The sequence below is a fragment of the Zingiber officinale genome, chromosome 3B, assembly GCF_018446385.1.
Source record: "Zingiber officinale cultivar Zhangliang chromosome 3B, Zo_v1.1, whole genome shotgun sequence".
Classification (NCBI taxonomy): Eukaryota; Viridiplantae; Streptophyta; class Magnoliopsida; order Zingiberales; family Zingiberaceae; genus Zingiber; species Zingiber officinale.
Genome location: NC_055991.1, coordinates 77,563,307 through 77,624,254, shown reverse-complemented (window position 1 = coordinate 77,624,254; position 60,948 = coordinate 77,563,307). Strand labels below are relative to the sequence as shown.

The window sequence follows — 60,948 nt, the reverse complement described above, 5'->3', positions numbered from 1 at the left end:
TTATTTTCTGAGAGTGATCCTAGCAACCATATCATGATCCTGGCAGCACCACATCTGAGGAATCTGGAAGGAATATAGAATAATATTAATTCAAGCTTTTCTTGTTACAGTGGATTTAGTAATATTTTCTTCTACTGGAACATAATTACCTGATTAGTGACATTTTGACAGTATGCTATCCTAGTTATTACTGCCTGCACATTTGCTATCCTAGTGATTCTTTTTGAATTCTGTTTTCCTCAGAGGAAACAAAAAGTAACAAGGTAACTTGAAACTCAATTTTGTTTTGAAGAGGCATCTATTATAGCCATCATACATGGAAGAGACATCAGCTAAGTCAAATTAAAAACACAATGTTCTGTCCGGTCAAAGCAGAAAAAACACCATTGGATTTTCATGGATGATAATCATACTTTGAGTTGATTACTGTTATTTTTTTTGAAAAAAAAAATACATAAGGCTATATGTAGGACCGATGCACGTGAGAAGGGGGGATCATGCGATTTTAAAAACTTGTTCTTTTTTATTTTGAAACGAGTTCGCAGTGAAAAAGATAACTAAAAAGAAAGAAGGAAAGACAAACACAAGCGATTACTTGGTTCGGAGCCTTCGACGATTTCTACACCAAGATCCACGATCTCTCGGACTGTATCAATGGACAATCCACTAAAAAGCTCTTCCGGAACCGTCAGAAGAGAGAATTGAGTACAAGAACGAAGTAAAGGTCAGTGTAACAAACCTACACTTCCTTTTGCAGATGTAATAAGTATGCACAAAAAATATTGTTATCAACAAGAATGGAAGTTTGGATGCTCTCGTGTGTTGGTGAAAGTCTTTTGGCAGCGGTCGGGCGTAGTTGAGCAGAAGTGTAGTCGCAACACGAAGACGAAGAAGCAGAACGATTTTGATATCGTATGGAAGTCGTACATGAAGGACTGCTCGAACACTTCTTTAAAGCTCATTGGAGGTGCCTACAACAACTCTGAGTTGCCTCCTTTGAGAGCTACGCAGCTTATCTGTGCAAAGTCCGCAACTTATCCGCGTGAGGGTGCCTCCAACACTCTGAGGCGCCTCTAATGCACCTCTCAGTCGCCTCCAGCGCACTCCAGGGCGCGTTCTCGCAGTGGAAACTTCATCTTGCTGAGGGCACCTCCGACGGATTGAGGGTGCCTCCGACGGATCCAGGGCACCTCCAAGTGCTGCTCCGAGCACCTCTGAGGCGTCTCAGCCACTGTTCATTCGAGGCTAATTTTTGTCATTTAGCCTGCAAAACATAGAATTTCGTTCCGTGCCGGGCAAAACTTACCGTTCCGCTCGTGCACCGAAATCGGCACCGAAATAGCGAAGATTTCGTTGCATCCGCGCACTTGTCGTAGCGCGATAGCATGAGCAAAGCCACCAGATGCTTCCAGTGCCACTGGAAGAGTCGTGGGGCGCCTGAAGCGTCGCGGGCACCGAAGGCATCACGGGTGCCGGAGGCGTCACCACGCGACATTTCTGGCGGCGTCGAAAGGGTCACGGGATGCTTCTGGCGCCACCGGAAGTGTCGTCAGGCGTCTCTAGTGCCGCTGGACGCCTCTGGCGCCATCAGAGGCGTCCGCGAGGAGTCGGAGGCGTGGGGCCCAGCGGGCGAGTCACGGGAGTCGTATTTAAATAAATCAAACAATTCCCACTTCCACTTAATTGTGATATTTTAAAGAGGCTTTCATAAACCCTAATTAAATTATCTCAATAAAATATAAAAATTATATTTAAATTTTTTTAAAAAATTAATAAATTTTATTAAATAATATTCTGAAATTGTTTTTACTATTTTAAAAATTCTAAAAAAAAATGTCTTATAAAAATTCTAATAAATCAAATTTATATTCTTATATATATATTTTAATTATTTTATATTTTATTACTATTTTAATGTTTAATTGATATTCTAATTTTTTACTATTTTAAATATATATTATTTAAATTATTAATTAATTAAATAAATAAATAGTTAATTTATATGATCATTATATATAAAATAGTATTTTGTATTAATTTATATAATTATGATTATTTAATTTGGATATTGGAGAACTATAAAAGTTATCTAAATAAATATTACAAGAACCATTTGTTCCATTTGATTTACGTCACTCCTTTTAGTAAGGTAACATATTATGATATATCAATTTTAATTTGAGTTATTTATACATCAATTATTTTTTTTTAAAGAAAACTATATTTAATTATTTTTTATAACAATATTAAGTTATTTAATAATGGAGAACTTATATAAAATCAATATATAACTTATTTTTAAATTATACACAATAAATATATTTATCTAATAATTATTATATATAAATAAAAAAAAATACCGAAACTATATCGGTACGACACGATACAATTCCGAAACAGTATCGTTCCAGTCTGGAACCGAAACCTCGATACAAGTCAAAATTTTAAACCTTGGTTAGCACAATATAAAATAGAATGATTATTAGTTAGATTCTGTCTTTCCAAGAGCATGATCCAGTCATAGTCTCAACTTAGACTTTCAAAATGAATCTAAGCTCGACCAACACCTACAGTTCCACTGGGATTCATCTTCACTGGATCGCTCTCCTCTAGTAACTTACCTCACTTATCATTTGCAGACTTGCCTCTTGACCAACCAGGTCTTCCTGTTGGAATCACACATTTGGATTTCAGCCAATCATTTAAAATTGAACATCCTGACTATATTTCGACCAACTGTCAAACCCGTAGGCCCAACTGGACTATCTATCAGAATTACACATCTGGACTTCAGCCTGGTGTTAAGTCTTCTAAACTCGTCAATTCTTACACACTCGGTAAAAAGGTTAGATAACATAATATCTAACTTTAATCCATTTGTCATTCATCAAAATTTGAGTTTGACCATCGGTGTCAACTGCACCAACACTATAATCATATAACTATGATTGAGTGGTACAAGTACAATTTTGTCCATATGCAATGAGACAATGGTATGAATCATTTAATTGATGTCTAATATGCCTTCTTGGGAGGGGTAACTGCTAAGGGGGTTAACTTGTGGTGCTTCAATGAGGGGGAAAGCGCTTGGGTTCCTTGTAACATTTGAACAAAGATTAGAATGGGCGCCAAGATTAGACTCGGCGTGGCCACTTCAATGCTTAAATTAGCATAGGGGTTAGCTAGATATGAAGGTTGTAGAGCAGTAAAGTTTTCAGATTGTTGTGTGCTCATACCTTCACCTACAAGAGAGGGTGACCTTTTAGAGATGTAGCTATGCCCTTACGTTATTCACGTGCTCCGAGATGAACACTTGTTGCCCACGCCATCCGGGAGAAACAGCTATGTTACCCACATTTTTCGGGATAAACGACTACGTTGCCCACGTCCTCCAGGAGAGAATGACTATGTTGTTCATGTGGAGAAACAATTTCAATGAGCCATGTAGGATACAAGTCCCGCTTGAAGGAGTCAAGCGACCAGGCTGAGGAAGTCAGGAGTTGATGAGTCGGGTGTTGAGGAGTCGGGCGATCGAGCTGAGGGAGTCGGGTCACCGGTTGAGGGAGTTGGTTAGCCGAGTTAAGGGCTAGGGCGGTTGAGGTGAGAGAGTCGGGTGTGTCACCTTGACCAAGGTTGCTTTATGCTCCCCTTTACTTATAGCTTTGCTTGATTGTTGACCAAGTGCTTGACTTCTGCCTTGATCCTACCACGTGGATACCTTCGCTATTCGTCACATCATAAGCCTCCCTGTTGAGTTTAGTCAAAGGAATCTTGAGAGTTTGACTGACAGGACAGAAGTGCGTTATGACTCAACTACAAACCTGAACTTTAGGGTTGACGTGGTTGAACGACCTTATCACCACACTATTGATTGCCCAAGGAATCCGCGAGTCAGGGGTCATCAATGCAAGCGATATGCGATATCAAGTATCAAAGTTATGATTGGCGAGTCCCATTAGCCATTAATGTGAACCGGTCTAAGTTTGACACATGGCGACGCCATGCCGAGGGATCAATCGAGGTGACTGTTGTGATCCTACGAATTTGGGCACGTGATCCAACAGTCTAGTGCAGTAGCCCACATTTTTTGTCTCTAAGATTTGATGACTTAGATTTTCGTGCTCGAGCTTTGTTAGGTTTAGCAAGAGGAGAATGTCGTCGCATTCTTCGTCGTCTTTAAGTTCTAGTAGCAGTGATCTTCTGCGGCATCGCAAACCTTTGTTATTATAAGTTTCTTCGTCGTGCCTGCACTCCGGCCCTCGCTGTTCCTTTCTTCTCCATTCTCCCTAGTCTTCCAACCTATCCATGGCGGCTGAAAGCATTTCCACTCTTAGTACACCTCGATGATGTTGGATTTTAATGTACGGGACTTGGACCAATTGCGATTAAGTTTGAAATTCATGTTGACCACCGATTAGTAATCCTGAATGCTCTTGATCGACCTTCTCTTCCACCTGCAGATTTTGTCACCCTTTTGAAGGGTCAACTGTTAGATGACCTACGATTTCACATTATGAGTTTCTTTACTAGGGCTTTCAATACTTCCATATTCCTCTTCAACACCTGACACCCAACTCTTTATGTTGCGGGGTAGTCATTATTTTCCGTTTGTACCGAATTCCCCTCATGCCCCAAGTCTTCCATTATTTTTTTCTATCCAAAGAAGATGGATGTTGGGGTCTTCTACTTCGTGGCGAGACCTTCTAGTAGCTTCCTAGACAAGATGTCGACTTTGCACAAGGGATGGCAGCCCATTATGTATTTATTCGACCTTCCACTCCATTCACATGACCGATTGGTTGGCAAATGGAATTGCCAAAGCCACCGAGTCTTCATGTTAGAGCCCACTTATCGCACAAAGACTATTTTGCCTGGCCTCCATTTTGATCTCAAATTCTTGCTCGAGGAGGGTCTTCTATTCGGCTTCGGATTGAGGCTAATTGATGTCGAGCTCCAATCTTCCTTTGGTAAGAATTTTTCCTTTTTTCATCATATGTGATGGCTAATTGAAGGATTTTTACTTTTTGTGCAGCTCAGACAATGTTAAAAGTGTATTTCAACAAATCTCTCAAGTTGACCAAGTCGGAGCTGTAGGATCGCAGTGACCTCGCGTACTGGCTCCTCAGGTGATGTGACTGTGAACAGAGGAGAGCTGCCCCCACCCCGTCCTTCAATGTGGTGGTGCCCGTCTCTTCCGAGGTGTCGGGGGAGCCCCCGAGGATAACTAGGAAAAGACATCAATCATAGGAACCTTTTGAATCAAATATGTGGTTGTCACGACAACTATTGATCCTTTTGAGGCAGAATTCCCCTTGGTCGAGCCAAGCTCCCATCCTAGCGAGGCTCTGTTGGTTGTCATTGTTGCGTCAGCGAGTAAGTGATGGTTCGTCTTTGACGCCAAGCGTGTCGGGTGGCCAGGATACTCTTCGAGCGCCTCAAGATGCGATAACAATAAGATCAATCAATGTGGCGAGGCTCTGGACGAGCTCTGGACCGGCGCTGGTGAAGTTGCGAAGGGCAAATTCTTCGTGGGTCTAGCTCAGCCAGTATCTCTTGACTCAATCGGGGTGAGAAAGAGTAAGCTTTAGGGTGTCAAAGCGAGGTTGTTATTCTTTGAGATTCAATTCTGATTTTCTATTGTAGTTGTGGGCCAAGATAATGGAGTTCACTTTCCGAGTCTTGACTTTCTTCAACCCCAATGAGTTATGTGAGCTCGATTAGAGGAAGATGGCAACTGGATAAACTATCACTGAGCAGGATCAAAAAGAGTCATTAGAAAAATTGCATTTGACGTCATTCGTATATTGATGTAACAGAGTGGCGTTCTCGAATCGGCCCAAGTGATCCTCGGGATTGGTTGACTCAGTGTATTCTTTGAGTTGAGGTGTCCGGAAGTTATGTGGCAATTCATCCTCTAGGACAATTCTTGAGAAAGGCGTGCCATTCAAATTTTTCTCTTCGACGGAAAAAGACCTCTTTCCCTTATTTAGATTCTGAGGAGGCGTCTCTCTAGCTCTAGATCCGACTAGGTGTTCCTCGGGTGGGGCCACCACCTGAGTATGTGGAATCGCAAATGCAGCTAGGGTAGGACTAGTTGAACCCGCCGCGACACGATGTGGAATGGGAGGCACCTCTGTCGAAGTAGTAGGTACTTCTTTAGGCGTCAAATTCATGGATGGGAAGTGGCTAAAGAACCCGCTGCACTGCCTAATCGACTAGCCTTTGAAAGTCTTCTCGTCGTAGTGACAATTTTCCCCCGAGCTATGCCACCTGCCGAGCTAGGATCCTCGACAGTTCTACCTAGTTCCACCATCACAACGCTTCATGTGTCGTTTCCTTCAGACGTCGTCAATTTATTTCTGTTTGAGAAAATGGTCTGGTGAGTCCAGGGGTAACTATTGAGGGGAAAGCACTTGGGTTCCCCGCAACACTTGAACATACATTAGAATGGGCGCCGAGGTTAGACTCGGCATGGCCATTCCGATGCTCGAATTAGCACAGGGGCTAGCCAGAAAAGAAAGTTGTAGGGTAGTAAAGATTTTAGATGGTTGTGTGTGCATACCTACGCCCGTGGGAGCGGACGACCTTTTATAGAGATGTAGATGCACCTTCACTTTCTCCACGTGTCCCTAGATGAATGCTTATGTTGCCCACATCCTCCAGAAATGACTATGTTACTGACGTTTTCAAAGATAAATAGCTACATTGCCCATGCCCTCCGAAAGAGAACGATTACTTTGCCCATGTCTTCGGGGAGAAATGGTTTTAACAAGCCATGTAGGAGGCGACCGGGCTAAGGGAGTCAGGCGATCGGGCTGAGGGAGTTAGGAGTTGATGGAGTTGTGTGGCCAAGCTGAGAGAGTTAGGTGTGTTTCCTTGACCAAGATTGACTTTCTGTTCCCCTTAACTTATAGTTCCGCTTGACTATTGACTAAGGGCTTGACTTCTGCCTTGACCCTACAACGTGGAGACCTCCGCTATCCGCCACATCAACATTATTTCATTCCTAGTGTTATGTTGAAATATTACAGCTCAATAGGTGTGTCTTTTGTTTCTGTAATTTGTCTAGATTTCTTGGTGTTGTATATTTTACATTGTTCTGATGCTCTGTGTTGTGCTGAAATATTACAACTGCATAGCTGTAACTTATTTTCAATATTTTCTTTTGGTATTTGTCTGGGTTCCATACGCTTGAGAGCTAATCCATCTAATTGAATTAAGATGTTTGCATGCAACTTGTGCATCTAAATTACTGCATTTGTTTTTATTTATTCGACTAATTGCCAATTAAGTTGGCATCATGTTGATTCTCCAACAGCCACTTGAAGAACTTATATCATCCTCTTTTCATAAGAATTTATTTCATGTTTTTTTCATAACTATTAATTTACTTTGTGCTTTCGTCTACATTGTGATTATGGAGTAGTAGTAGTAGGTTCTGAGGTATGTGATAAAAATGGAAATCCTAATCATGTGGAGAATGGATATGCTCTTCTTCTGTCAAACGGTCATGGGACTGAGCTAAAGCTGGGAGGGAAAAGGTACCGTAACCTTGTCACTTATCCAAAGTAAGTAGAACAAATATAAAGGTCTCTAAATGTTGGTAAAGTTGTTTTTGTTTGCCAATCAAGTTTTAATTTTGTAATGCTACCATACCACTTTATACAGGATCAAACCTGCATCTCAATTGAGGTAGAGTTTAGGTAGGGGTTATGAGATTCTTAGTAGTTATTTTTGAACAATTAAATGCCTTAATTCACCTAAGGCGTTGAACTAGCTTTCACAGAATAATTATATCAATTGAGCATTTACTTCACGAGTGAAGAAAACAATATACTATAAAATCTCGACTACTTTGAGGATAGGTGCATTGTTTTTTTCCTCCCTCCAGCGTTGTAGCTTTCCTTGGGGCAATAGATATTAGGAATGAAACTAAAACTCATGATAGAAGGAAGTATGACAATAACACTAATTGTATTCAAGTTGGTTTACTTTCGTTTCCCTGAGGAAAATGCAATATCCTGAAGGGAAATGATATAATATGCTTGTAGCAGTATCCTGTAAATAACTAAAAGTCATTGCCCATATATGAAGTCAATGTAAAGAATAAGGATTATAAACAAAGCAAGTCTAATGAAATCATTATAAGAATCATATCGACCATCTCAGAATACAGTCAAAATAAGAATTTATTTTGTTTCTGCATTAAATATTACTTTGACTATCCCCAACATAATGGGGAGAGAATTATATAGTCCATGTCAAAATATTTGTTTTTTTTTTTGTTTCTTATGTTAGTGGTAGATGAAAGGGAGCCTTGCACAACGGTAAAGTTATCATCATGTGACCTTGTGGTTAGGGATTTGAGTCGCAGAAATAACCTTTCGCAATGTAAGATAAGATTGCATATAATAGATCTAATATAGTTCAACCCGTATTAGCGGGAGTTTCGTATTAGCGGGGGTTTCGTGGACCATCGCATTAGTCGTAGATGGTCCAATTGCTACAGTTTTCTTAATTCACAGAATATATCTTTACAGATATATTTCCATTGATGTGGGTAAAATTAACCACCAACCTGACTATGCTGAAATGGCTTTTACATGTATGACCCTTGATCAACCTCTTGTCAATTGGATTGAATGCTCTCACCATGAGAGTTCTTCTCATTATATAGAAAATGTTAGTGATTTACAAGACTGATTTTCAGCCATAAATCTAGGCTAATTTCTAGTAATCTATTTAAATCAATTTGTTAAATCAGGAAGTTATAATTATACTATTAATTACAATACATTTACAGCTAAGGAAATTACATCTATAATATATTTACAGCTATTAATTAAGGCTTGATATATGTTGTCATATATGTCTCATTTTTGATGTATGCTGTCATATATGATGTAATCCCCCTCAAATTGATGTTGGTCGATCAAGAAGAATCAATTTGCCTACTAGAAACTAATGACATATTCATGTCAAGTCCTTAGTAAATATATCAACTATTTGAAGGTTGGTGGAAATATATATATATATATAAAAAGGACAATCCAGTGCACGAAGCTCCCGTCATGCGGGATCCCTAGGAAGGATCCATTGTACGCAGTCTTACCTTGCTTTTTGCAAGAGGCTGTTTCCAGGATTCGAACCCGTGACCTTTTGGTCACATGGCAACAACTAGTGTTATCAACATGAAGCAGAGTAGACTGAGAGAAACCAAGCTTAGCTAGAAGACCACGATATTCGGACTCGATAGAAGAATTAGAAACACGATCTTGCTTCTTGCTCTTCCAAGAAATCAAGGAATTACCGAGAAACCCGCGATAGATCGGCGACTATCAGGCTAAATCAACATCACTATAGGCAACAAGATGAAGAGGAGAACCAGCTGAAAAAACAATCCATGACAAGGTATCCCACGAAGATATTGAATGATTCGATGAATAATAGCTAAATGTAGATGATGGGGATTTGTCATGAATTGACAAACTTGTTGAACAATAAAGGAAATGCCCGATCGAGTAACAATCAAATAGTTCAAGTTGATCACCAATTGTCAAAATATAGTAGGATCAGAAAGAAGATTACCCTCACACTAGTACTGTGTTTACTTCAAGTTGAGTAGCTAAAGTAGAAGCATCTTGGAGACCAATTAAATGAAGTAAATTTTGTGTGTACTTATGTTGATGCAAAAAATACCAGAAGAATCAGTATGAACTTCCAAACCCAAGAAATAAGAGGACCAAGATCCTTCATATGAAATGAGACTTGAAGATGTTTCAAAAGAGCAATTAAGATAGAATCAGCCCAGTCATAACAATATCATTAATATAAACTAGGAGAATAACAATACTAGTAGATGTCTTGCAAAGAAATAAAGATGAATCATATTGGCTTTTCTTGAATGAAAATTGGAGCAAAGTGAATATGAATTTATCAAACAATGCTTGAGGAGCTTGTTTTAACCCATATAGAGATTGTTTCAACTTACAAACATCTAAAGAAGAGGAAGAAGACAACGGTGGAATCATATAAATCTCTTTTTTGATATCACCATAAAGAAACACATTCTTAACATCTCTATGATGAAGTGACCATCCTTGTAAAGCAACAATTGAAATAACCATTTGAACTATTGACATCTTGCAAAAGTCTCGTTATAAGATGTCATACTCTCTTTTGTTACCCAAGGCAACTAATTGTGTCATATATCAATCTAGAGTACCATCTGAACGAAGCTTGATAGAGCGGACCCATTTACAACCAATGGCCTTAACATTTGGGGGGCATAGGTGTGATTGTCCACAAGAGCTTGAAGTTCTTCCATAACCTTGAGTTAACAATCATGTTTAGCAACCTTTGAATAATATGAAGGAATAGTGATGCCGGGTAGGATAGTAATTATCCTGCGGGCTAATAAGAAGTGGAGAATCAAGGAGAAGACAAGAAGAGAACCCGAAGAAATAAAGAGAAACTAGTCGTTTACCAAAAAATTAATTTTATTAATAATAGAGGATCCTCATACAGCTAAAAAGGTGTTTATATAGATTCTAGACCCTAAGACTAAAAAAAAGGAAAGAAATTCTAATATATGAATCTCAATTCCTATCTTGTAAAGAAAGAAGAAATTTTAACATAAAAGAAAATTTCTTAATAGAAATTCTAACAGAAAGAAATTAACAAAATAGGACGCTGATATAGACAAGTCGTAACCCATAAATATTAGAAATACCAAAATTACTCTAAATATCATAAAAATAGACATTATTAAAAATAGCAAAAAGATCTTCGGAGGCTTCGAAAAGGGCTTAAACAGTGCTTTTTGGGTCTAAAACTTGGCGGTTACGACCCAACAATAAATGTAGATCTTTGAATTCTACACGCGAGTCAAAAGTTATAACCCTTTGAAGTTCAAAGGTCATATTGGGTTGATTCTCCATTAGTCTCCTCGGGTTGAAAAGAACTTGCTCTCGAGTTTATAGTAGCCTCATTAGCATCCACCAAATATGGAGTCAAGTGTTCACATGGTCCAATCTTCCGATCCTTCAGCTTATTATGCTAGCCAAATGATCACGAGTTAATACAACCCAGACAATTTTTGACCTCAAAAAGTACTTAATGACAATGACTATCAACCTGAGTTTTGTAATTGGTATTGCTCTCCAGAATGTTTAGTTTTACATGCTCATGAATGCCTCGAAGATACTCTGTCATCTTATCTTCTTTAGGACTAAATCGTCCTACCGTGGAATAAGGGCTAAGTCTAGAACCCCGAATAGGTTTTGCCAATACACAATCTCGAAAGGACTCAAACCTGTATTCTTGTTTCTCGATTTGTAGTTAACTCTGCATGAGGTAACGCCAAGTCCCACTGCTTCGGCTTAGTTCCTCTGAGATATCTTAGAAGATTGCCCAAACTCCGATTCGCTACCTCGGTTTGTCCATCGATCTGACGGTGGTAGGTACTGCTAAAGTTCAATTGGGTGCCTAATTTTCCCATAAGCTCTTCAGAAGTGTACAAGCCTGCATTGGTGAGAATCCCTTTAGATCTCTCGCATACAGTAGGTCTACAAAATAAGCCACATCGCTAGTTAACTTGGCTAATAAAAATTGGTAGAGATGAGGGCCAATGTCTCATCACGATTGAGTGTCCCTCATTATGAAGCTCGCTCATGATCTGTTGCTTTAGAGAGTAATCTGGAATGTATAATTGTAACCCACGAAAAAGATAGCCATTATGTAAAATAAAATCATGTCGGTAATCATCATATACCTCTTGGAATATCTTTCCGAATGAGTTAGCTGTGTATATATTTAGAAAAATCTTAAAGTCTGCAACGTTGGTGCTCATGGTAGTGAGTAATGAAGAATGATGACTCAGGGCATGTGCGACACGATTCAGACTTTCAGGTTCGTGTCTCAGCTTTAAGGTCAACTCTTGTAGGTAAGCCACCCGCTTGGCATGCCACCTGCTCAGTTTGTGTTGACCTTTGATGTACTCTTCATCATCAGTAAACATGATAAATTCCTTCTGTATTAGATAGTGATGCTAGTACTTCAAGGACTGAACAATGATATAGAACTCCAAGTCGTAAGTAGAATAATTTCTCTTGATCTGGATAACTTCTCACTGAAGAAAGCAACTAGACGCCCAGAACACCTCCTATACCAATGCTAGATGCATCACAGTTGACCTCGAACACTTAGTAATAATCAGGAAGTGGTGCCTCAGTCATCTTTTGCTTGACAAGTTGAAAACTAGCCTCTATTTTTTAGACCATTTGAAATCTCGTCCCTTAGACAGTCGGTAATGGAAGTAATCAAAGTGTTAAAATTTCTAATGAACCAATAGTAAAAAGAAGCCAAGCCATGGAAACTCCGGACATCGTGTAAAGTACTCGGCTAAGGCTACTCCCAGACTACATCTATATTTGCTTGATCTCCGTGCACATCATCACTAGACACAATAAAATCAAGAAAAATTACTGATTGAATAAAGAAAGAACACTTCTTCATGTTAACAAATAAGCACTCTGTCTTCAATTTTTCAAAAACAACACGGAGGTGATTGAAGTGTGATGCCCATGTTGGACTGTAGATGAGAATGTCATCAAAGTAAAATCACTACAAACTTTTTTAAAAGACCACAAGATTTGATGCATAAATTTCATGAAGGTGCTGGGTGCATTGGACAATTTAAAAGGCATGACCATCCACTCATACATCCCATATCGCATCTTGAATGCGGTCTTCCATTCATCTCCGAGCCTTATTCTAATCTGGTGGTATCCAGCATGTCCAAGCGGGGAATCGAAAACCTATACTTCATTGTAATCTTGTTGATGGCTCGGTTGTCAATGTACATATGCCATAAACCATCTTTCTTCGGCACTAGTAGGGTTGTTGTACTTCAGCATTAACTCAACGTCCATGGCTAGGACATCACACATGGCAACAAAGCAAAGACAACTCTTTCATACTCCATCTCATCTAAGAATATGGATATAGAAAGTAGATTATTAGTTTTGGTTACCGGAAATGGGATGGTTTTTTGTCGTTGAGGTGCCAACACAATCTTCTTTCCCTTGATGTAAAGAGTGCAAGTATTCTTCCATCCATCGTGGATAACGCTGCGATAATACTACCAACGGCGTCCCAATAGTACATAACATGCATTTGTGGCCACCACATTACAATATTTGCTACCAATTGAACAAGGTACTAGGTATCGTTTGTCTACTATTACTTTTATTCAGCCATGACAGCTTGTACGACTTAAGGTGACGTTTTGTCTTCAACCGTAATTTTTGGATAACCTTTTCGGATACTACATTCTTATAACTACCGCTCGATAATCATCTTGCAGACTTTATTTGTGACGGTGCATGTTTTGTGAAAAATATTAGTTTTCAACCACTCATCCCTTTAGTCGTCTTTGGGAGTCAACAGACTCTTGCGTACGACCAAAGTCTCATGGTCATCATCGTAAAGCATGTCGTCAGCTTCATACTTTGGTTCACCAATTGCTGCTATATCTTCTATCATATCTTCCTTGATCAGTAAATGTTTGCCCTTCAGATTAGCAGAGCAGGATTTTTGTATTGGTTTGTCCTAGGACCTGTTCACCACATTGATAACATCTGATAGGGGCCTTAGAGTTAACCAATGGTTACTGCTGCTATAAAACAAGAATTTTGAGGGCGAACTAGCTAATTGTTTTGGTTGTTTCTCCCCACTAGTTTTCGATTTTGCTACTTTTCAATCACCAGTGCCCACTGATAGGCCTCTGAAACCATTAACAATGAATGAAAGCTGAGGACATTTTGCAAAGCCAGGCGTAACCCCCCTAACTATCGTGCCACTCCTCCGTCTTGGACAAGTCATTTCAAGCAACCAACTTGATAATTCCATATATTCGTCAACTGATCTCACACCATGTCTCAAGGAGTGAAGTTGCTAAAATAGAGCTTGGGTGTAGCCGAAAGGAAGTGTTCTCTCATCTTCATCTTCTCCTAGACGGTTATTTGGGATTTGTCATATCTGTTCCGTGAGCGCCACATCTACTCCCACCATGTCGATGCTCGCCCCTTAAATATTTATGGCAATCAACTTCACTTTCATCCGATCTGGAAGTTGCTTATAGTCGAAGTTCGCTCCACTTCGATGATCCAATCAATGAAAACCTTTGCTTGCAATGTACTAGAAAATTCAAACAATTAAAACCGAAAATCAAAATCTCTTAGGGCTCCTTCTGACCACGGTGTTCTTGGTATGTAGTCCGTCGGTGATATGAGTTTTCGAAGGTAGACTCAGATCCACGATATGAAATCTCACTATCCTCCAAGTTCGCATCGCCTGTGATATGAGCCCTCTGCGACTCGTCTCTATAAATCCTCAATTGATACTATGTCATGAATGTTACGATTACGATGCTTGGCTTCCTCTATCATAATTTGCTTGTTGTTGCGATCGTGACCACGACCACGACGATCTTCGATCTAATTCGTTCTGATACCAACTGAGGATAACGATTATCTCAAGGAGACGATAAGAAGAGAGCTCGAAGAAATAAAGAGAAACTCGTCGTTTGTAAAAAAAAAAAAGTGTTTATACAGACTTTAGACCTTAAAACTTAAAGAAATGAAAAAAAATTAATATATGGACCTCAATTTCTATTTTATAAAGAAAGAAAAAAAATCCTACCAGAAAAGGAAATTTCTTAACAAAAATCCTAATAGAAAGAAATTAACAAAACATTGACGCTAATATATACCATAAAAATTACCCTAAATATCATAAAAATAAAAATGACGAAAAAAGAAAAAAGATCTGTGAAGGCTTCAAAAAGTGCCTAACAGGTGCTTTTGGGGCCTAAAGCTTGGTGGTTACTCTGTAATAAATGTAAATATTTGAATTTTGCATGAGTTAACGCTAATAGAATCTGATTTTGAGTCCTGACCCAAATGTTATGACCCTTTGAAGTTCAATGGGTTATATGGGGTTGGTCTATGTCAAATTGGAATAATGGACAAAGTAATATGAAAAGATGTATGGGAAAAGTCGTATCGATCTGGGGGACGGGTGATTTTGAAGGAGCGCCGTGGAATGGCATGTCAAAGCTAATTGAAAGAAGCAGTTTGAACAGATGCAAATGTCGGATAAAACTTAGAAAGGAGTAAAGTTGGACGTCGTCGTTGATACACAAAGCCAACTTGATTCGGTCAAAAGTGTTAGGTAACTCATCAAAATTAGGAAGGATAGGTGGCTCTGACGAAGACTCAATATGAGTAGAAAAGAAATATTAATTTTCAAAGAAAAAAACATGACGAGAGATACATAAAAGCACATTTGACAGATTGAGTAAAAAGTTTATGGTGTTCATGAGGTGACAAATGAATAAAGTAAACATAACCAAAAGTATCCATATCAAGATAGTTGGGATGTTTATGAAAAAGATGATAATATGGAGATTCAAAATTCAAGACACGTGAAGGCAAGTGATTAATTAAATAAACTATTGTAGATAAGGCCTCAACCTAGAATTTAGATGGAACAAAAGATACAATCAATAGAGTTCGAAATCTAACAAATGTCGTTTCTTACATTTAACCACACCATTTTGCTGCGATGTATAAGGACGAGCGTTCGGAAGCAATGCTTTTTTTTTTTTATTTTTTGAGAAAATCATGAAATTCATGAGACATATTTGCCTCTAGAATAAGACCTTAGCACTTTGATTTTTTAAGAAAATTGGGTCTAAAGATAGACTACAAATGTTTTAAAGACAATAAAAACCTCATATTTAGAACGAAGAAAATAAATCCAGGTATACTGGAATCGTTAATAAATGTGATAGTATTTGTAATTGACATGAAATATAACAGGAGTAATCTCTCACATCACTATGAATCATATCAAAATAGCTTTTTGCACGACTACAGAAGGAAAAGAAAGAGACTATTACCCAATTTACATCTAGAATAATCAAAGGAAAGATGAGATGAAAAATAATCTTTATTGCCAAAGACACTAGAATTTAAGAAGTGAGATAAGACAACAGAATTAGAATGACCTAAACGTTTGTGCCATACTTCGCCTGTTTAGTTCATAGTACTACAGGCAAAAGAAAATAAACATCCAATTTTAGGCCTCTTCGTTAGTATCTTTCCCGACACTTGATCCTGGACAACACAATCATCACAAGAAAATCGAACATCACAGTCGTTATCAACCAATTGTCCTACCAAAATGAGACTAGTAAAAAGCTCAGGAGATACCAAAACATCTTTGATTGAAGAATTAGTATCCCCAATAACATGAATAGGTAACTTACTACCATTAGCGATCTAAATATTTCTATGATATTTTTTAACATTGCTGAGAGTCTCAAGAGAACTGATCATATCAATGGATGTGTTAGAATCCATTAGCCACAGTAAAGATGGTGTAGTATGTTTACCTTGAAATCCTAAGGCTGCAAAGACTGTAGTAATCATCTGCTAAACCATTTCAGGAGTAGTATTCAACCAACAGCCTGATTAGCTTGATGATTATGAGGACGAGTAGGACATTCTTTACAATAATTGTAATATTTCTTTGAGCAATTAATAACAATATGTCCGTATTCCTTACCGCTATAGCATCTTACCTTTGTCTTTCCCTTGGGCTACATAAGCAATTGCATTATTCCGCATTTTGTTTTGCTAGAAAATTATTTGTGTTGTAAGACACTGCTCTTCACGAAGCAACTTTCCAAAGCACACATCCAAAGGAGGAGCATGATTCATCAAATTAGAGCAGGCTGCCTCATATTCAAGATGTAATTTCATCAAAAATTGATCTCGCTTGCTTTGTTCATGCACCTCTTGAACTACATAAAGAGAGTACTTTGGCATAAATTATGTCAACATATTCAGCCCATAAGTTTTGAAAACCAGAAAAATAATCTTGAATGGAGAGATCACCCTGAGAGTAACTAGCAATCTCGTATTCTAATTGAAAACGTTTGACTATATTGTCTTGATAGTAAACTTTTTTTAAATACCCCCACACGCTTTTAGCTGTCTTATACAATCTTAGATTAGGAACAAACAGTTGATCAACTGATCCTAGAATTCATGTTATGACTCTAGTGTCATTGACTTCCTACTAAGCCAATTTAGAAAGCTCAGTAGGTGTCGAATCACTGCCATCGATGTGACCCCATAGTTCTTTTCCCATGACAAACAAACAAAATTGAAATTCCTAGGTAGTATAATTATTACTTGTGAAACGTACACCAAAATTATATGAGTTCGTAGTTGACATGATATTTGTTACTCATGAAATGCAACCAGAAGTGTTGAAAATCAGCAAGCCCAAGATTCCAAAAGCTTGAACTGAAATAACACGACTAGCAATTCTGAAAATATTCCCAAAACAAAGATATGAACTTCTCAAGAAACACTCAAATTCTGAATTTCTGATACCATGTCAATTGGATTGAATGCTCTAACCATGAGAGTTCTCATTATATAGAAAATGTTAGCGATTTATAGGATAGATTTTCAGCTATAAATCCAGGATGATTTCTAGTAATCTGTCTAAATCAAGAAGGTAATTACAATATATTTACAGCTAAGGAAGTTACAACTATAATATATTTATAGCTATTAATTAAGGCTTGATATATGCTTCATCCTTGATGTATGCTGTCATATATGCTATCACCTCTGAAGCATATTTGGCGAGCTAAATCTCATCCAAGAGTGACCTATTCACCTTGGCCGGATTGTGGCTATCTTGGGTGAAAATCAATTCCCAATCCACTTTGAGCGAGTTGTGTTCACCTAAGGAAAATTGAATCAAGCTTCAATTGACATCAACCAAACTCAACACTTCTTGTACTCATTTGGCTATAATTCCTGAATTAAGGTCCTAGCCAACTTAATATAATTGTCAGACCTTAATTTGTTTGAATTTAAAAGGAGTGTTTTGTTACTATTGCTAATTATTATCATGGTAGTTTTTTTTTGTCATTCATCTTTTTTGTCTTTGCTTCCTTAGGAGTGTCAACCCTTCCTCCAAAATATGAATATTTTCATGGGCATGTTTTTCTAATATATTTTGTCATTATATTTTCTGTTACCTAGCATGTGTTACTAAGAGTATTCTCAGTCTATGAGTTAAACGATTGAACAACAACATCCAAGTTTTATCCCATTAGGTAGGGTCGGCTAAATTAAAAGATTGAAGGTTAGAATATAATTCTGGTTTTCGCATTCAAATTTCAGGATCAATTGCGTTTGTTTTTCTCATAGTCCTACCTTGAGTACAACATATGTAGGGAGTGGTAGTCTAATGTAAGTAGTAGCTCAATTCAAATGAAGTCATATACACCAGCCTATTTCTCTGAAACCTGTCCTCTGGAGTCGATATTTATCTTCTCAGGCTGGAGCAAATTCAGGTGATAAGGAAGACGATCTATAATATGGGTTTTCTGACCTGGAGATACCATTGGAATCTGCTGATTGGGTGGATGGTTCAGGTAAAGAAGATGATGAAGAGCTCATTTCCAAAGGGGAGTTATCCAAAGAAGCTGCAGATAGTTCACTTGACTTGGTAGATGTTGAAGCAAATGAAGGTGGGGAAAAAAAGGAGCGGTTAAGGCTCTCACATTCTCCTATTTTCGAGTTAATAATGGAAACTCCAAGAAATTCATTAACAAGTGCACTTGATAAGTATGTTGAGGAAGGGAAATCTCTTGGAAGAGGTGAAATATCTATTGCTATGCTTATCTAAGGAAGCGGTGACTCTACTCAAGAGCACTGCAGGTGATTGTATCTTTACCCTAGTATTTATCTGAAATTTTGATGTTTCAAAAATGAATTTTGACCTCTGTTATACAAATGGAAGATAAAACTTCACTTTTGGGAACATTTACTGTTAACAAAGTGGACCAGGGCTTTCTCTTTCAAGTTATCTGATTGCATATGCCCATACCATACAAAAACCTCCTGTCTTAGATTTTGATTGGGGCCTGCAATTCATAGTATTTTTATATTTGGTTTTCTTTGTTAGTTTTATTCCTCGTACTGAATCATTATCTTCAAAATTCTCTTCCTCCTCTTTATTTGTCTTACTTTTGTAGTATCCATTACTTAACTTTAACACATGGTTAATTATACTAATATCTAATTTAAATGCATTGTGCATGAGCAAAAGAATCAATTAAATGGTCAAATCTGTATTGTTTCAAAGGCTAATTGCCTGCTGTGCCTGGACAGAATGTAATCTTTATTGTGTCAAGTGTTAATCCATTAAATTCATCTTGCACAGTCAAATGTTGCCTTTTAAATTTATGTGCTGAATAAAATTATCATTCATTTTCCATAACAACTCTTGGTTGATTTATGTCGATGTTTATTCTTGCGCTGTGTTTTCTAATTGTAGTTTGACATTTGTAAATCTTCAGGATATGAGTTTTAATTCTTTGGAATATTGGTTTTGTGCATGAAATGAAATAAAAGAAAATGTTTACGTATACCAACTTCTTCAGGATATGACTTTGCTTTTTTGGTTTGGCATTCTTTCATCATGTTTTTACTTATATTTTCCTTTTAGAGTTTTTTATGGTCTAAAATTGTGGACTTTTTTTGTTGACATTTGCAGTTTGTTGAATGGCTGGAAGCTAGAAATAAAATTGAACTTGTGGAGTGGAACTACGCATCTCATTTGGATTTGAACGCAAAGGTTAATGGTCTACTAGAGGCTGAAGAGTACATCAAAAAAAAAACATCCCAGAATCGTTCAGGAGTGAGGTGGTTTACAGAATTTGTTGGTTACTTGTGTTGCTGTTGTCAACGTCAAATCAGAGATCTTGGTCTTCCAATCACACCTTTTGCTTGTAACCAGTTGTTGCTGCTCTACAAACGGGTAGACCGTAGAGAGATTGCTGATGTACTCTTGATGATGGAAAAGGAAAATATAAAACCTACGAGCTTCACTTATAAGATGCTAGTCAATGTCAAAGGCAAATTCCATGACATCGGGTATGGAGCAAATTCTGGAGACAATGAAATCTGAAGGTGTGGAACCAGATTTGCTGATCAAGAACTCGGTTGCAAAAGCTTACATACTCGCTGGTTTGAAGGAAAAAGCGAAAGCGTAAAAGAGATAGAAGGCGATGGCGTCCAGGAGAATCGCTACCTTTGCAAAGTTCTTCTCCCTCTATGCTGCCTTGGGCAAAGCAGACGTCGTTGTGAGAATATGGAAAGTGTGAGATACGTGTATAAATTAAGAAGAAGAAAAATTAATCATATTCTAAAATTGATAATTGAAAATACATAGTATGAAAATTCTAAATTCTAAATATAAAAAGGAAAAAAAAATTGACCTAAAATTTATAAATAAATAAATATATATAATTTAACATCTCCCTCAAACTTATGATGCTACAATAAGAAACGAAAACGTGAAGCAGAATATGACTTGATAAACATATTAGTAATCTGTAGCTTTGAATGAACAAAAGACAATGTGATGATGTTAATCTAAAGATGGTGACGAATAACGTGACAATCAATTTCAATATGTTCGTCTGCTCATAAAAAATTGAATTACGTGTAATTTGAATAACACTCTAATTATCATAATATAACAGAGTACGTTGATAAAGAAAAATATCCATATCCGTAAGTAACCAACACAACTAAATCATAGTTTATAAAATTGCTATCCGGATCGTAGGATCGTACGATCCTGCGATCTGGATAGCAGGATCGTACGATCTTGCGATTCGGATAGTAGGATCGTACGATCTTGCGATCGATCCGGAAACCTAAAATTGATCCAGAATCGTGCAAAATTGATTTTTATAGTAGGATCGCAGCAGGATCGGAACAGAATCAGTAGGATCGGAGTAGAATCAGAGCAGGATCGGTGGAAGTTTTGAGAGGTCATAACTTTTAACTCGGATTGAACCATGAGGCTTATAATACATCAAATTAAAGCTCGTTCAGAGATATTTAATAAATTTCAAAGTTTATCCTTAATCACCATATTTCAAACCCAAAAAATATCATTTAAATCTTTTTTGGATGTCTAGAAGATTTTATTTATTTTTATTATTTTTTTTCATCTTATTAGAGTTTTAAAGTATTTAAATATATGTTTAATTATTTTGAGTTAGTTTTTTATCGATAATATTCTGTCATTTCTTTTTCCAAAATGATGAGTTTTTGGATGCCTATTGTCTAGTATTGTGTGGCATCAATCAATCTTTAGAAGATTATTTCCGGCGTTCATATTTGAATCAAATGATTCAATAGTTTTTGTTATATATGTTAGGTGTTTTGTTGACCTTTAAATTGAATTATCTTATAAACAAAGGAAATTTTTTTAATATTGAATGTGTTATTATTATTGTGTTAATAGAAATTTTATATTCTTTTATTTTATGATAGGAAAATATAAATATTATCACTATTCGAGAATGATAGTTAAATTACAAGTTAATTTAAATTTATACATGTAGTAATGTAATCTGAAGTGTTGAGTATAAATGATTACATATATATACAAAATTAGTTATATATTTATATTAAATAAAGGTTTTTGGTAGTATCGTGCGATTCTATGATCCAATCCTGACCAATTCGTTCCTGACCCTAAATCGATTCTGCGTAGGATCGCGATTCTATAAACTATGAACTAAATTATCTTACAAGTAGTTTAGGCCATGACATGATACTCAGCTTCTGTGGAAGATCTAGAAATAACATCTTGTTTCTTACTCTTCCAAGAAATAAGGGAATCACCAAGAAAAATGTAGAAGTGAATGGTAGATTTACGATCCGTATGATCATCAGCCCAATCCATATCAGAGTATGCACGTAGTTCAAGAGATTAAGTAGAAGGAAATAAAATGCTTTGAAATTGAGTGCCCCGAAGATACCTGAGAATACAAAGAACAACATCCCAATAAACTGTAGTTGGTTCAGCGATAAATTGACTAACCATATAAACAACATACGCAATATTTGGACGAGTCACAGTGAGATAAACCAAGCTTCCAACAATAGTTTTGTACAAACTAGGATCCAACAAAGGTGAGCCATCAAATGGAGAATATCAGGCATTAGTCTCAATAGGAGTATCAACAACTCTATTATCAGTAAGACGAGCACGTTCAAACATATCAGTTATATACTTTGACTGGGATAAAAGATAATCTTTCGAGGTATAAACAACCTCAATGCCCAAAAAAGTAGTGTAGTATATCCAAGTCTTTTATAGCAAAACGACGAGCCAACTCAGACTTTAGGGAAGCAATTCTATCAGAATTATCACTAGTAATAATCATGTCATCAACATATAATAATAAAAGAATATAACCTGCACTCGTACATTTAACAAGCAATGCTGAATCATGATTGCTAGGATGAAAACCAAGCAAAGTAATTACTGTAAAGAACTTCTCAAACCAAGCACGCGGTGCTTGTTTGAGATCATAAAGCGCTTTACGAAGCCTGCAAACTTCATCAGGTTGATGTTAAATATTAGGAGGAGGTGTCATACAAACTTCTTCATGAAAATCACCATTTAGAAATGTATTCTTGACATCCATTTAAGATATTCTCCATCGACGAACAGAAACAACAACAATCAGAGTACGAACAGTCGTCATTTTTCCAACAGGAGCAAATGTTTCCTCATAGTCCATGCCATACTCCTGAGAATAACCTTTAGCAACAAGACGAGCTTTGTATCGCTCGATAGATCCATCAAATTTAGTTTTGATCTTATATATCCAACGAGAACCAATAGTGTATTTTCCGGGTGGCAATGGAAGCAAATCTCATGTATGAGTCTGATGCAAAGCAGTTAGTTCCTCGGTCATAGTACTCTGCCAAAGTGGGTTACAAACAACTTTTTTATATGATACAGACTTAAAAAGACAATGAATAGATGCATCAAATGAAGCAAAAGAATGAAAATAACAAGAGTAAGCAAAATTTGACAATTTAGTATACTTACGAACGTGAGTGGATTGACGACGGTGGAGAGAAGGATCATCCATAATCTCATGAGATGATTGGGTAGTAGCAGAAGGAGAAACATGTCGAGCGGATATCTCAGGAACCAAAGTACCAGATTCAGTTGAGCTACTAGTAGGAGTTGTGGGTGAAACTTCCTCAGTGTTAGTATTGAAAAGATTAATACAAAGTAGATCTGACTTTGTCATATTATGTGAACTAGCTGGAACAGAAAAGAATGGAATATACTCAAGAAACACAACATAACGAGAGACATACAATTTTTTACTAACAGAATCAAAACAACGATATCTTTTTTGAGTAACACCATAACCCCAAAAGACACAAAGAGCAGACCAAAAGGCTAATTTATTATGCTCGATATGTGGAAGAAGGACAAAGCAAGCATAACCAAAAACATGCAAAGAGGAATAGAGAGGAGCATGCCATACAATTTTTCAAAAAGTGACAAGCCTAAATTGTGTAAGGTTGAAATTCTATTAATCACGTGAAAAGTGGTAAGGATTGCTTCCCTCGAAAAGGTACTAGGAATACTAGCAGACAATAATGATAAACGGGTTGTTTCAAAAAGATGCCTATGCTTTTGTTCAGCCATACCATTCTGTTCAAGAGTATTTGTACAAGAGGTTTGATGAATAGTACCATCAGAAGCAAGTAATTGTGAAAAATGATTTGAAGTGTATTCACCCCCCAAATCACAACGAAAACACTTTATGACACTAGAATGTTGAGTTTTCACAAAAGCTATGAAGTTGTTAAAAATTGTAAGATAATCAAACTTGTGTTTCATAAGATAAATCAAAGTGTAACGAGTGCAATCATCAATAAATGAAACATAATACCTTGACCCCCCCCCCCCCCTTTGTAGGAATAGGAGAGGGTCTCTACATATCATAATGGATAAGATCAAATGGAGCAAAAGAAAAAGAAAGACTTTTAGAAAATGGTAAGACAGAAAATTTGGCCAGTTTACAACCACTACAATTAGAAATATCAGAACTTTTTAAAGGTCCTAATACTCCTGTAGAAGCTAAAAACTACAAATGAGATGTTGAAACAACCTAAATGAGAGTGCCACAAATAAAAATCAGAAGATGAACGATTCAGATGAAAAGATGATAAATCCACACTCAAAACTACAACTTCTGTACTTTGAGTTAATCTAAAACATAGAGTCCTCCTTCTGTTGGTATCCCAAGGTGGATTTGATGTGATCAACTAAGTCAGGTTAGGTCTTGTTGGTGTTTAACCCTATGTCTAAGTATGTAGGAGCTTAGAAGTACAAGAAGTCGAGTAAAAGACGCAGGTAGCGATAAGGACTGCATGGGAGAGAGCCAACATGCTCAGTACATTCGAGGGATGATATATATACTGCGGAAGAGTACGCAGGCGGATGAGAAGGAGACGCATGGTGTTTCCAAGGGACGAGAAACCGAAGCAGAAGCTTGCTTGAAGGGCTGAAGTTGGGTTCGGGTGAACCATATTCCGGAAGGCCGAGATCAGCCAAGTGGAGTTTGAGCCAGAGCGGAAGACCTGAACCAAGGCGAGCAGAACCGGAGTAGAAGATCGGGACCGAAAGTCAACATGTTGTTGACTTTCTTGGTCCGGGCGCCCGGACTCGCCAGACTTTGGCCGCCCGGACCAGGATTTTTATCTAGATCACGTCAAACGCGATTTGTTGCCACGGGGATAAATTTGTATCCCCTTCCAAGCACCTAGAACCCTTCCAGGCGCCCCGACAAAGGCTATAAATATAACCCTGATTCCAGAAGCCAGAAACACCTAAAAAATGAGAAACAACACTTGTAGTTGCTTAATTTTTTGTTTATCTTTATGTTAGTGAGCTTTGACTGCTGTAAGAGGCTTCTTCGCCCGAAGGAGATATTACTAAGCTTTTTCTTCCTTCGATTAACCTCTCTGGTTGTAACAAAATAAATCCATTGTGCCTCTTTTCTTTATTTAAATGCTTAATTCTTTTTATGCAAGTGTTTTATTTAATTAAGTTATAAAAGATCAAGAAAGGTTCGTTTATTTTGTAGGCTATTCACCCCCCTTTAGCCGGCCTTTAAGGGACTAACAAGTGGTATCAGAGCCCAACAGGTTCAGGAGGACTAACCGCCAAACGAAGCACTCGAGATGGTCGGACCGAGCATCTACCCACCAAAGTTCGAGGGGGAATTCATGAGCTAGAAGAAAAGAATGGATGTATTTTTTATGACAAATTTTGATTTACTTTTAATAATGGAATTTGACTTTATTGCACCTGAAGGGAAAGAAAAATACCAATGGATGAAGAAGGAGCAAGCCGACTTCATGCAAACGACAAAGTCGAATTCCATCTGCTGAGTGTCTTATCGCCACAAGAAGTGAATCAGATCAGAGTTTACGGGTCTGCCAAGGAGCTCTGGGAGAAATTCTTGGAACTACACGAAGGAACTTCGGAGGTGAAACTCGCGAGATGAGATCTACTCCACAACCAGATCAGCAACCTTCGATTAGAGGAAAGTGAAACTGTTGCACACCTTCACTCAAGGATCAAGGAGCTCATCACCGGACTCACAAATCTGGGGGAAAAGGTAATCAATCGAGATTCGCTAAGGTACGCGCTTAATGCATTCCCTAAAAATACGGAATGGACATCATTAGTAGATGCATATTATATCTCTAAGGATCTAGAATCTATTACTTTAGAAGAATTATTTTCAACTTTTGAAGTCCATGAAACAAGATGTGTAGATTCGAAGGAGCCGAAGCACAACACTGCCTTTAAGGCAAAAAATGGATGAATGAGATACAAAATCTTCTCTCGATGATGATGAAACGACACTGATGGTAAGTAAATTTAAAAAATTATTTAAATATAAGCAATTTAATCAAGTGCAGGGCAGAAGAAAAAGAAGGATAAGATGCTACCACTGCGATGAAGAATGGCACGTAAAAGACAACTGATCTAAATTGAAGAACAAGGACAAGAGCGCAAGAAGCTAGCCCAAACGAACAAGTATAAGAACCTAAAAGCAATGTGGGATAAAACATCGTCTGAATTAGAAATCGAAGTAATCGCCGAACTTACACTAGTAAGAAGATAAAGATGAAGCAAGCTCATCTGAAATGAGCATCGATGAAGGAGGAGTGACATTGGAAGAAAGCTGCACTTCAGGGGGAGCTTCAGATTGCGAGATCGATGAGGTAAGTTAGACACGGTCTCTTCCCCCTGACAAGTTATTTAAGTTTGTTAAATTATTGTCAAAGAATTAATGTATGTTAGAAAAAGAAAATAAAATATTAAAATCAACTTTAGTCATTTCTTATCGATTAGAAGATTTGATAAGTTAAAATTAGAAAATAAAAAATTAAGTAAAGAAATAGAAAATTTGAAACATCATACATGCTTAAATGTACAACAAATTCAAAATTATAATGGACTAAACTGGTATCTTAGATATCATAGGGGCCAAATCAGAAAACTATTAACAAAATATATTTCTAAGAAATTTCTGATTAACTCAATTGGAAGGAACCTATATTGGGTTCTAAAATCTTGCATAAATTAAAAATTAGACTTAGGACTTTTAGAGAGAAAATTAAATGTTTAATTTCATTAAGAGACTTTATCTAGAAGTGGTTGTTGCTCTAATAACTAAGAAGGCCTAGTGCCTCACTACAGTCTAGAAGCCAACTATTGAAATAAGTATTTAATTGACTAATTGCTAAACATTTAATTATAATGCTTTAAATGTTGGGCAAAAATTCACTTTAGAAATTAATAATTTCATCAATTAGAAAATTTTAAAGTTTTTTTCATAGAGTTAATTTTGAAAATTATTGTTTTGGGAAAATTTTCTATCTCAAAATTTTCTTAACACTTAGAAAATTTTATATTAAGTCAAAATTTTTACCATTGTTAAGTAACCCTTAGACTTTTCATCATTGTTAAGTGAAATACTTTTTGGTAGTCTATTTTTAATGTGATCAAAAGGGAAGTAATAAAAATTAAGTCTAAGGAGAGGGTAATATTTTAAATTTCAATTTTTTTGTACTTACAAAATTTTTTAATTATAACTACTATTTGTTTATACTAACTTAACTTGGGTTTGATCACATCAAAAAGGGGGGATTGTTGGTACCCCCAAGGTGGTTTTGATGTGATCAACCAAGTCAGGTTTGGTCCTGTTGGTGTTTAACCCTGTGTCTAAGTGTGCAAGAGCTTAGGCACATATATGAAGTCGAGCAAAAGACGCAGATAGCGAGAAGGACGACATGGGAGAGAGCCGACGGGCTCGGTGCATTTGAGGGACGAGGTGTTGTGAAAGAGTACGCGGGCAAACGAGAAGGAGGCGCACGACATTTCTGAGGGACGAGAAGACAGAGAGGAAGCTTGCTCGAAGGTCGAAAGTTGGGTTCGGGTGAGCCCTATTTCGGAAGGTCGAGATCACCCAAGTGGAGCCGAAGTCGAAGCGGAAGACTTAGACCAATGTGAGCGGAATCAGAGTAGAAGACCGGGAATGAAAGTCAACAGGTTGTTGACTTTCTTGGTCTGGGTGCCCGGACTCACTGGACTTCGGGCGCTCGGACTTGCCGGACTCCGAGTGTCTGGACCAGGATTTTTATCCGGATCATGTCAAATGTGATCCGTTACAATGGGGATAAAGTCTTATCCCCCTCCAGGAGCTTGGAATCCCTCTAGGCGCCTAGAACCCTTCCAGGCGCCCCGACCAGGGCTATAAATACAGACATGATCCCAGAAGTCAAAAACACCTGAAAAATGAGAAACAACACTTTTAGTCGCTTCATTTTCTATTTAGCTTTGTGTTAGTGAGCTTTGACTATTGTAAAAGGTTTCTCCGCCCGAAGGAGATATTACCGAGCTTTTTCTTCTTTGGGTTAACAACCTTCCCGGTTGTAACCAAGTAAATTCATTATGCCTCTTTTCTTTATTTAAATTCTTAATTCTTTTTATGCAAGTGTTTTATTTAATTAAGCTATAAAAGATTGAGAATGGTTCGTTTATTTTGCAGGCTATTCACCCTCCTCTAGCCGGCCTCCAAGGGACCAACACCTTGCCTACGACCTGCCCTAATCAGCCTCTAAAATACGGGTCCTGAACATAACAATTAGATGAAAAAAAAGAGACTAGGTATCCAGACTCACATAATTGATTAACAGAAACAAGATTTAAAGTAAAACTACGAATATAATAAACATCAGTAAGAGAAAAACAAGATGTAACAATTGAACTGACACCTCCTAATGACATAGGAGTACCATCAGCAATCACAATAAATATAGATGAACGGAAAGAAAAAAAAATAAAAGATAATAAATTAGATGACATATGATGGGAAGCACCAGAGTCCAAGATCCATAAGGATGAAGATATACTTGAAATACTAGATGATGACAAACCTATATGAGAGGAAGCTGACATGGCAGAGGGCTGAGAAGCAAGGAACTATTGAAACTGCTCCAATATATACTGATCCGGTGGTAAGGACGGGGGACCCTCGTTGGCGGAAGGTCAACGACACGTGGAGGTCAAAGGCCAAGAGATTCAACCCTGAGACCCGACCGACCGGACTGAGAGGGCCGACCGGCCACCCGACCGACCGGAATGAGATGGCCGACTGGTCTGGAATCCCCCGAGCCGAATAAAAGACAACCTGACTAGGGGTCGGGTTTCCGAGGCTCAAAGTAAAAAGGTTTTAGGGCCGAGCGGGCTATCCGTTCGGCCGGGGCACAAGGCAACAAAGACAGGCAGGAGCAATCTCATCCGAGCATACGACTGAGGCAGAAGTGATATGCCCGCCGAACGGCCTGACCGCTCAGCCCTGGAACAGATAGGAAGCGCAAGAGGACAAAGGAGACAGGGGATAACATCATCCTCGAGACGTCTGCCGTCGACAGGCAACAGGGTTAGCGGCCGAGCCGTACACAGGATCATACGGTGGAAGCTTCCACCGTCACATCCGGGATATGCTCGGATGATTGCGGAACGGCGCCAGAGGTACTTTTCTGACAGGGGATCATTAAGGTATGTTTGGGAAAACGTACACGCATAGAGAAGCGTGCCCGCGCCTCCCCGGGGTCCTATATAAGGACCCCCAGACGTCGACGAAGGTATGCGCAATCCTCACTGTAGTCACAGTTACGCTGCCTCTCTCATTTCTCGTTGCCTGACTTGAGCCTCGGAGGGCCGTCGCCGGGAAACCCCTCCCGGCTCGGCTTCTTTGCAGGTTCACTGAAGATCTACACCACCAGCCGGAGACAGCGGAGCGTGCCACGTCCCCAACGTCCGTCGACTCAGCGCTCGGACATGATCAAATTGGCGTCGTCTGTGGAACGCACCTGAATCCGAGCCTAGAAGATGGAAGAAGCTGGACGTCAACTTCTGGTAACGCTCTCTCTTGAGGAGCTTGAAGCACTTATCCAAGCACAGGCAACAAAAATCGTGGAGCAGCAGCAGAAAGCTCAGGCCGAGCAGGCAGCGCAGCAGGCGACATCAGCATCTGGAGGCCGAGCGTCACCCGAAGAGCGGCCGGAGCAGCTTTCCATATGGGGCCAAAATAAGGGACCGACCGGCACCCAGATGGGGGCGTCGCCCGCCCTGATACCTTTTCATTGGGTTTTGTTCCAGACGCCCTCGGAGGTAGCGCAAGCTAATCAGGACAAGGGATCTTCATCGGACGAAGCACTCGTCCGGGACGTCAGAAAAGGGAAGGCGCCCCGAACAGACGTGTCACCCGAGCGGATCAACCGGCAGTTTTCAGATGACATCCTGCGTGATCCACTGCCGAAGCATTATGTGCCCCCTGCGATCGGGGAATACAACGGAACAACCGACCCAGACGACCATATGTGTAAGTTCGACAGCACTGCCACTCTGCATCAATACACAGATGGTGTGAAGTGCCGAGTATTCCTCACCACCCTCTCGGGGTTAGCGTATCGGTGGTTCCGAAGGCTGCTGGACGGATCTATCACAAGTTTCAAGGAATTCCGAACGGCATTCCTCCATCATTTTGCAAGCAGCAGGCGCCACCAGAAAATCAGCGTCAATCTGTTCGCCATCAAGCAAGGCATGAGGGAGTCGCTCCGAGCTTACATCCAATGCTTCAACCAGGTGGCCATGGACATTCCGACGGTCACCTCGGAAACAATGATGAACGCGTTCACGTAAGGGCTCGTGGACGGTGATTTCTTCCGCTCGCTCATCCGGAAGCCGCCCCGGGACTACGACCATATGTTGCATAAGGCCAACGAGTACATCAATGTGGAGGAGGCCCAGGCGGCGAGAAGAAAGGAATCCCTGAATGACCAACCGGCTCCCGTCGAGCGGAAGCAGCCCGTCAGTCACCAGCCCCCCAGAGGAGCGAGCCAAAGCGTCCGTCTGGCTGATGGCCTACAGGCAGAGAATGAAGCAGAACTACAACCGCCGCGTGATTCCCCGATCATTCCAGGTGGGTGACTTGGTCTGGAAGAAAGTGAAGCCGATCGGGGACGTAGGCAAGCTGGAGGCTCCCTGGGCAGGACCCTTGAAAGTCGTCAAGAAGCTCCGATAGGGAGCCTACTACTTGGAGGATGAGGATGGACGGCGGCTGGATAGGCCATGGAGTGCAAACCACCTCCAGCCCTATCAGGTCGGATGAAAGGTGCGCCGATGTAATATATTTCATGAATATTTCATTCGGATGTATCCTTTGACTGCAGGAATGAAAGTTATAAGAACAAAGCAAAGGCATGAACATTATGCGCCCAGCGGGTAGTTGTATGAAGGCATGGCGAAGACCCCGTGCCGTTCGGTCGGGCGTATATTATCCGAGTCACAGGCTCGATGGCGAAGACCCTGTGTCGTTCGGGCGGGCGTATATTATCCGAGCCATAGGCTCGATGGCGAAGATCCCATGCCGTTCGGCCAGGCGTATATTATCCGAGTTGTAAGCTCATTGTTGAAGATCGTCGAGCAGCAACGTTAAATCTTAGAGTCGAACCGGTGACTATAAACCCTCCGGCCTGAAAACCGTGGAGCAGCGACATTAAATCTTAGAGTCAAACCGGCGACTATAAACCCTTCGGCCGGAAGACCGTCGAGCAGCGACATTAAATCTTAGAGTCGAACCGGCGACTATAAACCCTCCGGCCGGAAGACCGTCGAGCAGCGACGTTAAATCTTATAGTCGAACCGGCGATTATAAACCCCCCGGCCTGAAGACCGTCGAGTAGCGACGTTAAATCTTGAGTCGAACCAGCGACTATAAGCCCTCCGGTCGGAAGACCGTCGAGCAGCGACGTTAAATCTTAGAGTCGAACCGGCGACTATAAACCCCCCGGCCTGAAGACCGTCGAGCAGCGACGTTAAATCTTAGAGTCGAACCGGCGACTATAAACCCTCCGACCGGAAGACCATCGAGCAGCGACGTTAAATCTTAGAGTCGAACCGGCAACTATAAACCCTCCGCCCGGAAGACCGTCGAGCGGCGGCGTTAAACTCTAGAGTCGGACTGACGACTATAAACCCACCAGATGAGGCAGCGTCGCGTTGAGGTACTTCAGCGAGACACTAGCAGAAAGTCCATAAAAGATAGAAAGTCGTTTGACCGATCGGCATAGTGAAGAAAAACACTAAGCGAAAAGCTCATAGAAATCCCAGGCAGAGTGGAAGGTCGTTTAACCGATCGGCGAAATTTAAAAATTCCCTGCGGGAAAAAAGTCAAGCGACCGGTCTACACAATTAAAAGAAACACTCGAAACGAAAGGTTAACACGGCAAGAGCGGGCATTCATTTAAAGATAGCATTTAAAAGTTACAGATGCCACATGAAAATAAAAGTCTAGCTGATCGGTAAAATTACAGAAGATACTTCATTCAAGGTAGTCAAAAATATGCTTTGGGATGGTGGTGAGAAGCGCCGCATGCTCTGTAGCAGGGATGACAACGGAGTCGGGGAGCTGGCCCTTGGACTTCAAATAGTCCGCCGTGGCGGTGATGGCCAACTCGAAGGCGATCACCAGCCGGTCTCACACCTTCTCCACAAATTCCACCGAGCAGATGTAGTTTTGCCTCAAGGCAGCAACACGGCCCAGCTCCGCCTCTTGGTACTCCTTGAAGGCAGCACGGGAAGCATCAAGAGCCCCTTGCAGGTCCTTCAAATCGTCCTTGAGCTTAGTCACCTCCTCCGAGTGGCCTTTCTGCTCGCCTTCTAGCAGCTCGGCTAGCTCATTCACACGCTGCTCCAAAGCTCGGGCTTTTACATTCTTTTTCTCCAGATCAGCGATGGCGGTGTTCTTCCGAGTGGTGGCCAGCTCAATCTTGCGGTCATAGGATTTGACCTTTTTGTCTAGCTGGTCCAACATGTAAGCCTGGTCGGCCGTCTTCTTCCTCTCGGCCTCTAACAGATCCTTGGTTTTGTCAAGCTCCTTCTGCAGCTCGGCATAAGAAGGGCCTCGAGAAGAAGACGGGCCGCCCTGACTCTTTAGCCTCTTCAGCTCGTCCTCCACCATTGCCAAGCTGTTAGAGACAGTAATCTCTTCCACCCATCGCTGATGAACACGGAAAGGTTAAAAGGCCGATCGGGAAAACTACATAGAGAAGAAGTAAACCTTACCCCTGTGGACTGCTGCATGTGGCTGTCAGCCAGCTTGTCGAGCGGTATCATGGCAACACAGGCCCGAGCGTCTGCCCACATCTCAGCAAGGGGCCCCTTCATAGTGATCATATGCTCGGGGGTCGTCGGCCGATCGGACTCGGCCATGAACGCCTCGGTAGGGAGGTGCAGAGTGACCCTGATAGTACGGCGCCGGCCCGGAGTCGTCTGAGCGGACGCCAAAGGATCGGAGGCCGGGCTGGACACTGTGGACAAAATGCCCGAGCTGAGGACTCGGCGTGGTGCGGGAGGAAGGGAGCTAACCGGCACCGCTTCGATTGGCGCCGCGGGCGCATCCAGCTGAGAGAGAGTCCGGTCGGAGGAGAGCGCCTCCACCTATGGTACTTGGCCGCGTTGAGAGGCGGTGGCTATCCGCTCAGACGCTTGCACCGCGGAGGTTACCGAACGGAGAGGCTTCTCAACTCGCCGTCTTTTCCTGTCGAGCGGGAGCTCGTCCTCCGGTTCGGAATCTTCCTCCTGAACGGACGGTTCCTTGCTAGGAGTTGCAGCGCCAGCCGCATCCATAGGCGAAGCCTGAGCAGCCGACTCCCCTGCCTGCGTTTCACTCTCATCCTCGTGAGAGCTGACCGGAGCAATGCCCAATTGCTCTATTTCCTTGGCCGCTGCCGCTTCGAGCACGACCGCTTTCTTCTTCAAAATTTCGAACAGCACGGACTCCATTACGATATTCGCTGCAAAGAAAAGAGAAGGAAATTAGTTAGAACTCAAGGCAAATGTACAAGTGAAGTTCTTACCAAAGCTACTCGGAAGGGGGGTCCGGCTCGGACTCAAACCAAATATGTACATCACTCCTTCAGGTAGGAGCTTGTTGATGTCGAGTTTCAGACCGGCTAGCAGATTCGCTGCTTGAAGGTAGTCCTGTCGGGTCTTAAACTTCTTCAGCTCGGGAGAGATGGGCGATCCGACCTGCCATTTCGTACGGAAGGGGAGCCGCCCGGGAACACGAAGGTAGAAAAAGTTCTCCTTCCAATGTTTATTGGAAGAGGGCAGCTTATCAAAAAAGACTAAGTCGGGGCGAGCTTGAAACACATAAGTGCCCGGCTCGGATTGCTTAGGATAATAAAAATAATAGAAGACCTCCGGGCGGAGGGGAATGTTGTGTATCTTAAATAAGACCACAACTCCGCACAGGAGGCGAAAAGTGTTGGGAACCAATTGGGCGAGCGGAATGCCGAAAAAGTTGCAAACTTTAACAATGAAGGGGTGGAGGGGAAACCGCAGACCGACTACGAATTGGTCGCGGATAGGACAAAAGGCGCCGCTCAGTGGTTTGTGCGGCTGGGCGGAGGTGAAGGCAAAATCAGTTCAAAATCGGAAGGGATATCAAAAGCGTTAAACAGGCTCTCGGCATCGCGCCGATCGAACCGCGACTCCATGGTGGTATACCATGGGCCGAGAGTCAGGTCCGTAGGCTGAGAGGAACTTGCCATCGCCAGAGCAATGGAGGAAGCAGAAATCGAAAGGGAAAGCAAATGAGCAAGCGAGGAGAGGAGCAAAGCAGTAACCAAAAGACGAAACGCGGCCAAGAGCGCGAAGAAAACACAGGAATCAAAGGAAGAAAGGCGGAAGAACCTTACAAAGAAGCGGAGGATCGAAGGAAGGAGGCGGTGAATCGTTGGAGCACGGGGACTCGGAATCGCCGGAATGCTGAAGCACCGAGGAAGGCTGCGGGATACGCGAAGGCAAAAGTGCGGCGGAGGAAGAAGGTGAAGGCTTTATAAGGTCGGGCCCGATCGGCCTCAACCGTCGGATGCAGGTCACAGGAATCGAGGCCCCCATCGGGCCGTTCATTTCAAACCGCCGATGTCCCATCGGATACATCGCCGATGTCCCATCGGACACATCGTCGAGCCTTACGATGCCGCCAGCGGAGGCGCCACGTGGCACCATGTCATAGGGGTGCATTTAATGAGCGCCATTACGACGCACAACGCGCATGCTCGGTCTTAATGGAGAGGATTTTCACGAATCCCGAGGAGATCCGAAGGGCGTCAGCGTTGACCGTCGACACGGCAGCAAAGCCAGCGCTCGGAAGAGGCTGAGCGGCCGTTAGGAGGAACATTCCAGAGTAGCTGGGCGGTGTCACTCAGGCCGACCGGCAGTCCAGTCAGTCGGACTTAGCGTCTCCTTCGACTAGACTTGAGGGGGAGGCATGTGATCCGGTGGTAAGGACGGGAGACCCTCGTTGGCGGAAGGTCAACGACACGTGGAGGTCAAAGGCCAAGAGATTCAACCTTGAGACCCGACTGACCGGACTGAGAGGGTCGACCGGCCACTCGACCGACCGGAATGAGATGGTTGACCAGTCGGGAATCCCCCGAGCTGAATAAAAGACAACCCGACTAGGGGTCGGTTTTCTGAGGCTCAAGGTAAAAAAGTTTTAGGGTCGAGCAGGCTGTCCGTTCGGTCGGGGCACAAGGCAACAAAGACAGGCAGGAGCAATCTCATCCGAGCATATGACTGAGGCAGAAGTGATATGCCCGTCGAGCGGCCTAATCGCTCGGCCCTGGAACAGACAGGAAGCGCAAGAGGACAAAGGAGACAGGGGATAACATCATCCTTGAGACGTCTGCCGCTGACAGGCAGCAGGGTTGGCGACCGAGCCGTACATAGGATCATACGGTGGAAGCTTCCACCGTCACATCCGGGATATGCTCGGACAATTGCGGAATGACGCCAGAGGTACTTTTCTGACAGGGGCTCGTTAAGGTATGTTTGGGGAAGCGTGCACGTATAGAGAAGCGTGCCCGCGCCTCCCCGGGGTCCTATATAAGGACCCCCAGACGTCGACGAAGGTATGCGCAATCCTCACTATAGCCACAGTTACGCTGCCTCTCTTATTTCTCATTGCCTGACTTAAGCGTCGGAGGGCCGTCGCCGGGAAACCCCTCCCGTCTCGGCTTCTTTGCAGGTTTACCGGAGATCTACACCACCAGCCGGAGACAGCGGAGCGTGCCACGTCCCCAGCGTCCGTCGACTCAGCACTCGGATAGGATCATATACGGATCAGATTTCCATGAAACATCTGTATGACCAGGCATGATGACAGACGAATAATGCTTAGAATAATCAAACGTAAGGATACACATCTGTACGATCCGTAAAAACTAGTGTCAGGATGACCCATGGTCTCACAGAGAATTTGAGGCAGAAAAGGATGTCAAACGTAGAAATCGACAGCACAGGGCGTCGGTGTTGAAATCAGTAGAAAATGACATCAATACCAAAATCGATAACACAGGACGTCGGTACAAAAATCGACAAAAAAGAGCATTAGTGTCGAAATCAGCAGCATAGGACGTTGATGCCGAAATCGACAGAAAAGAGCGTCGGCACCGAAATCAGCAGAAAAGAACGTCGACGTCGAAATTGGCAGGGCAGGTCGTCGACGTCGAAATTGACAGGACAGGGCATCGGCGCCGAAATCGGTAGCAGCAGGAGGAGATGACAGCGGGGCAATAGTAAGCAATAACAGGGGATGACAAAAAAAAATTAGGTCAGAGAAAAAGAACCTTGCTCTGATACCATGTACAAATTAAGAAAAAGAAAAACTAGCTATATTATTGAATCCAAAATTGATAATTGGAAATACAGAGTATAAGGTCTTTATATAGTTTAGTTAAGAAACCCTAAACTCTAAATATAAAAGGAAAAATGACCAAAATGATCCTAAAGTTATAAACAAATAAATATATATAATCTAACAACACAAAACCTTTATCTGGATGAGTGCTTAGCTGCAATAGAGGCTTGGGGTAATCTTGGGCAAATCAAAAAGACGGAGGAAGTCTTTAAGAAGATGGTCGAGACTTGGAAGTTTTCTTTAAAGTACTACGGCACCATGTTAATGGTTTACGCAAACAAGTTGTTGGCCAAAGGAAAGGAACTGGTTAATCAGATGTCTTAAAGCAGATATCGAAATGGTCCTTTCAATTGGGATTCACTAGTGAAACTCTATGTCGAATATGGGGAGGTGGAGAAAGCGGACTCGATACATGAGGCTTTTCATCAAAGCAAGATTAGACCTTTCTATGGGTCTTTTATAACCGTGGTGAATCAATATGCTAAAAGGGGCGATATCCATAACATCGAAAAGATTTTTCACAGGTTGAGGCAGATTGGCCATGTCGGTAGAATGAAGCAATACTTCACTATGTTCCAGGCCTATATGAATGCAAAGAGACAACCTGCCTATGCCTTCTTGGAACGGATGAAAGCGGACAATGTGCTCCCTAACAAGCCTATGGCCGCGCAACTGATGGTTAACAATGGGTTCAAGAAGAGTCTTATTTCGGAGTTGCTTGATTGAAGGTAGATCACAATCTAGTTTTTGGTAAATTACTGTTACGATCTATCATGTATTCTTGCGCATGGGCATTACATATCTTGACCTGAGGCAGGATCTCCTGGACCACTTTTTGTGGTCCAAGGTATGTGTCACTCATATATTGCGGTTGGATCGTGGCCGCGATCCGATCGCATATGGTTGCGATCCCTTCCTGGGTTCACTGTCCCCAGTAGGTTATAGTTTTTGTTTGGAGCAGGCGGCCGGAGGCCGCTCGGAGGACACCCTCGCTCGGCGGCTAGTAACCTTGCCACTTATCCACCACCGGAGGCCTCCGGGCGGCCTCCGGCCGCTCGCTCCGAACAAAAACTATAACCTGGTGGGGACGGTGAACCCAGGAAGGGATCATAACCATTTGCGGTCGGATTGCGGCCACGATCCGACTGTAAAATACGGGTGACATATCCCCTGGACCATAAAAAAATGGTCCAAGAGATCTGTGCTCATCTTGATCTATGCATATCGAATTGCATAACAATAAGGCCTGTTGCACTCTTGAGAGAACTCTGGCTTAATCTTGTAGTACTTGTGCAAATGCATGAAAATAGAATATTGTGTTTATTCTTCATTGTTGTTGGATGCATTTGTTCTATTGAATTTGGTATATTACACAATTGGTATTTTGTATTGATACATTAAAGTTCATACTAAATTTATTAAGGAAAATAATATGTACAAAGAAAAAATCTCAGATAAATACTCAAGGATAGACACATAATATAATATGGCCCACAAAAAGTGAAATGGTAGGCTATGAATTTATATGTCTATCTTGAGCATTTCCTTGAGATTTTTCTCTGTGCATATCATTGCTCATTTATTAAAGTAGACACCAAGAGCATTCCGTTCATAATTGATATTTGAAATATTATTTTGTGCTTCATCTTTATCTTGAGGTAATTTTGATTAAAGTTGAGCTGAGCTTAAAATAACTAAGCGGTGGAAAGATTGCCTGAGCTTAGCTTGATTTTTCTTATTCAAGTTTGGTTTAAACTTGGTTCATTTAAAATGTTATTGAAATTTTTATAGTTATTAAGCTTGATAATATAAGTTTGTTAGCTTATTTTGAAGGAATCAATTTTTGGAGACACATGTCTTTAGGGAAAAAAATTTATCCCACCTTCTAGTCAATTTGGCGGTCAATGATTTCGTGATTTGGGATGAGCATAATCACTTTTTGTTATAATTATTAAAGAGTTTTGAGCTCGAGCGAGTTTGTGAATTTGAGCTCAGCTCAAAAAATTGAATTAAAATGACAAAAGACGTTATACATGCTACGATTCAAACCTTAGGCTACTAGCAAATTCAATGAAACCTTCTAGTTACAAACATCTCCTCACCTTATTATTTATTTTTAAAGTAGTCATTATTTTAAATATTAGAATATTGAATTAGTCTGGCTCAATAAGGCTCGACAAGCCATCGATTCAATATAAAATGAGCTCGAGATCGGTTCAAATATTAAACGAGTAAGCTCGAGCTCGACTCGAATATTAAACGAGTAAGCTCGAGCTCGATTCGAATATTAAATGAGCAAGCTCGAGCTCGACTTGAGCTTGATTAACTTTGAGCTCGAGTTGGACTTTGATTGAACCACTCGTGAGTAGTTCACGAATGATTTAATTCATTAACATCGCTAGTACAGAGGACAGTTGTTTTAATAAATTTTAAAAAGTGGATGAGGTTTCGATTTTATGTCAAATATAAATTTTATTTATTAAATTTTGTAATAACCATTTATCATGATAAATCTATCCCAGCTATTTTTTTTTTCAAAAAAATAAACAAGTAAATAATTCCTTAATTTGAATTTAGTTGAAATTATAAATTGTTGACTAGAAATGATGCTAAAGAATTAACATTTGGGCCAAGCCAACATGAAAAGCCCAACACATGCATTTCTGCCCCATCTCAAACCCTAATTCCCAACCCTAATTTTGGCGACCAAAGGCTGCGGCTCAAGGGTTCTCAAATTCCATTTTACCCCCCTCGCCTCAATAACAAAAAAACAAACAGATTTGGAAAATGAGGGTATTTTAGTATTTTCGGGATTCACTCGCTTCGATAAACCCCTCCTTAACCCCTATCTCGTGTTAGCTTGTTTCACCCAGCTAGGGCTGCCCCCAAAAAAGTGGTCTTCCGACGTTCGTCCCAAGTCGCCGCCGCTTCTGCTTCTCTACGACGTCAATGGCGAAGCGTCAAATTCCTTTGCTCAACCGTGTTCTCGCAGAGAAGATCGTCCCTCCCTCCAAGACCAGCGCTGGGGTCCTTCTCCCGGAGAAGACAACTAAGGTGATCATTTTTTAGCCTTGATTTTAATCGCCTTTGATTTGGCAACGATGTGTGGCTGTTTGTGCCTATTGTTTCTGATTTCGCTGCGTCAATGAAATCTGCTCAGGATCTTGTGATCAACTACTCTGAGTTGGTTGCCTCTTCCGGAGAGTGATTTTAGCTGTGTCCCTTTCTGAGAATCATTGATTTTCAATTGTAAATATGCTATTAGGGAAGATGCCATATGGCCGCGTTGGTATTGAGGGCTCGTATAGTCGTGGGATATTGAAATTGATATTTTTTTGCCTGGTACTTTTGAATTTCATATCAGAGATTGTAGTATGGATGTTCACTTGATCTTTGATGGTGGGTTTGATTATTTTCTGACTGTGATCCTACAGATGATATCATGATCCCCACAGCACTACACCTGAGGAATCTGGAAGGAATATAGAACAACAATATTAATTCTGACTTTTCTTGTGACAGTGGATTTTATAACATTTTCTTCTGCTGGAACATAATTACCCTATTAGTGACATTTTGACAGTATGCTATCCATCAAGATGATGATTCTTTTTGAATTCTGTGTTCCTCTGAGGAAACAGAAAGGAACAAGGTAGCATGAAACTCAATTTTGTTTTGAAGAGGCATCTATTATAGCCATCATACAAGAAAGAGACATCGACTAATTCAAATTAAAAACACAATGTTCTGTCAAGTCAAAGCAGAAAAAACTCTTGGATTTTCATTGATGATAAACATATTGAGTTAATTACTGTTTAAAAAAAAAATTACATCAAACTGTAATCATGACTATTATTGAATGGTACAGTTACAATTTTGTCCACAAGTAATTTGTTTCGGTAATTTGTCTAGATTTCTTAGTGTTGTATATTTTACATTGTTCTAATGCTCTTTGTGTTGTGTTGAAATATTACAACTGCATAACTTTAACTTATTTTCAATCTTTTGTTTTGGTATTTGTCTGGGTTCTCCATGCGCATGAGAGCTAATCTGTCTACTTGAATTAAGATGTTTGCATGCAACTTGTGCATCTAAATTACTGCATTTGTTTTTATTTATTTGACTAATTGCCAATTAAGTGACATCATGTTGATTCTCCATTGGCCACTTGAAGAATTTATCTCATCATCTTTTCATAAAACTTTATTTCATGTTTTTCTCTTAACTATTAATTTACGCTGTGCTTTCTTCTACAGTGTGATTATGGAGGAGTAGTAGTAGGTTCTGAGGTGTGTGATAAAAATGGAAATCTTAATCCTGTGAAGAATGGATATACTCTTCTTCTGTCAAAGGGTCATGGGACTGAGCTAAAGCTGGGAGGAAGGTACTGTAACCTTGTCACTTAATTTCCAAAGTAAAGTAGAACAAACGTAAAGGTCTAAATGTTGGTAAAGTAGTTTTTGTTTGCCAATCAAGTTTTAATTTTGTAATGCTACAATACCACTTTATACATGATCAAACCTGCATCTCAATTGAGGTAGAGTTTAGGTAGGGGTTGATGAGATTCTTAGTAGTTATTTTTGAACAATTAAATGCCTTAATTTACCTAAGGCGTTGAACTAGCTTTTACAGAATAATTATATCATTTGTGTATAGGTGCATTGCTTTTTCCCTCCCTCCATCCATACATTATAACTATTTTGATTCAAGTTAGCCTCAACATAATGTGGAGTGAATTATGTAGGATCGAGATGTGCTAGAGGGGGAGGGGGAGGGGGAGGGGGGAATAGCGCTCGTGGTTTTTTCACTCGTTTCGGAAAAACACGATCGCGTAAGAGTTTGTGTAGCGGAAATTAAAGAGCGAAAAGAACAAAAACCAAGTTGACACCTTTGGTTTTGCTTGGTTCGGAGTCTGTGGCGACTCCTATTCCAAGATCCGCATGTGAGAGTGCTTTCGATGGACAATCCACTAATCAATCCGGAAATTACAAGTACAATAAGTGTTGTGAAGGCTCTACTCGAACCTACCTTAAATAGGTTGTTGAAGGCGCCTTTAACAGCCATGGAAGGCGCCTCCAGCTTGATTCTTATCTCCGCAACTTCAGTCGTTGATAACATTCGTGTTCTGCGAATTTTATCTCTCCGAAGGCGCCATGAACATTGTTCACTGGAGGCACCTTCAATCTCCATGGAAGGCGCCTTGAACATTTTTCATCCGAGGCTCTTTTGTGCTTTCCACTTCCTGCAAGGCATATTAATCCAAATACAAAATATACCTCGCAAAATAAAGTTAACACAATAAAATATGAAATAATAAATTATTTTGATAGGCTCTGGATTGTCCGGTTCTGATTTTGAGTTTCTCACGTACTCCTCTCATGTAGACCTGACCACGGTTCGGAACCGACGGTTCGACGGTTCGGAACCGCGGGTTCGATGGTTCCAGGCAGGTCGACCCTTAACCTTAACCACCCAAGACGGTTACGGTTCACGGTTCAGAACCGTCGGTTCACGGTTCGGTTCACGGTTCGTCACGGTTCATCACGGTTCAAGATTAATATGTTAAAAAAAATTAAAAATTAAAAATTAAACATTAAACATTAAACATTAAAAATTAGAAATTAAAATTTATTAAAAAAAGGGTTTGCACTTATTTAAGTTGCCTACGTATCCCTTTAGGGGAATCAAAGCCCACGTAGTTCTTTTACATTTTTATCCTTTTACATTTTCATTCACTTCCATTTCCATTTCCTGTTCCTGCCGTATTTGTTCCTTCAGTATCAAAATCTTCAACTTCGTCATCTGAAAGTTGCATTCCTTGGATTCTTTTCTCCGCTCTGGTCCAATCGTCCAGTAATGCTTGGGCTTCCAATGAGTCGGGAGACAAAGTTGATCGTCTTTCATCTAATATGTTGCCGTCGGCACTGAACGTCTGTTCCACAGCAACAGTTGACACTGGACAAGCTAAAATTTCTTTTGCGATCACGGAGAGAACGGGAAAGCTTTGAGCCTTCTGTGACCACCACTTTAAGATATCGAATTCTGTGTGGAACTTGAGGATCCCCGTGGACGTTTTGTCCGTTCTTTTAATAAGAGTTGTGCTTTTGTAAATTTTAAATTACTACTAGCAGTTTGTTGAATTTCAGAAATATTAATTTGTGTTCCATATTTTGCATAATATTGATTATAAATATCATATAAATAAATTCTAACATTATATATAATATTAACTGGATCAGGGGAAGAAGAATCTTTAATTGGAATTAAAGCATCATAATATAAAGTTAACATTTCTTGTAAAACTTCTAATTTAAATCTAGGATCTAAAGCAAATGCAATTAAATAAATTTCAGGAATTAAATAAAAATATTTTTTCCATTTAGTTTTCATAGCTAAGATGCAAGGAGATAAAGATTCATTATTAATATGTTCATTTAAAACTAATACTATATTAGAAAATTTTTCTAAAACTAATTGAGCAGTGAGATAATAAACACCGGAAAGTTGTTCGGTTGCATCATTAAATACTTTTAAAATTTCACAAATACTACTACAAATATTCCATTGTTGTGAAAATAAATATATATTAGTATTAGTGTTTTGTGCAAAAAATGAACATAATAATTCTTTATATTGAAATGAATCTTGTAATAATTGGTATGTTGAATTCCAACGTGTTGGTACATCACGTGGAAATTTTTTAGGTCTCATTCCATTAATTTTACAAAACCTATCCCATTGTTTCATTATAGATGGATGAGACCATAAATAAGAAATTGCAATTCTAATTGGTTTAATATAACTTTCTAAAATTTTTAAACCATCTTGAACACATAAATTTAAAACATGGCATACACAACGAATATGAAAAAATAAACCTCCAATAATAGGTTGACAAACAAATTTTAGATCATCTATACAAGCGGTATTAGAACTAGCATTATCTAATGATATTGAAAATATTTTATGAGTTAAACCATATTCTTCTAAAATTAAACATAATAATTGTGCGATATTATGAGCATTATGTGATTCATCAAAAACTCTATAAGCTAATAATCTTTTTTGGAGGTTCCAAGAGTTATCGATCCAATGGCAAGTCACACCCATATACGAATGTGTTTGCCAATGATCACTCCAAATATCGGAACATAAAGAAACTTTATTATCTAATTTACTAAATTCATTAATTAAATTTTTTTTTCCTTGTTTTACTAATTTTTTAATTGTACGAGTAAGTGTAGTCCTAGGAACACGTTTAGCACATGGATTAAGAGATTCTTTACAAAAATCTTCAAATGTGCATTTAGATCCAAAACTAAAAGAAAGATGTTCTACGGAAACAAATTTAGCTAATGATTCTCTTAATTTATTATCCGAATATAAAAATAAACTGGAATCGGTACTACCGCTAGTTGAAGAAAATCTTGATAATTGTGTTTGAGAACGGTCGAGTCCATATTCCGTCGGGTGCTTCGTTTCTACATGTCGTTTCAACGACCCATAGTCGCCGCCGGCTTGAAATTTGTAGGAAGCATTGCAGTGCTTACATTTTGCACCATTTCTCCCGACGGAAGAGTGACCTTCTCAAAATGTTTAGTAAAAATAGAAGACTTTAGAGGAGGAAGTTTCCGAACCTTAGAAGTAATTGCATCAGTACTTCCTTGTGTGTCGGGTGTCGGATTCGGAAGATGCTCGATCTCATCATTGGTGGATTGAATGTTGGGGTCCTCCTCCCGCGGATTCATTATTTGCTTTTCCTTCCGAGCTCGAGATGATGCACCTCCGCGGCCTCCTTCCATTGTAATTGAAAGAAACGAAAGCGTGTAGAGATTAGAAAATGAAAATAAGATTAAGAGTAGAGAAGATGTGTGTGAAAATGATGAAATAAGCTCTCTATTTATAGAGTTTTGATAGTAACGGACACTAAATCATAGCCATTGATCAAAAAAGGTCAAATGATCCTAACCGTTGAAAAAAATACCCAAAAAACCCTCCCAACGGCTACGAACCGCCGGTTAACCGGCGGTTCGCCGGTTTTTACACCCAATGAACCGGAACCGGCCCGGTAACTTGCCGGGCCGGTTCCGGTTGGACCCGGCGAACCGGGTCAACCGGCAACCGGCCCGTTGACCCGGTTACGGGCCCGGGCGGGGTCCGGGCCAGACCCGGCCCGGGGTCGGGTCTACTCTCATGAGAGTTTACCTGTTGTCAGACCGGCCCTCCAGACTGATTAGATTTTTGCTTAGCGTCCGTGTCTTCAGAACTTTTCTGCTGGACGTTCGAATCCCGACCCATCCAGACTTCCACCTGGTTCACGACCACCAGGATTTTCACCTAGAGTACCCGACTCTAGGATTTCGCCCAAAGTGCTCGATCCGTCAAGACTTCGCCTTGCCTAACCTAGGGTTACCTCCCCTAGGACCTAGGGTTACCTCCCCCTAGGGTTTTTTATCTGCCTAGAATACACTAGGACTTCTGCCTAAGAACGCTTGGGACTTTCTTGCAAACTCATTCATAATTGTTAGATAACGAGACATCGTAACTTTGATCCCTTTGTCATAATCAAAACTTAGGTTCGATCGTCCGGTGCTCCTTGCACCAACCAATTATACAGTCCATGTCAAAATATTTGGACTTTATTTCTTATGTACTAGTGGTAGATGGCCCAATTGCAATTATTTCCTTAATAAACAGAATATAGCTTGTCACATAAGTTTCCATTTATGTGGGTAATAGTAACCGCCAGCCTGACTACCCTTAAACAGCTTCTACATTTACAACCCTTGATCAACCTCTGAAACATATTTGGCGAGCTAAATCTCATCCAAGAGTGACCTATTAACCTCGGCCGGATTGTGGCTATTTTGGGTGAAAATCAATTCCCAATCCACTTTGAGCGAGTTGTGTTCACGTAAGGAAAATTGAATCAAGCTTGAATTGACATCAACCAAACTCAACACTTCTTGTACTCATTTGGCTATAATTCCTGAATTAAGGTCCTAGCCAACTTAATATAATTGTCAGACTTTAATTTGTTTGAACTTAAAGGAGCTCTTTGTTAATATTGATAATTATTATCATGGTAGTCCTTTTTCATTCATCTTTCTTGTCTTTGCTTGCTTAAAAGTGTCAACCCACCCTTCCTCCAAAATATGCATATTTTCATTGATATATTTTTTCTAATATATTTTGTCATTAAATTTTCAGTTACCTAGCATGCATTACTGAGAGTATTCTCAGACTATGAGTTAAAAGATTGAAGATTAGAATATAATTCTGGTTTTTGCATTCAAATTTCAGGAGCAACTGCTTTGGTTTTCCTCATAGTCCTACCTTGAGTACATATGTAGGCAGTAGTAGTTTAAAGCATGGGGAGCGCCTTTACTCAGAAGGCTCTAATATAAGTAGCAGCTCAATTCAACTCAAGTCGTATACATGTGGGCCTATTTCTCTGAAACCTGTCCTCTGGAGTCGATATTTATCTTCTCAGGCTGGAGCAAATTCAGGTGATAAGGAAGACTATCTGGAAGATGGGTTTTCTGACCTGGAGGTACCACTGGAATCTGCTGATTCTGTGGATGGTGCAGGCAAAGAAGTAGATGAAGAGCTCATTTCCGAAGGGGAGTTATCCGAACAAGCTGCAGATGGTTCACTTGACTTGGTAGATGTTGAAGCAAGTGAAGGTGGGGCAAAAAAGGGGTGGTTAAGGCTCTCACATTCTCCTATTTTCCAGTTAATAATGGATACTCCGAGACATTCGTTGACAAGCGCACTTGATAAGTATGCCGAGGAAGGGAAATCTCTTGGAAGTGGTGAGATATCTATTGCTATGCTTAATCTGAGGAAGCGACGACTCTACTCAATGGCACTGCAGGTGATTACTTACCTGAAATTTTGATGTTACTTAAATTGATTTTTTGTCTGGTATATAAATGGATGATAAAACTTGGCTTTTGGGAACATTTACTGATAAAACTGAATTTTTTCTCTTTTGAGTTGTTTAATTGCATGTGGCCAAACCATACAAACATCCTCTGTCTTAGATTTTGATTGGTGCCTGCAATTTGTAGTTTTTATGATATTTGGTTCTCTTTGTAAGTTTTATTTCTCATCGTACTGCATCACTTTCTGCAAAATTCTCTTCCTCCTCTTTATTTGCCCTACTTTTTTAGCATCCATTGCTTAACTGTAACACGGTCGATTATACTACTGTCTAATTTCAATGCATTGGGCATGCTTGAGCAAAAGAATTAATTAAATGTTAAAATCTGCATTGTTTTAAAAGACTGAATGTATCTTTATTGTGTCAAGTGTGTGGATCCATTAAATTCATCTTGCACAGTCAAATGCTCTTTTAAATTTATGTGCGCTGAATCAATTTATCCTTCATTTTCCATAGCGACTCTTGGTTGATTTATGTTGATGTTTATTCCTGCTCTGTAGTAACTTTTTTTTTTAAAAAAAAAAAACTGGAGATTGCATAAGCAGCTGAAATGACATAAATGTGTGTTTCTAACCGTAGTTTGACATTTGTAAATCTAAAGGATATGAGTTTTAATTCTTTAGATTATTGGTTTTGTGCATGAAATGAAATAAATGAAAATGTTTATGTATATAACTTTGCTTAATTCTCTCAATTTTTGGGGTTCGCATTCTTTTTCATGTTTTTGCTTGTATTTTTCTTTTCGACCTTTTTTGTTGTTGACATTTGCAGTTTGTTGAATGGCTGGAAGCTAGAAAGAAAATTGAACTCGCAGAGCGGGACTACGTATCTCATTTGGATTTGATCGCCAAGGTTAATGGTCTAACTAAGGCTGAAAAGTACATAGAGAAAATCCCAGAAGCTTTCAGGGGTGAGGTGGTTTACAGAACTTTGTTGGCTAATTGTGTTGCTGCTGTTAATGTCAAGAAAGCCGAGGAGGTGTTCAACAAGATCAGAGATCTTGGTTTTCCTGTATCACCTTTTGCTTGTAACCAGTTGTTGCTGCTCTACAAAAGGATAGACCGGAAAAAGATCGCTGATGTACTCCTGATGATGGAAAAGGAAAATGTCAAGCCGACGCTCTTCACTTATAAGATTTTAGTCGATGTCAAAGGCCGTGCCAAGGACATATCAGGTATGGAGCAAATTGTGGAAGCAATGAAAGCCGAAGGCGTGGAACCTGATTTGCTGATCAAGACTTCGGTTGCAAATGCTTACATATTCGCCGGTTTGAAGGAAAAAGCAGAAGCTGCATTAAAAGAGATTGAAGGCGATGACATCCAGGAGAATCGTTATGTTTGCAGGGCTATTCTCCCTTTGTATGCTGCCTTGGGCAAAGCAGATGAGGTAGCAAGAATATGGAAAGTATGCGAAGTGAAACCGTATCTTCCTGAGTGCATTGCTGCAATAGAGGCCTGGGGTAGGCTCGGGCAAATTGAAAATGCAGAGGAAGTCTTCGAGAAGATGGCCAAGACGTGGAAGTTGTCATCAAAGTACTTCACCACCTTGTTAAAGGTTTACGCAAACAACAAGTTGTTGGCCAAAGGAAAGGAACTGGTTAATCGAATGTCTGAGAGTGGTTGCCGAATCGGTCCTTTGACTTGGGATGCGCTAGTGAAGCTGTATGTTGAATCGGGGGAGGTGGAGAAAGCTGACTCGATATTGAACAAGGCTTCTCAGCAAAGCAAGATTCGACCTCTCTACAGCTCCTTTATGGCCGTGATGGATGAATATGCTAAAAGGGGCGATATCCATAATGCCGAAAAGATTTTTCACAGGCTGAGGCAGATTGGCTATGTTGGTAGAATGAAGCAATACCACACTCTGCTCCAGACCTATGTGAATGCAAAGACACCTGCTTATGGCTTCAGGGAACGGATGAAAGCTGACAACATGTTTCCCAATAAGACTTTGGCGGCACAACTGATGTCTAACGATGCGTTCAAGAAGACTCCAATCTCGGAGTTGCTCGATTGAAAGGCATATCACAATATAGTCTAGGCATTCAAGACCATTGCTACTCTTTAGATTTTATGTATCTATAAGTCGATCCTTCCGAAATGAAGTCTTATGCATCAAATTTTGTGAAGGGACCTTCCCCAACCAGCCTATTGCCCTCTTAAGAAATATCGATGGAAACTAGTTTTAAGTGCATGAAATCAATGAATATTGCGATTGTTCTTACATATCAGATGCATTTGTTTTATTGAATGTGGTATAATGCGCGCTTGTGGCAATGTAGATCTAAGTGAAGTTTGGCTTATTGGTTTGATGTTACGATGGATTACAATATAGTTTAAAATGTTGATATAACAATTTCATGACAAATAGCATAAACTTTTATAATAAATTTTATAAAATAAAAATATTAAATGTGTTGTCTATTTGATTTGATTAAAAGTCACAATGCGGTAAATTTTACTTTATTATTTTAATTGATTATATATATTTTTAAACACTTATATATTCTTAAAAGAAGATTATAAGGGCATCTTTTATTATCTCATCCCTTTATTAAAAAAATATCAAAATATTATTTTACTTGACTACGCCGATTTAATTTTCTTAATTTAAAATTAATATAGACTATGGTTGGATTAGTTGGTTAATATTTTACTATAAAAGTATTAAAAATTTCATTCAAAATTATTATTTATCTTGATAGTTATGTGTTTTTTTTTATTATTATTAGATATTTAGTTTTCTTATTTCGTTTCATTTTAAAGTTTCTTTTTTAAGTTATTGAACATTTGTTATTTTTCACAAGTTGATGTCTTCCAAATGTATTTTTAAAATAAAATATCTAGTCTTGCGGTAGTAAAATGGTGAGGCTCTTTTCCATATAACAAGGGTTTAAATCTTAAGTTAGATATTTTTGAATATCCGTGTAGTTGTGAAGCTGGGGATGACTCACCTATACTTTCTCAATTAACCTGATAGGGATCGGACCGTCCACTTTCAGAATGTATTTAGTTTTCTTATATTAGTTTTAAAGTTTCTTTTTTAAGTTATTGAACATTTGTTATTTTTCACAAGTTGATGTCATTCCAAATGTATTTTTAAAATACAATATATAGCCCTCATGACACAATGTGATGGTAAAATATGTCTTTCTCATAAAGGGTTCGAATTTCATGTTGAATATTTAGCCTGCGGAGTTGGTTTCCACTGGTGAATTTGGGACCTCTTTCGCAATTCAGATAAATCTGATCTATAATTTTTGGTCCATTCCTAGTCTCTATATACTTCATATGCCTTTTTATTTAGTAAATTCATCTTAAAAAAATGAAAATTTAAAATACCTCAATTCTATGCATAAATTATAATTTTTTAAATATTTTTTTTACCTACCTTATAAATGTATTTAATGAGGTTTTTTTTTTCCAACTTTGATCACTGAAAAAGAAAAAAAAACCTCATTAATTACATTTATAAGGTAAAAAAAATACTAAAAATTATAATTTAAGTATGAAATTGAGGCATTTTAGATTTTTAATTTGTTGGATGAATTCACTAAATAAAACAATATCTGAAGTGTGTAGGAAACAGGAAGGGATAAGAAATTATGTGTTGATCCCTTGTGTCTGGTAAGAGAGGATGAATTGCCTGAAAATAAAAATCTAAACTTTTCCCGATCTTATAACTTTATTAAAACATTTGTAAAAAAAAAACAACTAATTAAAAAGTAAGAAGTTTTTCCGCCAGAATGAGATTTTAGTGAGCTTTCAAACGAGTTTTAGTTACAAGTGTTGTGTTTAGCTACTGGGATTATGACTATATTTATGCCCTGATCCGGGTGCCTGGAAGAGTTCCGGGTGCCTAGGTATGGATAAAACTTTATCCACGTAGCAACAGATCACAATAGCTGGTGACTCGATAAAGTTTCTAGTCCAGACGCCTGGACCAGGTCCGAGTACCCGGACTGGGCTGAACCAGCCTCGACTAGGGCGTTAGCCCGGGATGCCCTGGCTGCCCCGGGAGAGGGGGGGGTGTCCGTGCACCTAGAGTCAGGGCGCCCAAAGTTATTCCAGGTGGCCAGACCACAGTCAACTTTGGTCGACTTTTCACCATGTCTTCTGCTCTGACTTTGTTCGATTGAGTGATTTCAGCCATTCGGAATAGGGCTCACCCGAACCCATTTTCCGACCTTCTCGAGTAATTTTCTACTCCGACTTCTTATCCCTCGGAAACGCCGCGTGCTTCCTTCTCATCCGCCAGCGTACTCTTCCGCAGCACCTTGTCTCTCAGACACACCGAGCCCATCGACTCTCTCTTGTGTCATCTTTCTCGTTAGCTGTGTCTTTCGCTCAACTTTTTGTGTTTCTAAGTTCCTGCACACTTAGACACAAGATATCAAAAGACAACAGGACATAACTTTGACTTAGTTAATCATATCAAAACTACTACGGGGTACTTATAATCTCTCCCTTTTTGATGTGAACAACCCAAGTTAAGTTAGGGTAACACAAAATAAATGATAGTAAGGTAAAAAGTACATAATTTGCAATTAAGAAAAAATGTTCAAAAATCAAAATGTACCCTCTCCCTAGAGTTGACCTCTAATTCTCCCACTTTGATCACATTAAAAAGAGGGATAAGCTATGAAAGTAAGTTGTTATAAATTTAAAACAAAGTTTAAGAGATAAAAATGTAATGACTAGCATCCAGAAAGTTATGAAGTTTTAAATTTCGAAAAATTTGGATTTTTATAATTTATAAACAATTTTTAGAAAAAATAATGTGAAAAATATTTTTAATCGTGAAAATAATTTTAATTTTTTTTATAACGGTAAAACAGACATAATCAAAGTAGAGATAAAATTTTCACTCAAAATTAAAATTAATTTAAGTAGTAATAAATTCTTTTTTTTACATAAAGACATATTTTTGGAAAAAAATTCTTAAACATAATTTTTAAGCTTGAATTTTTTTTTTCTGAGTGTGTATTATAGCAAGTAACTTTGCAAAAAAAAAAAAAAAACAAATTTCAAGAATTTTTAATATTAAAATATAGTATTTGGATAAATAATTTAAAGAAAATTCATCAACGCTCAACAAATTTTAGAAAAATTTTCTAAGTTGAAGAGAATGATAATGTTTCCTAGAAAAATAAAGTTTTGAGAAGTATTTTTAAAATAAAAAATATGATTTGTTTTTGAAAATTCATTAAAAATAATATAATGATTATAAAAATTTTAAATTTTCCTACAGATAAGTGATGAAATTCTCTTTCTCAGAAAAATTAAAGAAGAAATTAATTTTCAACCGAAAATATATGAAATAATTTATTTAGATAATTCTATGTAAACCAAAAAATTAAATCAAATTAAAAAAATGACATGCATAAAAATTTAATTTAAGCATGATTTTGGAATGCAAAATTGGTTTCTTCCAACCGGATTAATAAAAAATTTTCTAGGGATATATTTTAGTGATAATATTCTAATCTAACCCTTATGATATTTAAAATACCAATTAAGTACTGAATAATTTCTAATTTGTTGAACATGTGCACATGTATAATTCTTCAATTTTTTCTATTTCTATTTCTATTTTTTCATTTTGAATTTTTATCTTGTCTAAATTTTCTAATCAACAGGATATTGCTAAGGTTAGTTTTAATTCCTCATTTTTCTCTTTTAAATTTCTATTTTGAATTTCTAATTTATAGAAATTTTTTGACAATATTTTTATAAAATTAAATAACTGGTCGGAGGTAGTAACCGTATCTGATTTACTTTGTCGATCGCTGATGCTCCCCCTGTAGAGCTGCTTTCTTCTGACGTTGCTCCTCCTTCATCGATGCTCTCGATGCCCATCTTCGATGAACTTGCTCCATCGTCTTCTTAGTGACATGCCATCAATGTAAATCCGTCATAGGCTACGACATCCGAATCTGATAACGATATTTCATCCCATGTTGCTTTTATATTCTTGTGCTTCTTCTGGGCTCACCCTTTTGTCTTTTTCTGTGTCCTTGTCCTTGTTCTTCAGTTTTGGGCAGTTGTGTTTAACGTGCCCTTCTTCATTGTAGTAGTAGCATCTTACTTTTCTTTTCCTTTTTTTACCCTACACTTGATTAAACTTATTAGTTTTAATAAACCTTTTGAACTTTCTTACCATAAAAGCCATTTCATCATCATCGAGAGACATTTCGAATTCTAATTTGTCCATTTTTTCCCTTAAGGCAATGTTGTATTTGGGCTCCTTCTTCAAATCTACACATCTAGTTTCATGCACTTTAAGTGTAGAAAATAATTCCTCTCATGTACTTGCTTCTAGATCCTTAGAGATGCAATATGCATCTATTAAGGTTGACCATTCAGGAGTCCTAGGAAAAGCGTTAAGCACGTATCTTAGTGAATCTCGGTTGGTTACCTTTTTTCCAAGATTCGTGAGACTGGTAATGAGTTCTTTGATTCTTGAGTGGAGGTGTGTGACAGTTTCACCTTCTTCTAATAAGAGGTTGCTGATATGGTTCCGGTGTAGATCTCGTCTTGTGAGTTTTGCTTCCGATGCCCCTTCAAGTAGTTCCAGGAATTTCTCCCAGAGCGCCTTGGCTAACTCATAGGCTCCGATCCGATTGACTTCTTGTAGTGGTAAAACACTCAGTAGATGAATTCCGCCTTGCTGTTTGCCACGAAATCGACTTACTCCTTTTTAGTCCACTGATATTCTTCTTTTCCCTTTAGTGCTATAAAATCAAACTTCATTATTAATAATAAATTAAAATATATTTTTAAAAATACCTCCATCTTCTTTTTCCAATTCGCGAACTCCCCCTCGAACATAGGCGGGTTGATGCTTAGTCCGACCATCGTCTTATTTGCTTTAGTCGGCAGTTAGTTCTTTTGTGGCGTCCTCACTCTGATACCACTTTCCCTTGCGGCCCACAAGAGGGGGTGAACTACCTGAAAATAAAAAAAATGCAAACCTTTCTCAATCTTATAGATTTATTAAAACACTTGTACAAAAAAAATTAATTAAAAAGAAGGATGAGACAGATTTTTTACTTAGTTTGCAATCAGAAGATTGCTAATCTAAGACGTTTGAAAGCTCACTAAAATCTTATTCTGGTGGAGAAACATCTTACAGTAATTAAAGCACTAGCTCACAAAGTTAAACTGAAAGAAGATTGGTTACAAGTATTGTGTTTAGCTACTGGGATCAGGGTTGTATTTATAGCCCTGATCCAAGCGCCTAGAAGTGTTCCGGGTGCCTGGGCGTGGATAAAACTTTATCCACGTCACAACATATTGCAACAGTTGGTGACTGAAACTTCAATAAAGTTTCTGGTCTGGGCACTCAGACCTGGTTGAACCAGCCTCGACCAGGGTGAGAGCTTGAGGCACCTTGGCTGCCTTAGGGGGGGTCCGGGCGCCCAGACCCAATCCTAGCGCATGGAGTCCGGACGCCCGAAATATCTCTAGGTGCCCAGACCACAGTTAACTTTTGGTTGACTTTTCATCCGAGTATTCCGCTCCTTCTCACGCTTGGGTGATTTCAGCCATCTGGAATAGGGCTCACTCGAACCCATTTTCCGGCCTTCTTGAGCAATTTTCTGCTCTGGCTTATCGTCCCTCGAAAGCACCGTACGCTTCCTTCTCATCCGCCAACGTACTCTTTTGTAGCGTCTCGTCCCTCGGACGCATCGAGCCCGCTGACTCTCTCCCGTGCTTTCCTTCTCGCTAGCTGCGTCTTTCGCTCGACTTCCTGTACTTCTAACTTCCTGCACACTTAGATACAAGCCATCAAAAGACAACAAGACCTAACTTTGACTTGATTGATTACATCAAAACTACTACGGGATACTTACATTATGAACTAAGAGATCCGAACTTCTCTTTGACTCACGTGTGCTTTCTTGATTTAATTGATGGCCGATTTGTGGGAGTGGACCGGTAGAATTAATAAAAAAGAATACAATATATAAAAATTCAAATGTTTTTTTTAAATCTAAAATTAGAGATCTATTTTTTTAATTACTCTTACTTTTGAAAAAAAATAAATATTTTTTAATATTAATTAAAATTTAATGGGTATTTTAAGAAAAAGTTGGTACCTTTCTTTTTATTTTTGTAGATTTTTTTCTTCCCATTTTTCTAAGGGCGAGTTGTCTTTAAATCCCTAATAATAATTTCAACTTCCTTGTCAGTACCCAGGTCAAAGAAAATATGTTCCCACTCTCTGACCAAACATATTCATTTGTTTCAACTCCCTAATGGATATAAATTTACCTCATTGCCCTCAGTTTTAATTAAACCTTCTAATACCTTTTCCCTCTCGATTCCCAATATCTGCTTCTACCCTAAACCATCAACAACCATGTCAATTGAATGGAGTCGGCGACCAAAATCAGAGAGGTGACTAGACCTTTGAAGTGAAGTAGCACCTTACTTACTTTGTTCAAACCAAGGGAAAAACTAGTCAACAAGAGAAAAAGTAAGATTTTTTACTAGACTTTATAATTTTTTTCCATTTAAATTGCAGCTTTATGAGTGAGTTTGTATTTGATCATTTTTAATTGAATGATTCTATGAGATTTAGAATTAGTTTTCTGATTAGGTTTGCATAATTTGATGTCAATTAAAGTGAAGTAGCGCCTTAGTTTTTGGCTACTGATTTCATGCCTAATATTAGGGTTTAGTTTTCTGATTGTATTTGTATTTTATCTATATCCATTATGGAGTGGTTATTTAGAAATTCTTTAGAGTAGTCAATTTTATGCCCAATTTTTATTGTTTAGGTCTTGTATCGAAACATTATTCAATTTTTAGGAATTCTCTTGAAAATTTATTTTTTGTCTTGAATTTTATATGAATGAAGCTTTGATCTATAGTTTTTATATTATGAATTGAATGTTATGTTTTTGTGGATTAGGTCGAAAATGGATTTTGGAAGTGGGCCTTGCAACCTTGCTTTTTTGGGTAGTTGTAAATGCAAGAAGCAGTTGTGATTTCAATTTTCAGTGGTTGTAGTTTGATAGATATATTTGTGGGGTCTTGACAAAAAATATGTGGATATTACTCCCGAATCTATAATTCTGCATTACGTAGCTCCGCAACATAAGATGTATGTGACTTTGAACGATGATGATGATGTCCTTAATATGATACATCTTTATATGTGTATGAAACTCAACATGATTGATTTGAGGGTAGAGAGTAGAAACGAACATGTCGGCAACCTAATTTTTGGGAGGTAAATTATTATATTCCTTTTCATATTATGGTTTTGATAATATTTTATATTACATTTGGCATAAGTGTATATGATGTCGTTTATTTGACACTACTAATCGTATTTACATTCAATACTTTTATTATGTATGTATGATATGTACCTATTTTATAGTTGTTTGTGTCTGATGCATATATCTTAATAATTTTGTATCAAATTGGTAAGGGTTGAGGAGGAACACACACAATCAAGGGGTGATGAGGAGATCGAACATGCTCTATTGCCAAATACTCTAGATACTTGGATTAATTGCATCTATGGCGAAGGGAAAAAAAAAATTCAAAAATGTTACTGATTTTAGAAGATGTGTTAAAAACTATGTTGTTACTATAAGATATTTATTTTTTTATAGAAAAAATGATAGTGAGAAGATTATTGCTATTTGTAATTAAAGGAGTTGTGGATGGAGAATTTATGCTTCAAAATATAAAGCAGATAATATATTTGGGATCTGAAAATGCAATTTGCAGCATACATATGATGAGAACAATCTGAGTAGTAGAGGGCATCCTAAATCTGATGCAACTTGGATTGCTAATGTGGTGAAAGATAAATTGAGAGTAGAGCCCTCTTATTGCCCTTGCATAATTCAGAAAGACTTGCAAACAGATTATGTGATAGAGTTAGACTACCACAAAGTGTGGAAAGATATGAAGTTAGTGATGCATGATATTCATGGCACAGAGAAGGTATTCTACGACAAGCTAAGATGGTATTGTCATGCTATTCGAGAAACAAATCCTAGCAGTATTGTTGAGTGTGAGATTGATCCCATAGCTAATAAATTTAAATGATTATTCATTTGTTTTCATGCATGTGCATTTGGTTTTGTTACTGGTTGTAGGTCGTTAATTTTTTTGGATGAGACTCATATAAAGACTAAGTATAAAGGTAGTATCCTAGTTGCTGTGTTGAAGGATGCCAACGATGGTCTTTTCACAATTACTTATTCTGTAGTGGATGCAGAGAATGATGCTAATTAGGAGTGGTTTTGTTATCAGTTGAGAAATGTCATACTTTTGTGTCAAAGCATTCTTTTCAATGAGTTCATATTTTTCTCTGATAAATACCCTAGGATTATGAAGACAGTTGAACAACTATTTATTAGTCACCATTCATATTGTTTGAGGTATTTTATGGATAATTTTGTGAAGCAGGTAAATTAATTACTTACTTTCATCAAGAAAAATTTTACTTTAATTTTTATATTAATACACATTTTGAGGGAAATTTATGAATGTTTTGAATCTGAAATGTTTTTTTCGTCATTCTAGGTGTTGCAAGGTTATCCAAAATATAACAAAAAGCACTAGTCTTCAGTATTCAAGAAAGCCGCATATGCTCCATCTTTGCAAGAGCATGAACAATATTTAAATAATATCATACACTCCATGCCACTTGTCAAAGGGTTTATTGCACATTCCTAGCCATAAAGTTGGGCAAATGCTTTATTTCTTGGTGATAGATGGGGTATTATGAATAATAATATGGCCGAATGTTAGAATAATTGAGTTAAACCAGCTCATTATCTCCCTATTGTGACTATGATGGACCACATACGTATGCAAATCATGAACATGATGCACCTGCGACATGAATTGACATTGGCAATGATTAAGGAATTAAGTCCGAGAAAGAAGAAGGCTATTGCTAGTGTTTATCTTGAATCCCGAAATTTAAGAGTACATTGGTCATGTAATTGGAAGTTTGAGATAGTTGATAGTGAAAAATCTTTTGTTGTTGATTTAATAAATAAGAGTTGTTCATCAGAGCTTAGCAGATCAATAAGCTTCCATGCAAGCATGCTTGCGGCGCTATTGAGTTAAAGTCGTTGTCATTATATGATTTTTGTGATAAGTATTTCAAGACTAGAATGTATCACCAAACATACAAAGGAATTATTAATCTAATTTCAACTTTTGACATTAACTAGTCAAATTTTGATGAAGAAAATGTAATCAATGCTCCCGATGTGCGCAATCAGCCAGGTCGTAGGAGGACTAAGAGGATACATCGCAAGTTGAAACACGTGTATCAAAGTATAGTCATTGCCATATAAAAAGTCACAATAGATGTAGCTGCAAAGAAGTTATAAACTAGCTGCATTTATTTGTTTCATTAAAATGGTGTTTTAATGTTTCAACTTGCCCATTTGTTAGTAAATATATCACACTTAGTTTTATGCAATCTTACTTTATATTTTTTATGGGTAGCCTAATAAATCTTTTTTACACTTCTGTTGGGAAAAAAGATTGCTAGAAGGGGAATCAAGCATGGTCTTATATTCGAGATGACATACACATTCAAGTGGCAACATTGGTGATTTACGTATTGTTTGATGGTCCTCGTTTTGGAAATGTTGTGCAAGACTTGGTTTGTCTCGATATGTAGTTGTTGTAGTATATGATGTATTGTGTTTTTATATGTGGTTGTATGGTGGGAACTTATGGTTGTGTTTGAGGTTTATGTTGACTTTGAATCGTGTATGGTGGGAACTTATGGTTGTGTTTGGGATTTAGGTTGACTTTGTATCATGTATTAGTTATTGTTGTGTTTGTGGATGATGTTAGACACTTGAATAATATGTGTTTGTGTTTTGATATTTGATATGTGCTTTGGTTGAAGTAGAGGGTTTATGGATGGCCAATTCATATCCAATTTCGGCTAGGAACTCGAGTACAAATTTTGATAAATTAGGTATATGAATTGCAAAGATGAGTACAAATATCAAAAAATTAGGTATATAATAATAATCACTAATTAACTGAAATATGGTACCATGAGCATGCTAATAATCACTAATTAACCCTTCCCCATATGTGATATATGTTGGACCCCGTGGTAGTTTTGATGTGATCAACCAAGTTGGTTAGGTCCTGCTGTATTTGATCCCTGTGTCTGAGTATGCAGGAGCTTAGGAGCACAGGAAGTCGAGCGGAAGACGCAGCTAGCGAGAAGGACGACACGGGAAGGGAGCCGACGGGCTCGGTGCGTCCGAAGGACGAGAGAGCTGCGGAAGAGTACTCCGGTGGACGTGAAGAGCGTGCGCGGCGTTCGAGGGACGTTAAGCCGGGACGGAAGGCTGCTCGAGGAGAAGGTCGGGAATTGGGTTCGGGTGAGCCCTATTCCGGTTGGCCGCAATCACCCAAAAGAACGGAGCTTCGGAAGCCAAAGCGAAGAAGAAAATGAGTCAAAAGAGGCTGGAAATTACTATAGCAGAAGTTACTGTAGCAGAAGTTACTGTAGCTTTAAGGCGCTTTAAACAAGCTTGAAGGCGCCCTTGAAGGCGCCTTCAAGCCTGTTGAAGGCACCTTCAACAGGTCAGTTTTGACCGTTTGCGTGCGGATAAAGTTTTATCCGCTGACCGAGCTGGAGGCGCCTTGAACCTTGTTGGAGGCGCCTTGGACCCTCGGGATAGACTTTCCAGGAGCTATAAAAAGGCCCCTGGAGCTAGGAATTCATCATTCATTCAAGCTTTCAATTCCTAGCAACTTGTGAGTTCATTAAGTGTGTAAAAAGGCTTCTCCGCCTACAGTGAAGGAGACTCTGCTAGTGCGATCTTCGATTGTCCTGGATCAACAACCTCCTTGGTTGTAACCAGGTTAAACCTCGGTCTCCCATTTTATTTCTGTCTTTAATTTTATATAGTTGCTAGTTATTTTTATTGCTGCACTTATTTCTGAGTTGAAATCCGAGGAGGGTATTTTTATTTTTTGTTTTTAACAATTCACCCCCCTCTTGTCGGTCTCCGCTGCATCAATAATATACAATGATATTCCCTCAATAAGCATGTGTTATGCAATGTACCATCTATTTTGTCATAAAGTTTGGATTTCATTACCATTTTCAATTTTATGTACCATTTAATGAAATATGATACCAACTTAATGTAAAATGGAACTATTTGTTAACATTTAGTTACAAATTATGCAAATTCTCTAACCACAACTCCAAATCTCTCGTCAGTCCCTGGGTTAGAAAACATAAGTTTCCCGCTAATATGGTCCCATTTGTTAACATTTAGGTACAAATTATACAAATTCTCCATACCTAAATGTTGTTCAATTATACCCAATTAAATTATATACATACTTGAATTTGAATATAGTGTATGGAATAAATTAGTGTTGTTTAGTGGGGATCACAACATTCTAATTAGTTCCTAACTTACATCCAAATGTACCCAATAATTTATAAATAGTACTGCAATCCTGTACATATATACCTAAATTGGAATGAATTGTATTTGATTTCTTGAGGTGATCTATCAAGAGAGTCTCATACTTGGATACTCAAATTTATATAATTATACTTAATTAAATTGCACACAAACTTGAACTTGAATATTTAGTACATAATAAAGTAAATTATGTACTTTGATTAAGAATGTGAAGCAATAAATTGAGCAATAGTGTCATTGACCTTAATCTCCCTAGAAATAATCATCCATAGTGATTCTATTAACAACAACATCATGTTGATTAGTGGGAACCATATCATTTCAATTAGCATCTAACTTACATCCAAATGTATCTGATAATTTACAAATCATACTGTATTTGTGTGTGTGTGTGTGTATATATATATATATATATATTTGAATTGGAGTCAATTGTACTTGATTTCTTGAGGCAATGAGGCCTATCGAGGGAGTCTCATACCTCGATACTCAAATTTTCTACAATTATACTCAATTAAATTAGATATATACTTGAATTTGGATATTTAGTACCTAATAAAGTGAATTTTGTACCTTGATCAGGAATATGAAACAATAAGTAGAATAATAATGTCATTAACCTTAATCCACGTTATATGATCAATGAAACTAGGTCATATGGCCAAAAAACTCACCAACATTAACCTCTTCTAGGATTTGGTTATGGGTGTATATCACATCATGTGATGCCAAACATATATGACATATATTTTCATCTTCTACTTATGAAGTATTGAATTTCAAATTGGTTCATCCATATTGATGTTATTGTGTCAATGCTTCCTCGATGGAAATGTTAGGACCTTCAGACAGCGTCTCATCAGTTGAAGCATTCCCCAAATCAGATCCTACCAATCCTATGCTTTCTATATCTAATTGAGAAAGAACATTTTTTACTATCAAATCAGCCTCATCATCAAAATTAGTAGTTGACTCAACGTTCACTTCCACATTCAAATAACCGAGCAACCCAGCATGTTCATTCTCACCACCGACTTCAACCTTAACATTCTTATTCTCTTCAAAATATTTCTCACCATCTAAATCTTCACTAATTTTTTCTACTTGCTTATCATCACTCTTATCTACACCACTTGGTTCAATCATCCTCATCGTATTATCAAATCTTGAACATCTCACACAATGTGACACTTGAAAAATAAAAGTAATATAGTAAAAAAATATCTTATCATCATTATTTAATATAATAATTTCATTTTTGTT

General features: G+C 38.9%; 1 protein-coding gene and 1 pseudogene across 1 annotated transcript; both read left to right on the top strand.

Annotated features, from left to right (window-relative positions):
* The first annotated feature begins 6,113 nt into the window (after window positions 1-6,113).
* Window positions 6,114-37,006, top strand: LOC122054952 (annotated as a pseudogene).
* A 2,123-nt stretch (window positions 37,007-39,129) lies between these two features.
* On the top strand, window positions 39,130-48,451 carry LOC122056601 (pentatricopeptide repeat-containing protein At1g80270, mitochondrial-like). Its single transcript, XM_042618618.1, has 4 exons — window positions 39,130-39,334; window positions 40,537-40,664; window positions 45,584-46,157; window positions 46,998-48,451. The coding sequence occupies exons 1-4, from the start codon at window positions 39,230-39,232 to the stop codon at window positions 48,240-48,242; spliced, it is 2,052 nt and encodes a 683-aa protein (XP_042474552.1). The 5' UTR covers window positions 39,130-39,229; the 3' UTR covers window positions 48,243-48,451.
* Window positions 48,452-60,948: the final 12,497 nt, after the last annotated feature.

Coding starts and splice junctions, on each gene's coding strand:
- LOC122056601 (XM_042618618.1), top strand. CDS start 39,230: ATGGCGAAGCGTCAAATTCCTTTGCTCAACCGTGTTCTCGCAGAGAAG. Junction 39,335..40,536: donor TCCCGGAGAAGACAACTAAG/GTGATCATTTTT, acceptor TTTCTTCTACAG/TGTGATTATGGAGGAGTAGT. Junction 46,158..46,997: donor TCTACTCAATGGCACTGCAG/GTGATTACTTAC, acceptor TGACATTTGCAG/TTTGTTGAATGGCTGGAAGC.